The sequence below is a fragment of the Saccostrea echinata genome, unplaced genomic scaffold, assembly GCF_033153115.1.
Source record: "Saccostrea echinata isolate AGI-Se365-2 ecotype Australia unplaced genomic scaffold, CSIRO_AGI_Sech_v1 ptg000051l, whole genome shotgun sequence".
Classification (NCBI taxonomy): domain Eukaryota; kingdom Metazoa; phylum Mollusca; class Bivalvia; order Ostreida; family Ostreidae; genus Saccostrea; species Saccostrea echinata.
The window spans coordinates 2,572,232-2,644,320 of NW_026889800.1; the positions used below are offsets into that span (position 1 = coordinate 2,572,232).

At 32.7% G+C, this 72,089-nt stretch overlaps 5 protein-coding genes across 5 annotated transcripts; all 5 read left to right on the top strand.

Annotated features, from left to right (window-relative positions):
* Window positions 1–7,823: 7,823 nt before the first annotated feature.
* LOC133203740 (metalloproteinase inhibitor 3-like) lies at window positions 7,824–11,764 on the top strand. The gene is made up of 5 exons (XM_061339522.1): window positions 7,824–7,986; window positions 8,206–8,288; window positions 8,387–8,495; window positions 11,087–11,214; window positions 11,573–11,764. Exons 1-5 carry the CDS (start codon window positions 7,866–7,868, stop codon window positions 11,708–11,710), a joined length of 579 nt encoding a protein of 192 aa, XP_061195506.1. The 5' UTR covers window positions 7,824–7,865; the 3' UTR covers window positions 11,711–11,764.
* A 731-nt stretch (window positions 11,765–12,495) lies between these two features.
* Window positions 12,496–54,977, top strand: LOC133203745 (metalloproteinase inhibitor 1-like). Its single transcript, XM_061339526.1, has 5 exons — window positions 12,496–12,667; window positions 12,906–12,988; window positions 13,110–13,218; window positions 14,193–14,320; window positions 54,846–54,977. Exons 1-4 carry the CDS (start codon window positions 12,547–12,549, stop codon window positions 14,297–14,299), a joined length of 420 nt encoding a protein of 139 aa, XP_061195510.1. The 5' UTR covers window positions 12,496–12,546; the 3' UTR covers window positions 14,300–14,320; window positions 54,846–54,977.
* LOC133203746 (uncharacterized) lies at window positions 35,049–45,794 on the top strand. The gene is made up of 4 exons (XM_061339527.1): window positions 35,049–35,156; window positions 35,748–35,839; window positions 45,350–45,461; window positions 45,671–45,794. Exons 1-4 carry the CDS (start codon window positions 35,054–35,056, stop codon window positions 45,778–45,780), a joined length of 417 nt encoding a protein of 138 aa, XP_061195511.1. The 5' UTR covers window positions 35,049–35,053; the 3' UTR covers window positions 45,781–45,794.
* Window positions 54,978–55,893: 916 nt separating the features above from the next.
* LOC133203741 (metalloproteinase inhibitor 4-like) lies at window positions 55,894–58,272 on the top strand. Its single transcript, XM_061339523.1, has 5 exons — window positions 55,894–56,025; window positions 56,264–56,346; window positions 56,468–56,576; window positions 57,566–57,693; window positions 58,097–58,272. The coding sequence occupies exons 1-5, from the start codon at window positions 55,905–55,907 to the stop codon at window positions 58,232–58,234; spliced, it is 579 nt and encodes a 192-aa protein (XP_061195507.1). The 5' UTR covers window positions 55,894–55,904; the 3' UTR covers window positions 58,235–58,272.
* Window positions 58,273–60,777: 2,505 nt separating this feature from the next.
* Window positions 60,778–62,104, top strand: LOC133203471 (metalloproteinase inhibitor 3-like). Its single transcript, XM_061339249.1, has 4 exons — window positions 60,778–60,880; window positions 61,185–61,276; window positions 61,738–61,837; window positions 61,998–62,104. The coding sequence occupies exons 1-4, from the start codon at window positions 60,778–60,780 to the stop codon at window positions 62,102–62,104; spliced, it is 402 nt and encodes a 133-aa protein (XP_061195233.1).
* The last annotated feature ends 9,985 nt before the right edge of the window (window positions 62,105–72,089 follow it).

Genomic DNA, 72,089 nt, shown 5'->3' on the forward strand with positions numbered 1-72,089 from the left:
CCCTGCAGACACCATACTGGCTGCCTTAGAACGCTCTTCTAGAGTCAAACGCCGCATACGATGTAACTTTTTTTCTGAGTTTTTGATTAGTACAAACATAAAGAACACAACCACAAAGAAAAAATTAGAAATTTATTCCACCAAAAAAGTATGGATATGATTTTAATTTTTTCTATGAATTGGTTACGCTTCAGTAAACATTGTTGTTATTTATCAGTTAAAGCATTTAAATGTCTCATTTTTTATTAAAGTAACATAATTATATATCAAAAACATCATAAACAAGTTTTGAAAAGAAAAATGTTAATTTATTTAGGTGGTGCGTTAGCAATTTTGTCTAGTGTATATTAGGAAATATCTTAAAAAATCTTCTCACAAACAGCTAAGCCATTATTATTCCTAAAATATAGAAGTATCCTGAGGTTGTGTAGATTTAAGTTGAATTACCAAAATAATCTGTACTTTTTTTTTTACACATACAGACTCCTTTCTACCGCATTTCCACATTTCTACGAGTAATCACTGTATTTCTGCAACAAAAATGACACCTTCTCCTCTAGTATATTTTGTTGCTTTTCCGTGATTTATTTTACAGGTTTTCCGTGATTTATTTTACAGGTTTTCCGTGATTTATTTTACAGGTTTTCCGTGATTTATTTTACAGGTTTTCCGTGATTTATTTTACAGGTTTTCCGTGATTTATTTTACAGGTTTTCTCTGATTTATTTTACAGGTTTTCCGTGATTTATTTTACAGGTTTTCCGTGATTTATTTTACAGGTTTTCCGTGATTTATTTTACAGGTTTTCTCTGATTTATTTTACAGGTTTTCCGTGATTTATTTTACAGGTTTTCCGTGATTTATTTTACAGGTTTTCCGTGATTTATTTTACAGGTTTTCCGTGATTTATTTTACAGGTTTTCTCTGATTTATTTTACAGGTTTTCCGTGATTTATTTTACAGGTTTTCTCTGATTTATTTTACAGGTTTTCCGTGATTTATTTTACAGGTTTTCCGTGATTTATTTTACAGGTTTTCCGTGATTTATTTTACAGGTTTTCCGTGATTTATTTTACAGGTTTTCCGTGATTTATTTTACAGGTTTTCTCTGATTTATTTTACAGGTTTTCCGTGATTTATTTTACAGGTTTTCCGTGATTTATTTTACAGGTTTTCCGTGATTTATTTTACAGGTTTTCTCTGATTTATTTTACAGGTTTTCCGTGATTTATTTTACAGGTTTTCCGTGATTTATTTTACAGGTTTTCCGTGATTTATTTTACAGGTTTTCCGTGATTTATTTTACAGGTTTTCTCTGATTTATTTTACAGGTTTTCCGTGATTTATTTTACAGGTTTTCTCTGATTTATTTTACAGGTTTTCCGTGATTTATTTTACAGGTTTTCCGTGATTTATTTTACAGGTTTTCCGTGATTTATTTTACAGGTTTTCCGTGATTTATTTTACAGGTTTTCCGTGATTTATTTTACAGGTTGTCCGTGATTTATTTTACAGGTTTTCCGTGATTTATTTTACAGGTTTTCCGTGATTTATTTTACAGGTTTTCCGTGATTTATGTTACAGGTTTTCCGTGATTTATTTTACAGGTTTTCCGTGATTTATTTTACAGGTTTTCTCTGATTTATTTTACAGGTTTTCTCTGATTTATTTTACAGGTTTCACATTTATTTTAAGCAGGATAGGTCTTGTAAAGCACTGGAAAAGAGCATTGGTTTAAAATCATTTACACTGGATAGAACAAAGATTAAAAATAAGCACTGATCTTAAAATTAAAATATTCACAGAATAAACACAATTATGCATGTTTTCATATTCCTGCTCGGACTCCTAATAAAATTTGTTTCTATATAGATTATATCCATAACGTCTAAAATCTAACACCGACCAGTGTAAATTGTTCAGAGAAGTGGGACGGCCTTTTCTACGCATTATAGCATAGTGGGTATCATAAACACTCCAACTAACAGGTATTTTTGTGCATATAGTTTTATTAATACCTTTACAGTTCCCTTAAAAATAAGCATAACTGGGTATATAGTCATTTCCATTTTTTTTTCTTAACTTGAGCCTTGAAATGAAAAATAAATTCTTAATTCAAAATCAAAATATTAAAAAGACAGTTTCACCTTTTTATCCGTATCAATACTTTTATCTCGGATCCATGCACCCTTAAGCTTGAAGACGTACATGTATATGGAGACCTTTTTTTAAACGCGAGGAAAGTGTAGAACAACGCAATTTTTTTTTTATAAAACCAAAGTATTTTTTTTTTAAAGGAAAAGGGAAGGAATTCATCATTCAGAAGGGGTAAAATTTAAGTAAATAAATTCAGAATTCTTTTTATTCTGGTTGCATTATTAACATGGATAAGCGAGATGTTCAAATTGTTTCATTTTCATGCAGCCAGGGTTAGTTTGCTTTGTTTAAACTCCAATTTTATTTTTTAAATTATTATATTATTTTATTTCAATACTTCAAAATTAATCTTTTTTTATTTCGTTTATGTCATGCTAAAATAAGTGCTTATATGAATCAGCAAAGACATTTAAAATATCACTTCTGGTCATTGATTTTTTTATTTAGATAATTTTTAAAGATATAAAAATGCTTTCTTTCTTCTTCAAATGATTTTTTTTTACTTTTTAAATTATGACTAAAATTAAAGACTTTATGGGCAAGCCAACTGTTATAATTACGGATATTATAAACCAGGTATGTAGGCAATATTTGGACCAATTTTTTGAATAATTATAGAGCAATGAATTAAAACAAATATATACATTTCTCTTCTATAAATAGTCACATTCGTTTGCATATACAATTTAGAGAAATTAGAGTCATTGTTTGTTTCCCTTCGCATCTGATTTCTGTACTCAAAACAAAATAAAGATCTGTATTTTTAATGATTGTAATTTACACAGGAAAGAGAACTGGTACATAAGTTTTTGCAGTGTTCTCACTGCTCAATGGTCCTAAGTGCCGAGTATAGGTATACATCTGTACCCCTTAACCGGCAAGTAGTGGCGTCTCCATATGCGTGAAAAATTCTCGAGAGGGACATTAAATAACAAGCCAACAAGCATAATGTTTATCTTTAATTACAGTCTTTGCCTAGTGGTTGGGCGCTCTCTTTGTGGTCCCGGTTCGAATCTCGTTCGCCGCGCCGCGTCACACCTAAGACGTTAACATAGGTAGGACTAATTCTTCGTCAAGCGCCCGGCACTAGAAGTGAAAGTCATGGGTCATTCGGATGAGACCTTAAAAAACGAGGTCCCGTGTCACGGTAGGCGTTGGTACGATAGAGAACCCTCACTGCTGAATGGTCCTGAGTGCCGAATATGGGTGTAAATTAGAAGCTCTTCACCGGCATACGATGACGTCTCTATATGAGTGAATATTTCTTGAATGGGACGTTAAACAGCATACAACCAATCAATCATTTAGTCTTTGCTGCCCCTTAATATTGCCATGATAACGGCAATGACGGTGAACCCGTCTTCTCCAGTCCCACCAATACCGGTATCACGGTGTTCATCAGGGAAGAAGCTCCCCCGGGCTTTGTAGTGTACACAGTGAGCGCCACGAAAACGGAGTATTACGTACTTGATACAATCATTCCTGAGTTTGGAATGAAATATATGGAAATAACGAACAGCATTCAAGCTCAAAAGCTCAAAAGTTCATTAAACATCACATAATAGGTGCAGAGCAAACACAGACCTCCAAACATCAGAGGTGGGATCAGGTGCCATGGAGGAGTGAACATCCCCTGCCGACCAGTTACACCCGCCGTGTGCTCCTTGTCATGATCGGGAAATAACGGAAAAATCCGTCGACAATTGTGCAAATAATGGCCTAACAATTAGTATGAAAAACGTCAGTCAGCATTTGACTCAATGATAAATTGTATTTGCTGACAAGGTCATTGTATCGACCATAGAACTTACAAAAAGATGACTTTAAACGAGACTGCTGATATTTTTGTTTCATCAACTTGTTTGTCAATAATTTACCTCGTTTTAGAAATTGTACATACGTAGAGCATGCTCTTGCGTATCGAATCAACTGAGAGGTATAAACCCCGTTTGCGGGTGATGTAGGTATATTGCTGCATAAGTAAGGGAAGTTGACGATTGAAAAGTTAAAGTCATCACGTTTATCATAAAGCTTGGTTGTTAGATTACCAATAACGTCTTTTTCAAGTAAAATATCCAAATATGAACAGATGTGTCAGACTCTGTGGTATCTTTTATCTCAAGTTCACCGGGATATATCGTATCGACATAAGAATGGAAATAACAATTGTTAATTGACAATACGTCGTCGATATATCTAAATGTCGAGTTGAAGGCCACAACAAGCGTTTTCCTCTTTTCACGTATAAGATTTTAGACAAATTCCGCTTCATATGAATGCAAAAAGATCTGCTAATAACGGGACGCAATAAGTACCAATTGGAATTCCAATAGATTGTTGGTAGACCTGGTCTCCAAAAACCACATAGATATTGTCAATCAGAAACTCAAGCATCTTTTTAATGTCAACTTCAGAGTACTTGTGTGTACAATCAGAATGTTTTTTAACAAAATAATTTTGCAAATGACCAATGCCAAGGTAAGTAAATTTACGAGTTCCATTTTTATTGAAAAAGCAGCTGTCAATGATATAAAAAGCCGGGATTTTAATTGATCGTGGGGAATGGTTGTGTATAAAGTTGAAAAGTCGTAAGTATATAAGCTGTTGATTTTGGTAAAATCTTGGGATTTCAAATTTTCCAAAAGTTCCTTGGAATTTTTAAGTATCCACATCTGATTTACACCACTTCTCGAATATATTGTTGCACAGTACTCTTGAAGTTTCCCCTTCACTACTGTTAATATCTTAGTGAGGAGTAAAGGAAGAGGCTTGGTAGAACATTTACTGGAACCCGCTATGTATCTTTGTTTGTAAGGATTTTTATGAAGTTTCGGTCTAGATACGGAATCAATGTGGATCAGATCGTCGTTACTGGAAATCTGGATTATGTAGCTACAAACACGTATACCTTAGATATTAGGTATCTGTATCATGAGTGTGTCAACTGCAGGTACTCATGGTAACTACAGATACACAGGAAATAGCTTAGGGTTTGTTTCTGGGATAGCTTGATAACTTTTTGTCAGCTATACAAGGGCACCATAGAACAATATAAACATGCCTGGGATGGTTTCTAAGTAAGTTAAATACATTTTAATAAACTACACTACTCTGCTTGTAACAACTACACATAGAAACTACAGAAAAATAGCTGGGGATATCTTCTTGTTAAGTTCGATAACTTGAAACGAACTGCAAGTGATAATCACAGAAAGATATGAACCAACCGGGTGATTTTTAATACGTATGTTAATTATACCCGCACTTTCTAAAGAAAGTTCGTCGCTGAAATATGCCTGAAATATTGCCGACTCGGCGTAAAACAATAACAATCAATCTAAAGAAAATTTAGGTATATTGTTGTAACCCTTGTCCGTCGGTCCGTCTGTCACACTTTCTTCTTCCAAGACGTGACTGTGAGGACCTGCTGTCTACCACTTGTGTTCCGTGTGGAGATGAACTATGCCCTCGCTGTAAAGTCTTCCATCATAAAAGCAAAGTTCCCTCCGGACACATCATCCGTTTATCCGAGAGACTTCATCCGACCAATCAGGTCAAAATGTGTGAAGTCCACTAATCCATAACGTACGAAGCTTGTTGTAAAAATTGCAAAGTCCCTGTCTGTATTACGTGCATTCAGGAAGTACACAACGAACACACCATCGGAAAAATACAAAATCTTTACGAGGAAAAAAAAATGTGAAACCGAAGACAAATTGTCTAAAATGAAGGGACAATATAAGTCTGAGATTATTCATAGAATGAAAGATTTCAGAAAGGAGAAAAGAGAAATAAAGAACTGCCATGAGGACATACGAAAGAAAATGAAGAAACAAGCTCAGGAATTTATCAATCATATCAGCACCATTCTGAAAGAAGCCTTGCAAGAGTCTGAGAGAGATGAAAGAAGAAATATAAAGGAAATTTCTAGACATACAGGGGAAGCTAAGAGATTTGAACAAACTTGGATCAACTGATAAATTTAAATCACTCACAGAGTCAAGTCATCCAGCAGACCTTATATTGTACCGAAAGCAAAATCCTGATTCATCTAAACGATTAAAATTTCCATGCAAACATAATATTATTAGTATCAGAATTTGTCGTAACTTTCCTTTCCTATACTGTGATACAATGTATATATTTACCGTACAAAATAACTCATCATCAAAACAATATATACTAGTGATTCTTTTGTTTTCAGTAATACTAATGATAGTATTACACAAAATATTAAATTAGTCCTTATATTTACACACAAACGTATGTACATGTATTTGAACCAGGAATTTTAAAAGAAATATTGTTTATCAAGAGTTCTGGCTACGTAGTTCTTATGAAAGCTTTCTAAATGATCCCAGCTTATTTAACCATTTCTTATCTCACTTCGGAAAGGAATGTGACAATTCATTTCAACAAAATTTGAATTTCTAACTCACAGAAATTATTCGAAAGAAATGTACTGCTTTAACTCCTGCATACGTACATGTATATAGAAAATATATCACTACAATGATTACGCAAAATATAATTTAGTTTAAAACTATAGTTTCTTACATGTATTTTCAGAAAAATTCTATATATTTCATTATTTTTGCAATGTTTTTTTCACAAAAATGAGAGTTACTTCTCTTTTCTAATACATGGAGTTTAGCAAAGTGTCTTTGCACTTACAAAAGTCAGAGATTTGAGATTTTAAACCAATTATTTAAGGTAAAATCTATATAAAACAATTTTTTCAATTTATAGAATATATAAAGATCTAATTATATATTATGATACACTCAGTCATTTGCATTTTTCCAATTATATGCACGAACATAAACAAGCACTGTGAATGAATTAGCATTCTTAGCCCTAAACTTAACAAAAATCATTAAAACTAATCAAAACCTATAATTAAGTAACCATAAACGTATTTAAATCTTAACAAAACTGTACTTTACAACTACGTTATTTACACTCCCCTATTTTCCCCCCAAATCCCTTATAAATTATTCCAAATCATATTCCTAATGTAATTATCAACCTTAGCCCCAAATTGAACTGATCTTTCCCTGATGAAAAAGGTGAGGATAACACACAGTCTAACTGACCAAAACGTACTTAAACTGTATTTCTATAGGATAAATAAAAATAATCATACATTGAAACCTTCACTTCTTTGCTATATGACTGTTAAAAATTAAACAGGAACTAATTAATTCTGCGAAACGCTTACTTGAAATTAAAAAAAAGTGTTTGGAAATTTTGTTTATATCATCGACGTCAAAGATCGGTGTCCTTTATTAAGAGGTGACAAGGCAATTATCTAGAATTAAATCAAAGTAAAGAAAAAAAACCTCAGAATTAGTACGTATTACTCTACTAAACGTAAAATAAACAGAGTTAAGAAGTCGGTTGATGTTTTATCTATTAGATTTAACAGTGATAAATTACATGAGTCAAAGTCAGATATATTTTGTTGACATCTTACAACAGTAGTTATCCTTTGGGGGATTCGTGGTCAACTTGATACATTATTTAAAAAAAAAATAATAAACAACATCAATCATAAAGTTTTGCCACGTGCATAACACGCAGTGCATTTACATCGTAATACTTAAATAGGTTTCTCAATCAGTGCTACACTTACCACCTACACCTGTTGCAGGCTAGTGTGATTAAAACGTGTCCTTAAACATTGTCGCGAGTGTTGATTACATTAAATGGGAAGAATGAAAGTCGCTCTGTTTTGTGTATATTTTGTGATTTCTGTATTTGGAATTTCTGAAGCCTGTAAATGTGCTGTTCGACATCCACAGACCATTATCTGCCGATCAGACTTTGGTATAAATTATATAATTTTACGTTTCAATATAACTGAATATAACTGAATAGCGTTTCTCCGCAAGTTTTCCATACAAATGTTTTAGTATGCAATTAATGAGATTTAGAACATATACCAATAGAGAAATAAATTTAAGAGATTTGAGTTCAATTTCATTCATCTAAATACGGTTTTTATTTTTTAATGACATATATTTCTTTCGGTCTATTTTTGTGCAGCAATAAAGGCTAAGATTTTGTACGAGGATCCAGTCGATACATTATACACGAGATATAGAGTGAAAGTCCTACAAAATTTCAAGGTATACTATTGCTAGAAGAAAAACGTTAAAATTTCAACATCAATTTTGACTACAATGGAAGTAATTGGCAATACAAGTTCTTTCTCATTTATTTAAAGAGTGGTTATGCCCCATCGAGACGGAATTCCCGAGTATGGATAAAAACTGCGTCATCGTCGGCGGCCTGTGGTGTAAGATTCCAGAAGAAAAGTACTTACGTTATAGCAGGTAAATATATTTACAAATTATTTTTCAGCATAAGTAAAAATAACTTATGTAATTTTTAAGAAGATTGTGTGAGACTGCATTATTATATCTTTAGGAAATATCTACAAGGACGTATATAAATTACTCTGTTTTCACAAATGTTGAATTTAAGCCTTGAATTTTTGCGGAAACCAATGGCATTTTGTTAATAAAATCTATCCAGCCGTTTATTCTTGTGACAAATGCAGAACCTGATAAATACTAACACAAATTATGGTTGGGAAAAGGGCCAATAAAAGATTTTTGCTGGGCAATTTTGCTAGGCATTTTTACATATAAACAATATATATATATATATATATATATATATATATATATATATATATATATATATATATATATATATATATATATATATATAGAAAGCACAGAGAAATTCACTTTTATAAGGATACCCACTTCCGCCCCAGCCCTGGGTTGAACTCTCGACCTACGGAATCTGTCTCCTAGCAGTACAGGAACAGCGCGCTAGACCGCTCGGCTATCTAGGCAAGTCAAAAAACTTGCTTTCGATACCGATGGAATTCTCGCGGCGCTGTCCTACACTACACGGTCATTGAGAATGGAAGTGAGATACAGTTATTTAGACATTAGTTTTATCAGAGGATCGTTACCATAACACGTTGTAATGAAATTAATTTTTTTTTATATATAAAGCCCATTTTACAACAACTCTTAAACTAACATAACTAACATGACTTGCCAAGATAGCCGAGCGGTCTAGCGCGCTGTTCCTGTACTGCTAGGAGACAGATTCCGTAGGTCGAGAGTTCAACCCCGGGCTGAGGCGGAAGTGGGTATCCTTCTCTGTGCTTTCTATATATATATATATATATATATATATATATATATATATATATATATATATAGTTATATATAGTTATATATATATATATATATATATATATATATATATATATATATATATATATATATATATATATAATTCTTCAAACTGCTGTTCAACTTTTGCGTCTGTAATATTTTAACATGATATTAATTTTGGTATCAGAATTGAGACAAAATAAATGAATAATCTTTTTGTCACATTGTGTACTTACCACTAAGCTTTGGTCAAAAATGCTGTTTGAAATAAGACACTTTTTGATTAGCTTGTTTTGAATAGATTATAATCGGGTTGAAATGTACTAGTATATTCAAACCTATTTGGAAACGTATTTTAAAACGTTTTAAAGATCATCAAATTACTCCTTCGGTCGAATAACAGTAGCTTTAGATAATATACTAGGTTTTTCTGGTGGATTATCACCCTCCTGAAAAAATAAATTGGTAGGGGATGCAGTATCTTCTCAGTATACTTGCGAATGTGTCTTAGCTTTACTTTGTACAGGTAACTCTTGATGGCTCGAGCTTTGATCTCTCGAAGTTTTTGATTGCTTGAAGTCTTCGGTCCCCATTTCCCCCTACATAACTAGGCAAATTTACTTTGGATTTCTCAAAATTTCGAAACCCGTTATCCTTCGAAGTCAAAATGCAGTCCCACTGTACATAACCTATTGCAAGTTACCTTGAAACCTCGAAGTGGTTATGCGTACGCAAGTGTTACCTAAGTAACACCTATACCCGGACATTTGAATGGCTCCAGGGTTAGATGCTTGGCCCGAGGAGCGGATGTCTACTCAGGTGACATTCGTGCCGCAGTGATAATTGATTGAGAATTCATCATATTGTTGCCTGTTTGCTCGTAAAATATTTCACATAGATTGCCCTAAAATAATTTGGAGGCACCCCTAACAAAAAATACTGTAGTAAACTATAGCTAACTATAGTTTACTATAGTTAATTATAGTACCAAAGTAAAAACTTTGGAACTTTGATTTACTATAGTGAAAACTTTGGAACTTTAATATACTATAGTTAACTGTAGTAAACTATAGTTAACTATAGTTTACTATAGAATTTTTTTGTTAGGGACGGTGAAAAGTGGAAAATGATTAAGAGAGGAGAGGCTAATTTTGAGTCAGTGTCAAAGTTTAATGAATAATAGAAATGCAGAAACTATGCATAACAGCATCAATGTCAATATAACGACTATTGCAGTCGTTACTTACAGATTTATGTTCGATACATGATACTAACAGATACAAATATTCTATACTACTACACTATAATAGTAGTACATGACGTTTTAATGTAAGGAATGTGTAATATCGTGTTCGTCTTACATATAGAATAAATAAATATTATGACATTATAAGTTTGATTGCTTTATTTAGTAAACAGAAAAACATTCAGGTAAGTATTCTCTGGAAAATACAAAGGAGTATCATAGATAAAGCACGTATGTAAGATTCATATCGGCTGGAAATGAATAAGAATAACCTGTCATCTAACCCGGAAAATTCCGGACGCTTGATCTCGAGAATTTTTTCCGCGGTCCCGCGGACTTCGAGGTATCGGCAATTACCTGTATGTGAGTAAGTTGGTTATACATTTGTTTGTGAGAATCGTATTTAGGTGCAGACACAAAGATGTTGTTCACCCAAACATAAATCGCCATAATTGTTCATATATTCCTTTTTTATGGTCAGGATCTAGAGATAGAGATGGGACACTCAGAGCCAATAGCTGCTCCTTGAATCGCAAAGTCCAGGATATGACTACATTTCAACTATTTGCCTTGAATAAGATGGGTTATCAAAATAATTGCAACTGCGAGGTATGTTACCTAATATTTCACAAATTTACAATTTATATACTCCCCATGATCTCCTTAGTCTCATAAATTCCAAGGGCTCGCTCTAGATCTGAACGGTCGACAGTGGATGGTTACGCTTACACAGTGCTGAAGTAACCAAGTGTCCGTGTTTTGCCCTGTTTCCGATTTGTATTTTTTTATACAAATTAAGAAATGGATCACTTTTTCTTCAAACCGTTGATTAAAACATCATCATATTTACAAAACATTTGATTACATTAACATTCAGGACAATACAATCTTTATCCAACATGTATGTGTCTGAAAACTATATTTTTCTGGTTATCTGGTTATAAACAGTACATGTTTTTCGTTGTAGATACGGGAATGTCCTCATAATGTGTGCGAGGCTGGGCAGGGCTGTCTTTCTCCTTATAACAATTCAGACTGCTACCACAGAACTGCATTGTGCAGAAGATCTGGTTCAACCTGTTCATGGACTCCAAATGCTTGTTAAACAAAGTCTTTCTGCATAATTCTGAAATAAATAAACTTAAATAAATCACCTAAATTCGAATGGTAAATTCTATCTACCTATCTATCTATCTATCTATCTATCTATCTATCCTAAAGCAGGTACTATTCATACCTTCTGTATATTTGTCTGGCTTTTTTTTTTTGAGCTTCTTTGAGGATAACACACAGTCTAACTGACCAAAACTTACTTAAGCTGTATTTCTATAGGATAAATAAGAATAATCCTACATTGAAACCTTTACTTTTTTGCTATTTGACTGTTAAAGATTAAACAGGAACAATCAGGAGTGTTGTTAATTAATTCTGCGAAACGCTTACTTAAAATTTTAAAAAAAAAGTGTTTGGAAATTTTGTTTAATTCATCGACGTCATAGATCGGTGTCCTTTATTAAGAGGTGACATGGCAATTATCTAGAACCAAATCAAAGTGAAGAAAGACAACTCTGATTTAGTACGTATCACTCTACTAAACGTACGATAAACAGAGCTAATAAGTCGGTTGATGTTTTATCTATTAGATTTAACAGTGATAAATAACATGAGTCTGAGTCAGAAATATTTTGGTGACATCTGCCTGTTTACAACAGTAGTTATTCTTTGGGGGATTCGTGGTCAACTTGATACATTATTTTAAAAAAAATATATTAATAAACAACATCAGTCATAAAGTTTTGCCACGTGCATAACACGCAGTGCATTACACCGTAATAGTTAAATAGGTTTCTCAATCAGTGCTACATCCACCACCGACACCTGTTGCACGCTAGTGTGATTAAAACGTGTCCTTAAACATTGTCGCGAGATTGTTTACATTTAATGGGAAGAATGAACGTCGCTCTGTTTTGTGTATATCTTGTGATTTCTGTATTTGGAATTTCTGAAGCCTGTAAATGTGCTGTTCGACATCCACAGACCATTATCTGCCAATCAGACTATGGTAAAGATGTTATTTTCTTAACCATCAATCTTACTTTTATATGTCTTTATTTCGTAACGATTTTTTCTCTGTTAGTTTCCAACATCAATTTTTTGTAAAAATAAAGAGAAGTAGATTTTAGAACACATATTGAAAAAAAAAACAACTAAGATAAAGAAACCTGAATTGGATGCCAAACATCAAAATTCAAGAATTTCTTTTATGACATACCTATTTCTTCCGGTATATTTTTGGTCAGCAATAAAGGCGCAGATTTTGTACGAAAGTCCAGTCAGTTCATGGTACAAGAGGTATAGAGTGAAAGTCCTACAAAATTTCAAGGTATACTTTTCCAAAGAAAACATGTTATTGTATTATGAATCATCAACATTTCGAGATCACTTTTGACTACATGTCAAATGGAAGTAATTGGTAATCTAAATGCTTTCTCGTTAAATCTAAGAGTGGTTATGCTCCTCCGATACCTAATTCCGAGGTGTGGATAAAAACTGCGTCCTCGTCAGCAGCCTGCGGTGTAACGTTCCAGAAGAAAACGACCTATGTTATAGCGGGTGAGTATATATACAAATTATTATTTAACAGCGTTGGTCAAAAACATTTATGCAAGATGTAAAAGGATTATGTGAGACTGTATAACATTTATTTAGGAAATTTCTATTAGGGCATTTAGAATTGTACTTCGCTATTATAAATGTTTAATTCGAGCATTGCACCTTTGCTAAAAATAAATATAGCCGTTTATTCTCGAGACAAATGCAGTGAGTGAACAATACCAACACAAAAATTATTACTTGGAAAAGAGCTACTTTAGGCAATCTGTGTGATGGATTTTTGTCTAAAAGCAAAAAGTACAGAAATTAATCTATTCTTAAAACATTTGCTCGAACTTTGGTACCTCTGTAATATTCTAAAATGAAATACTAGCATTGGAATCAAAATTGAGACGAAAATAATAAATATATTTTTTGTCATGTTATGCACTTATCTCAAAGCTTTGGTCAAAGTTTACTAAAATAAGAGATATGTTAAACTACTTTTGTTGAAGATTAAAATCGCACGCTCACATCCTGTTTGATATATCCGCAAGTCATATTGATTGATTATTGTTGTTTTACTCCGAGTCGGCAATATTTCAGCCATATTTCGGCGGTAAAGATGACAATATAGTTAATCGAAAATCGATAAAACTAATCTTGCAATTGTTACATAAACCGCCCCTTACTACTTTTTCTTTATTAAAATACATTCAAAACAATTATCAAACGTATTTTTAAAACATTGCTCTTTCAGTCTAGTATTCGTAGATTTAGATAACACAGTACATTTAATTGGAATTATCTATCTCCTGTAAAAACAGATTGGTAGAAGACACTTTATCTCAACAATAAGCTTGCGCATGCGTTTCAAAATGACTATGTATTTGGGTGGTTATATATTTGTTTTAATGTTAGAGACAATGAAGATAATCACCTAAAACATATATCAACATAATTGTTTATATATTCCTGTTAATTCTAATGACCAGGATCTAGAGATAGCGATGGGACACTCAGAGCCAGTAGCTGTTCCTTGAATCGCAAAGTCCAGGATATGACTCCATTTCAGCTATCTGCCTTGAATAACATGGACTAGCAAAATAATTGTAACTGTGGGGTATGTTTTGTAATTATTCAGATTATTACTATTGATGTCCTCCCCTTTTGCCTGAGTAAGACAGAGAGCTTACGGTGGATTTGACTGGTAGACAGGGTATCTTTACTTCTCGGTTCAATGTTTCAAGGGGTCCGTTTTTTTCCTGTCATCGTTTTGTGTTGTCTATACGATTATGAGTTTGACCAATGTTTGTTCACAATTTTTGTTAAGCTTCCTACAACTTCCAGATTACAAAATCTCTGATAACGCTCTCTGATAACGCTAAACGCTAACGCATTCTAGTAGGTTCATTAAATTCTTTTTCTAACAAAACGAAATGAAATTTAAAAAGAAGATAAATTAGTAATCTTTCACTGAGGATTATTTTCAAAGTGAATTTGAATTAACTGTTCGTCTTTGTAGATACGGGAATGCCCTCATAATGTGTGCGAGGTAGGACAAGGATGTCTTGCTCCATACAACAACTCAGACTGCTATCACAGAAATGCGTTGTGTAGAAATTCTGGTTTAACCTGTACATGGACACCGAATTCTTGTTAAAAAAAAAAGTATATATGTATGCTTTTGTAATAAATTAAACAATAACAATTCAGCCTGATGCTAATTGTAATTTTGTTCTGCCCAGCACTGGCTCTGTAAGCCAACATATGTGCCAAAAGTTAATAAATTCTACTTCAACCTGTTGGTTTCTTAAACGTAGATTTGCCAACGAAGATGTAGATGGTGATAAACATAAGCAACAATCATAATAATAAAGAAGTTCAGCATTGTTTTCCACCATATTTCAAGTTAACGTCTACACCCTGCTATATTTCCAAACTATTGCTTCGAACCTTTTTAATTATAAAATTACCTTACACTGCCTGGAATTGAAAATCCACAACAATGGTTTTGCTCTTCCTCTTCTTCAAATATATTTCCACTAGATAAGTAATTACTGGTGATTTAAATAGAGTCCAGTATGACAAACTACAAGCAAAAATATAAAATATGACCCACCGATAGATTATATCAAAACAAAATCATAACGACATTAGAATTTACAAAATTGTGACTTCAAAGTTGTTTTCCCCGTTACAACAACTTATTTTTCAGTAGTCTGCACCGGTTTAAAAATTCATCGTTTTCAGATCATTTCCTTAGGTGCCGAATCTGTTGGAAGACGTAAAGCAAGTATGCAGGTGATAGTATAATATTACTGCATAAAATATTTCGGATGGAAAAGCTGAAATCATCTCGTTTATCATACAATTAAGTTGTTCGTTGGTTCCTATCGTCGATAGTCAGTACAACAAATATGAACAGAAGTGGCAGACTGAGTGGAGTCTTTTATTTCAAGTTCAAGCATTTCAAGCATTATTAGTGCTGATCGTAGTCTAAAAGTGTATTAGAAGACCTGGTCTCCGAAGACTTCATTAATACTACCAATGAGGAACTACAGCATCCTTTTAATATTTGATAAATATAAAGATTTGAAAGTTAAATTGCCCAATATTGAGAACCGCCGACTTTTGATTTTGGTTGAACACTAGTGATGAAGGAATAAGATGAGAATGAAAGAAAAGTAACTTGTCATGACATGTAAGTTCTGGAATAATTAAATTTCTAAAAATGTTACTGTAGTGATTACAAGAAAGAAAGCATTACATTAAGCAAGAAAAATGTAAAGTAAGGACCAGCCTTAATTCAATTCTTTTCAGTGAATGCTTGACGCGCAAATTTGTGTTTCCGTTTATAATTATTTATTATAATACAGAAGTTCTGGAATCCATGACAAAGCAAGACCTGTCTTTCAGGTCAAATTATTAAAATACAGCTGTTTCTCGTGTAAAAGAAATGGTTTTTTGTTTGGTTTTGTGTAAATATGTTTTCTTTTCTATTTACTCTAATGCTCTTTTTTGCTTACTAGTTACATTGTAATGAAAACATAGCTCTTTTTTAGTCAGATGATACGTTCCTCAGTAATATATAATTTCTTTAAAAAAATGTCATTGAAGTATTGCTACTTTAACAAGTTTCTTAAGAAAAATTGAGGTACCTTAGCATTTGTGCTAGATACCAGAGGGTGGTGTTTCCTATGTAATCCTTTTTGAAATCACTTGAATTGTCAATATCACAATTCTTGTATTTATTTTTAAAGACATTTTGAAAACAGTTTAGAAATTACAAGATAATATTAATATTATGAATATTTCTTATACATTACAAGGAGAAACAAATCAGATATTTGAGGAACGTGTCGTCAGACCTTATATTCACATCTATTTCGTGTCAACCTTATATACTACTATAATGCTGCATTATCTTATTTTTTTTCCCCTTCAAAAGTATTTTTAATCCTTTAATTTGTGGCTTACCTATAATTCTTAAATGTTTTTTTTTTTCTTAAGACAGAATACACATACAGATTTTTTTTTCTTTCTCTATACTCCCCTCTATTATACATATTTTTTCTGACAAGATGAACAGTAAATAAAACTATGAAGAAACATTATTTGCGTCATGCAAACTTATTATTTTAGAAGCCTTAAAATGAAAAAAAAATGCAATTGTACGGGATGTCCAGTTATGTACAGACCGCAATGAATAGTGTATACAGGAATACATTTCCGTCTATTTAATAAAGTTTCCCCTACATTACACATGTTTCAACATTTCATGAAAGACAAACTTTTGGATTGCGATAACACTCTGCATTAACAATTCGGTCAAAAAAATTTTTAATCAGAAAATATCATTTTTGGACGAAAAACACTGCTCCACGAATTGTAGTATTAGTTGTTTCACAAATGTTAAACTTACTTGTTCCTGTATAAATTAATGATAAGATCTTTATGAATGTCATGCTTTCTTCTGATGAAAGTGTTTCCTGAATTCAAATTTCTTGTTTATTCTTCTAAATCATTCCTCATTGATTGACCTTTAATCACAAAATTTGAACTAAATACTCAACAGCAGAAATAATATCAAATACTTAACACAGGCTAACAGAAAAATAGAATTACTTTCCCCGGCTGGGTTATCATTTTGTAAGAAATTAGAGAAAAACCCTTAAACGGAGTTGTCTGCACAGCAATGAAAACCTGGATAGTTTTGTGTATATTTGCATCCAATATTGGAGTGGTTTACACCTGCACCTGTTTGAGTGTACTAACAAACGGATGTGATTCAGAATATTGTAAGTCTTAACTTTGGCATATTATTTTTATAATATTACATTAATCCAATGAATTAAGTCTCAACAATTTTACAAAACATTAGACAATCAAGGACATCAAACGTGTTACAAGGCCAGTGCAGCAAGAGAAATATATTACTTATTACAGGCACAGATTGCATTATGAAGGGGGGGAAAATGAAAATTAGGAATTTCTGAGATTAAATCATTTACTATCTTTCTTTTTTCGTAAATGATAACGTTTCTGTCATTTCAAAGTAACGGATGCTTGACAAATGTTCTATTAATATCATTTTAGCCATTCTAGGATTTGTGTCAGGAGAACGCATGATCGGATCACCGCCAGATGATGAAATCATATACACTGTTCGAGTATTCCATGTTTATAAGGTGTCTGATTTCTTTTTTAGAAATCTTAAGAATTTTAATTTTATCATTTTAACTTGTATCTATTTACATTATTCGAATTCTGTTTTCTCGGACGTGGTAATGTTCAAAGAGGACACTATTCCCATGCCTGGAAAAAACTTATGCAAAAAATATTATTAAAGGATCACAGTTTATTTTAAAAATGTAGCAGATTTTAAACAAAAAGATGATCGTAATAAAGTTAAACAACAATTTCTCCTTTGACAATGAGAAAAAAAATAAGAATTTTAATTTTTTAAATGTGAAACAGTTTCATTTTGAGTGAATATATGAAAATATTAAATTAACTCAATAATATTGAGAAAAAAATTAATGACACTATCAACTACGGTCCTGCTTGATTTCAATTATCTATATTAAACTATGGTACTTTTATGTATTTTACAGATATTTCTGCAAATCATGAATTTTAATACTCTAGCCTTTATTACAATTTACTACAGGCGCCAGGATTTTTTCTAAGGACAGTTCAATTAAGGGCTTATGTAGAGGGATCACTTTGTGGCTTGCGCCTCAGACCAAGGCAAGCATACGTCATATCCGGTAACTACTAATGTTGTTTCTCAGCATCAATTTTCATTAATGTTGTAAAAAATATCTTATTTCTTTTGTTTTACGCGTATTTGTTTTCTTAAGGCAGTAAAATAATAAGGGGAGATATAGTGAACTGCATATTACATGGAAAGAGTAATGCTCTTTTGTAGGTTTTACAGATGAATTCAGGCTAAGAACAAACGCATGTGCATTCACACGGGCTTGGGATGAGATTCCTACATCAGAACTGGGGAACCTGTTTTGTCGGAGACCTTAACAAATTCTTTCTTTGCAACATAAGAGCTATAGCTATACCCTTTATAATTTATTTTTCCTTTTCAAAATGATATTAATATCCTCACATGAGTATAGCAACAACATTAACAATATTTCAAAGAAATATTAAAACACAAGCCGCTATCATGAAACTGCATTAGGGTAAAATGAATATAAAAAAGAAATTTCACTAGTGCTTATTAAGATGTAGATCTTATTAAACAGCGTTCTTTTTATATTGCCCTTTATAAATAAAGGATGACTGCACTTAACGCCGGGTCTTGGATCTTTTTTGGTCGCTTCTGTTGCTTTTATTTCTTAACCCTATTATGTTGAGCTAACATTTTCAGAATGGGTCTAAAATTATACCAACATGAATAACAATAATAACCTTAAAGCAGTAATAGATACTATTCTATGTATTTATCTAATATAAATTGTTTAATACTTTTAATATACCACTCAACCAAGTTCGATCTACCCTATCTGTACTGGATTCCTTGACTTTATAAAAATCCTTACAAACAAAGACACATTGCTGGGTCCAGCAAATGCTCTACCAAGTCCTTATCTTTACTCCTTACAAAAATTTCAACTGCTGTAAAGGAGAAACTTCAGACGTACTGTGCTACAGCTAATTCTAGAAGTGTTGTAAATCAGATGTGGATCCCAAAAAAAATCGAAAGAACTTTTAGAAACTTTAAAATCATCAAATTTTTCAAAGTCTATAACATCTAAACTTACGACTTTTCTACACTTTATACAACAATTCCTCACGATAAATTAAAATCTAGACTTTTTGATATCATAGACAATTGTTTCTTAGATAAAAAACGGAACTCGAAAATTTTAACATCTTGTGATTGGTCATCAGCAAAATGACTTCGCTGAAAACTACTCTTAGTGTACACACAAGTACTCTGAAGTTGATATGAAATGAAAGTTAGAATTCTAGAGAAGATTTAGCATCATACCAATTGCCCATCACTGAGTACACCTTTCCGTAGACTACGAGAGGAATACTGGATTAGAAAACTAGGCAAGGCCTTTCCATATGGTAGCAATGACAATGTCAATAGTCTTTCAAGCCGACAGTGTAGCAATGTGAATGTGATGGGACTTTTTAACAGTACAAAGAACAAAGAGACGTAAGCGTAGTCATGGACATCGGTCTTACAATAAACTTATCATACACGATGTCTCCTTTGATTCACTACTACTTTATGTAAATAAACATTAAGGCCTTAAACATATTCGCACCAAACTTTACCCTGTCCCTTTGAAAGTTTTGAAAAGTCTATTTGTAAAAGTTAAGGAAATCCCATATTTGGATTTCTCGACACCAGAATACAGGCTCGGATCTGTGGTTATGGATATTGCAAATCATAGGCTTTTTAAACCGCCATGTTTTACGGAAGAAAATACAGCTGAATCTACCCGTTTTTTCTATTAAACTTCAATATGCCAACATAGGAATTGACGTAGTTAATATAAGTAATATTCTTAATCACAAAAAATGGTCCAGTCTTGTATTCCACCTTATTTCCAATTGAAGACTTTATCCTGTAATTCCTATAAATATACATAGACTATTTCTTCTAAACTTATTAATTACGAGAAAACTTTACAGAACCTGGATACTGAGCATCTGAAACATAATCCTCCATCATGTTCATGTTCTTCTCACCTTACAACTATAGTTCTGCTGGACACGTTATTACTGGTGACGTAAATATATATAATAATGAGGTTATCTCCATATATTTTACTATTTTAAAGGGTCAAAATTAAGGGAACCCCGATCTTTCGACTGGAATCATAATTTCATAAATATTATGAATTCTGATGAAGATTACGCCAGGCGACGGGCCAGACATGAAAAAGAAGACATTGACACTATGTCAGAATGGATTAAATGTAACAGATGTATATCTATCCATATCCATATCTATATTGGATTCTGAAACTTCATAAAAGTCCTTACAAACAAAGATACACAGCGGGTTCCAGTTCTACCAACCCTCTTTCTTTACTCCTCACTAAAATATTAACATTAGTGAAGGAGAAACTTCAGCAGTACTGTGCAACAATATATTCGAGAAGTGGTGTAAATCAGATGTGGATACTTAAAAATTCCAAGGAACTTTTGGAAAATTTGAAATCAGGAAATTTCACCAAAATCAACAACATAAAAAACTTACGACTTTTCAACGTAATATACAACCATTCCCCACGATAAATTAAAATCCAGGCTTTCTGATATCATTGACAGCTGCTTTTTTCAATAAAAAATAAACTTACCTTGTCATTGGTCCTTTGCAAAATTATTTTGTTAAAAAACATTCTGATTGTACACACAGGTACTCTGAAGTTCATATTAAAAAGATGCTTGGGTTTCTGATTGACAATATCTATGTGGTTTTTGGAGACTAGGTCTTCCAAAAATCTATTGGAATTCCAAATTGCGCCCCTTTCTTAGCAGACCTATTTACGTACTCATACGATGCTGAATTATTCAAAATCTTGTACGTGAAAAGAAGAAAACACTTGCTGTGGCCTTCAACTCGACATTTAGATATATTGACACGAATTATCAATTAACAATAGTTCTTTCCATTCATATGTCGACACGATATATCCCAGTTAGCTTCAAATAATAGATACCAGAGAGTCTTACACATCTGTTTCATATTTAGATATTTTACTAGAAAAAGACGTTAATGGTAACATAACAACAAAGCTTTATGATAAACATGACGACTTCAACTTCCCTTACTTATGCAGCAATATACCCTTATCACCTGTATATGGGGTGTATATCTCTCAGTTGATTCGATATGCACCTATTCACCTACATATGGGGTGTATATCAGTTTATTCGATACGCAATAGCATGCTCTACGTATGAACAACTTCTAAAACGAGGTCAGTTTTTAACAATCAATTTGAAGAAACAAGAATATCAACAGTCTCTTTTAAAGTCATCATTTCGTACGTTCTATGGTCGATACATAACCTTATCAGCAAATAAAATGTATCATTAATTCATATGCTGACGTTTTTTAAACTAATTGTTAGGCCGTTATTTACGCACTGAATTGTCGACGGATTTTTCTGTTATTTTTCGATCATGACAAGGAGCACACGGCGGGTGTGACCGGTTGGCAGGGGATGCTGACTCCTCCATGTCACCTGATCCCACTTCTGATGTTTTTGGAGGTCCTTGTTTGCTCTGCTCCCGATTTGCATTGTTTTAATGGACTTTGAGCTTGAATACTGTTTTATTCTCCATATTTCACTTTATCTTTTACATTGAAATACAGAAATGAATGAAAAATTCAAACAGAGGGGAAAATGATTTTTTTATCCTAGTTTATTTCCTTTAAAAGAGATTCTCCAATTTTTTAACAATAGTAATATGAGTACTAGTAACACATTCAAGCATGACCCTTGTTGCAATTTGTTGGGAATTTGTATCTAAAAAGGAGTCCATTAATCCCACTGTAACTAGTATCGAGGGCCAGATTATCTTTCAATACATGTCAAGATATGCTGTAATTGCTTAACACAATTAAATTCTAAAGTATATTGAGAAGAAAATACACTTATAATACGTATTACTGTATACAGGGAAATTCTTCAACCCCCCCCCCCCCCCCCCTCGTAGGCCCCTATGTACGGCTGTTAATGAGAAGATAATCCTATGCGTCACATTCACCAAACAAATAGAAAAGAGATGATTGCACAAGTTTAGCCTGTGAATTTGTCTATTTGACATCGCTGTTACTCTCAGTTGTACTATAATCGCGTTGTTTAGCTATAAACTCAGCCCAATGTCTCCAGATTTTGTAAATACTTGTATGCAAAAAATCAAATTATACGACTAAAATGGCCTCTGTTCTATTCATATTCATGTAATGTTCCAAACATTTAACTCCTGATTTATTTCAAGGTGTTTAGTAGGTGCCTTTGACATATCAATTATGTGAACAGAATTACCTTTACATTGGTAATAATCGAAGCCACGAAGATCGACCAAAAGTCAATACAAATTCTAACAGCTCAAGTTCTCCAACAACTGACTAGTACATAAAATCGAGACAGAATCTACCCTGTTTGTGGAAAAAAAATTCTTATAATTCCAGAATTTAAGTTTCATCGGTTGAAGAATGTTAGTATTTAAGAGTCAAGAGCACCTGATGAAGAGACGATATTCTTGTAAATACGTCAGTTTTGAAAGAGGAATGAATCAATTACTTCTAAAAGAATTAGTTATTCATTTAAATTTCTTTGCAAAAATATAGACATTGTGGGTGTGCCTGGTCGACATAAGATGCCTACTCCTCCGTGACACCTGATCCCACCTCTGATGATAGAGGTTCATGTTTGCTCCGCTTCAAATGTCTATTGTTTGAATGAACCTTTGAGCTTGTTATTTGATCGATTTCTTAATATTTCATAAACACGTTTTTATAAATTTCAGATTGTTTCCTAATATTTTGAATTGTGTTTAAAATGTGGAACTTAGTCAGCCATTTTCAAAAATGGCTGCGAAACTCCTTTAGGGTAGCTAATGAAGTGGCCCAGTATCCAGATATGTTTGTAATATATTGATTTACCTTAACATTCTATTAATTTATCACAAAATGCACACCTGTTTGAAAATATTCAGGTATGCTGCATGACTATTATGTTTGAATATAACTTTTATTTAACATTTATACCGTTTCTTCTCGGTTTGAAAAGAAACGGGATCCCCTTTGATGTTTTTGAGGTCCGTGTTTGCTTTGATCACGGTTTTTATAGATTTATTGGACTTTTGAGCATAATTAGTCTTTATTAGTAATTATCATCATTTTTGATTCATCTGCATGGGAGACGATGATTTTTATGCTTGAGATGGCGCCCAAAATGATTGACATTGCTCCTAGAAATTTACATTGAAGTCTTAAATGTTTGAACCTCCTTCGTAAACATTTGGCTGAAGTCACATTTAGACCAACAACGTGATTTTGATTATTATCTTATTTTGAAAGAAATAGTTTTGACTTAATTATGTTCTATGAATCCTTTTCTCTTCTTATATCTTATAAAAGTTTTGCTTGTATTCTATTTTTAGATGAAATATGAATATAACAAACAGAAATCAATCTCAAAAGTCCATTGAAACAATACGAATTTGGAGCAGAGCAAATAGACCTCTAAAAACATCAGAGGTGTTTAAATATAGGTGTATATTTAAAACGTTTTCACTTATCCCCTTAATTTCTACGATAGTTTATTTCAAAATTGATAACATGGAGTAAATAATTTAGTGAAAAGAAAATGAAAAGGGTTTCGGAAATAAGTTAAAGTTTTAATCCATCTCCTAAATCAGGTGGTAAGGAATAAATAAGGTTGTAGGCGATTAAGGATAGTTCAGGTAAACTGAACATAAAATGATCGCCTTAAGCTCTTTATGTCTTGGTATTGGTATACAGTCCCAAAATATATTGTACTTTATAAAGAATGAACTTTAAATAGAATAAAACTTGGTATTCTTTATGTATATATTCTTGGTAATAAATTATGCAAAATTGCACGTGACACTTCCAAGTGAAGCATTTTTTTTTACTGACCTTCATTCCCTTGACTGATGAACAGTCATGGCAAACGTATTTGTAAAAAAAAAATTCAATAAACCAATAATTTAAATGGTCTACCTGAATAAGACATTATTTGCAATTCTATCCTGTGTCTTACATAATTGTTTTAGGAATACTTATTCAATAAAACAGTTTAATATTTTTGTTTTCATTTCCTCTGATTCCTTTTTACAATTGGCCACTATTAATTCAACTTATAATCGAAATTTGGGGGAAAAAAGTTGATAAATGGGAAATTCTTCACTTAAACTTAACATATTCTATACATGTCAATATGTTGTCAGTTAAATTAATATAAAGAAGATAAAAAAAAATTTTGAGTGAAAATAACGATTCATTCTTGAAAGTTTTAGACGAGGAAAAACGGCTTTTTCAAACTGTTTTTTAAAAGATGTCTTGAGGAGAAGGCTCTTCTTTTTATATAGTGCAATCATTGCAATATTTTAGAGGTTTTTACTCCTTTTACATGAAACATTTACATTATATGAATATAAACAACTTAAATGTCTTCTTCGTAGTTAATATTTGGTTAATATTTGGATTAACGATACAACCGTGGGAAAGAAACAATAAGAAAACCCGCTAACACGGTTATGTATTTTCTGTAATTGCTGTAACCGTTGACTCGGTATGAACAAAAAAAAGTCATTTTTTTAGTAATGAAATGATTGTCAACCGCAAAATAGGCCTTCGTCTATTTCTAATTTTAGAATTGAAATATATGGAGATAACGAACAGTATTCAAGCTCAGAAGTCCATTAAACATTACAAAATAGGAGCAGAGCAAACACTGACCTCCAAAACATCAGAGGTGGGATCAGGTGACATGGAGGAGTGAGCATCCCCTGCCGACCGGTCACGTCCGCCGTGTGCTCCTTGTCATGATCGGGAAATAACGGAAAAATCCGTCGACAATTCAGTTTGTAAATAATGGCCTTACAATTAGTATGAAAAACGTCAGTCAGCATTTGACTTAATGATAAATTGTATTTGCTGACAAGGTCATTGTATCGACCATAGAACTTACGAAATGATGACTTTAAACGAGACTGCCGATATTCCTGTCTCATCAACATGTCTGTCAATAACCTACCTCACTTTAGAAATTGTACAAACGTAGTGCATGCTCTTGCGTATCGAATCAACTGAGCAACATAAACCCCGTATGCAGGTGATGAAGGTATATTGTAGCATAAGTAAGGGAAGTTGACGTTTGAAAAGTTAAAGTCATCACGTTTATCATAAAGCTTGGTTGTAAGATTACCATTAACGTCTTTTTCAAGTAAAATGTCCAAATATGAAACAGATGTGTCAGACTCTGTGGTATCTTTTATCTCAAGCTCACCAGGATATATCGTATAGACATAAGAATGGAAATAACCATTGTTAATTGACAATACGTCGTCAATATATCTAAATGTCGAGTTGAAGGCCACAGGCAAGTGTTTTCTTCTTTTCACTTTTTTTCATGTTTTTTTAACAAAATAATTGTTGCAAATGACCAATGACAAGGTAAGTAAATTTACGAGTTCAATTTTTTAATGAAAAAGCAGTTGTCGATATCAAAAAGCCTGGACTTTAATTTATCGTGGGGAATGGTTGTGTATAAAATTGAAAAGTTTTTAAGCTGTTGATTTTGGTAAAATCTTGTGATTTGAAATTTTCCAAAAGTTCCTTGGATTTTTTAAGTATCCACATCTGATTTACACCACCTCTCGAATATATTGTTGCACAGTACTTTTGAAGTTTCTCCGTCACTACTGTTAATATCTTAGTGAGGAATAAAGAAAGAGGCTTGGTTGAACATTTACTGGAACCCGCTATATATCTTTGTCTGTAATGCACGCAATAGTGTTGTAGAAAAGCGGTAAAATTTGTTTAATTTTGCTATATATTAGAGTATTTAAAACGCCTCTCTCATTTTGCAAGGACATATAGATATGAATAAATATGTCCTAATATGTCCGAACAGTTCATTCACTTGCATATGTTTGTGAAGCCTAATAAGATACTATAAAACGAATTTATAGATTTTATATTTCCCCATGAATTATGATAAGTGAATTATAATGAGAAATAGTCTTAGATGAAGATTAGTCGCATGAAATATAAAGATAACGAATGGTAATCATTCTCAAAAGTCCATTGAAACAATACAAATCAGAGAAAAAAACAGACCTCTGAAAACATCAGAGGTAGAATCAGATGCCATGAAGGAGCAAGCACCCCCCGTCGACCGGTCACACCCGCCGTGTGCTCCTTGTCATGATCGGGAAATAACGGAAAAATCCGTCAATACAAATCAGGAGCAGAAGAAACACAGACCTCTGAAAACATCAAAGGTGGAATCAGGTGCCACGAAGGAGTAAGCATCCCCTGCTTCTTCTTAAGTCACTTCTTCCGTGACCTCTTTGTAACGATCGGTACATTAAATTCTAATTACCATTATTTCTTGTATTTATTTTTTATAGCTGACTCACGGTTTCGGTGGCCGTCTCAATCTTTGCGAACTTCTGTGTCAAAATTATCGATAAGAATTATTCAATATAAGTATAATTATAATTTTTATGTTCAAATACATGAGAATATTTTTAGTGGCTGTTTCCTTTTTTTATCCCCCCTCCCCCGAAAAAAAGAAATAAAAATTATGATTGAAAAATTTATGTATGTACTTGAAATATATTGTATAAAAAAAGTGATTAATTTTGAACCAACTTTTCTATGTTGTTAGAATGTCAGCAGACTATACACTCTCCCAAAAATAACCCCTCCTCCATTTACATTGTGATATTCTAAACCCTGCATAAATCTCTAACTATAACATTCAGGACATTTTATTTTATTTTTATTTTACCTCACAACAATACAGATCTTGCCAATGTTGGTAGGGACTGATCCAATCACTAAGCAGGATGTGTGTTGGTGAGGAACTTAAATTATTTTTGTTTTTAATTTTGGCTATATGCTATATCTGCTTGAATTTTTAAGTTTCTAAGCTAACTGTTTTATTTTCTATTATTACTACAATTAGTGCCTTTTTAATTTGATTTTTTGTGTTTAATGTAGTGCTTAATCTAATTTGCTATTAAAATGAATATTGTTTTTTATTTATTTATTTTTATTTTTATTTTAATGCAAATATTTTGCATTACAATTTCCGTTTCTTTTCTAAAAAAAATCACTGGGCTTCTTTGGTTTATCTACTATGTGTGTGTAATATATGTACATGTGTTTTTGCATGCTTAATTATGTTGTATATTATTATTTCTGTGATATTTGTAGCTGTGGTAGTCGGTTTAAGAGCTTTACAGAGCTCATGTTAATTGTTATGCTATGTACAAAATGCCGACTTTAAATAAAATTTACTTACTTACTTAGGAAAAAATTATACAAATATATTATACGTAAAACGATAACTCACCTTTCACTTTCGTGTTAACACACAAATTATGAATTGTATAAAATTATACATACAACTACTCCAAAGTTAAGATGTCACATAAGTTTCATGTTTGTATACTTTACTACAAAAGACATAAATGCCAAACCTAACAAAAATAATATGATAAACGTAATGACTCCAATTTTTCTATCGTCACTTTCCCTCATTTATGTGGAAATATGCCATTATCACATGCTTATGGAATTTATTTCTCCCAGTTGATTAATTATGCAAGATAAACAATTTCTTAAAAAAAAAAAAAAAAAAACAAGCTATTGACAAATAAATATATTACACAAGGTTATAAAATCTGGCTTAAAGTCAACATTTCGTTGATTTTATCGTCGATACAATAACCTTGTTATCAAATACAATCTATCGTTAAGTCGAATGTTGATTGAGGCTTTTCATACGAATTGTTAGCCCTTTATTTTTACAATGGATTGTTTACGGATTTTTTTTTTAATTTGCCATTAATATCTTTTTCTAGTAAAATATCCAAATATATAATAGATATATCAGGCTGATATCATATCTCGGGCATAAAGTGACCGACAGAAGAGAGAAAAGGCTCAAACAATCTTACCAGAAGTGTCTACCTTTTATTTTTATTTCCTTCTATTTCTAACTTATAATTGTTTTGTAATTCATTTATCACTTAGTATTTGCTCTCGAAGTATTGTTATAACGCTAACAGTTCCTTCTTAAGCACCAAAATAAAAAACTGAAATATTATCAAGGTTAAACGGAACAAATTGTAAGCAACTCATCATCATTTAAAATCAGTCGTCTGTTTGAGCGATACTAATGCACTGGAGTTAGCAACAATAAATCATTGTAATTAAACACTCCTATGTTAACTTCCTTATTTATGTCCCTTTAATTTTTTCTTGATATTCTTATATCTCATGTGAACCACATTTGAAACTAATTTAGGTAGCTTAGGGGTTCTGGCGCTTGCAAGGTAAGTCTACTACTATCTATGAAATGCAGCAGGAAACGTATCACATGCAAATACATAAGAATAACAAGTATAAATCAAAGCCCCGTTTTTTTCAAATACCGTCCCATGTTACGGTAGACTAACCATTCTAGTAACTACTGGGCACCATGCATAGAGAACAATGTTGATAATTTAGAAAGGAATAATGATATTTTTCATTATTTTTTGGTTCATGGTAAACATTACATGAATGATAGTTTAAAAATAGACATTTTGTAAGCACAATGAAAATGCATGTATGACAAAAAAATTATTTAATACATTTCTTGTGAAAGTCAGAGAGCACTCTCTCTTTTGTAGCAATTCATTTTGTGTCCAAAATTAAGTGAAATGTCAGACCGGAAATAGGCGTGAATTTCACTCATTCCTTTTTCATAGTATTAGGTTCCATTCTAAAATATTGTTTTCTTTATCACATATTGTAATCATTAAGATTTTTAGTTTTATTATTTGCAATTATCAGGAATATTTGAAAAACAAGAGGTACACGGGCAACAATGCTCACCAGGATCGCTTTGACTCCTTTTTTTTCAAAAATTCACTTTTAATTTCATAGAAATATTTTACGCTATCTGATCTGAACAAACTTGAGTATAAACCACCTGATAATGCTTGCATAATTATAGGACCATGACTAAGTGGACTTTTGCGAGAAGCGCTGTCTTTTACAGTCGACGACTGACTTTCACACTAGGAAAGTATATGGAAGCTCTTTTGCGATATAAATATAAAGCTTAAAGGTGCGGTCACACGATGCGATTTTTCATTCGATTTTCATTCGACTTGCTCAGGTAAGTCGAATGGAGTCGATTGGTGGTTTGGTCACACGATACGATTTTACATTCGATTTACAGACGATTTTTATGAGAAATGAACAGGTACTTGTTTGTTTGTTTGTTGTTGTTTTTTTATTTTGAAGTAGTTCTGTTAAATAATAAACCTAAACTATCATCATGAAGATTTTTTTCTATAAATGATTTAATATAACGTCATTTTACCCCATTATGACGTTGATGTTGACGTAATTAACACGGGATGCCATTGATCACTTCAATATAGGCTAGTTGAAGACAAAGATCGCACAAAAAAGCCAGCAAATACTTTATTATTTTCTAATTTTGCACAAAAAGCCTTTAAGAAAGAACCTGCACTAGACTTTGGCTTACCAACAAAGGTGAAATAAGTACATGTACATGTATGCCACAAAAGTTAACTTTGTCCCGTTAAAAAGCAGTTGACGAAACAATATTAATGATTATAAAAACATCGCCTTTTTTATATTCACAATTTACTAAAGGTGAAATAATTATGGGAAGTTTATCATTCTGTCTAGCATGACTGGGTACAAAGAAAATCAAGTTCATCAGACGCTCTGCTAAAGTTGATCAAAATTGGAATAAAGTGAATCTTTTGAGGTTACGTAAAGGATCTTCCTTAAAATATAAATAAAAATATTTTTTAAAAAACTTCTACTGATAGTATGCAACCCAGTTATGGAAGTGTTTTGAAAAAATTATTGTTGATTATTGTGAAAACAAAAATGATTTTGCAAAGGAGGTAACAGCTACAACAACCCCAATAATACGATCAAATTGTGTACTGTACATATAATGTATTGAATTTGCATGTATTCTTATCACAAACGTTCGCCAAGAGATTCGTGACTTATTTAAATTCAAGTAAACGTGATTAATTATTTAAAGTTGGAATTGGAATTTTTATTGTCTAGAATTTAAAAGTTTAGGTGATTTTATGAAGTAGTCGACTATATTAGGTTTTCTGCATCTTGGTATATTGATATGTTGCGTAGAACTTAATTTACAGCCAAATGAGTGCATGAAAAACCTCATTTTAATCAGATTTTAAATATTAACATGCTTGCTGATTTTAATGTACCCCCTTTTTGATAAATATGATAATTTGAAAGAAGATTATTCTAATTTAATTCAGTTCTTAAAAAGCGAAAAAATGTTTTTAAATCATAAATGACATACTATAAACACATGAATCTCCGTGCTCACAAACTATGGTTGACGTTGGTATGATGTATTTTATATAATCATCAATTTGTTGACAATTATTTCTGTTTTTTGGTATTTTTTTTATTTGGGAAAATAATTATCTTTATAACTTATTTAAGTATAATGACTGTTTTATTTTAAAGATACCTATTTTGCATTTTTTTTTTCATTTTGTGTCGCTGGGAATGTCATTGTGACGTCACAATTCTCAACAGAAAGTCAATTGAAAATCGGACGCCATCCGATTTCCAATCAACTTTCAGATTTTGCTTTCGACTTGGGTGGTCACACGGTACGATTTTAGTCGAAAGCAAATCGATTGGAAAAATCGGATGGAAAATCGAATGAAAAATCGTATCGTGTGACCGCACCTTAACAGTTAATTAAACGATAATAATGGGCCATTTCAAAGCACATACAAGTGTGTTACGTTGTCTAGGAAGGGAACGGCAACCACCCTACCCTCAACCCCCCCCCCCTTCCCACATTGACCAACCCTTGCCTAGTTTTCCTTCCGAAACGTTTTTTCTTCCTTATTTGATTCCTTCAGAAAATGAGATTGAAAGGAGATACTAACCCTCACGAATAAATAATTTAAGCTATGTAATTCTGCCTCCCATCATCTCTTGCTTTGATTGCATACCAGTTAATCAAATAAGTGCCCCAAATAAAATACCTATAACCACTATTAAGGTTTTGTTATTTATTATCAATCCTGTCTTCGTACATAAGGTAGGTTTAAATGTCAAAGTAAGTCATCGACCGTAAAAGTCAGTGCTTCTCGCAAAAGTCCAGTAGCACTGACTTTTACACTCGAGGCTTACTTTGACATTTAAACCAGTGTTATGTACGGAGGTACATGTACGGAATTGATAAAAGATAAGAAACTCTTACTAGTGGTCATAGGTATGGTGTTAGGGTCACTTATATGATTTACCCGTAATGCAATCAACACGAGAGATAAAGGGAGGCAGAATAACATAACTTAAAATACCTGAGGCCTGTTCAAAAGAGCGAACGTTCACACGCGCTCTCCAAAATTCCTTATCCCTCCAACAGAAATGTTCGCGAGCGCTCGCTCTGTTGAACAGGCCTTTTATTCGTGAGGGGAAGTAATTCCTTTCCATCTTATTTTCTGAAGGAATCAAATAAGGAAGAAAAAAGAATCTGGTAGGAAAACTTGGCAGGAGTTGGTCAAAGTGGGAAGGGAGGGGTTTAGGATAGGGTGTTTCTCGTTCCCCTCCCTAGACAACGTTATGTATGCTTTGACATGCCCCCTTGTTATCGTTTAATTAACTGTTATGCTAATTATTTATACCGCAAAAGAGCTTCCGTATATTGTCCCAATGTAGAAGTAAACCGTCAATTGTAAAAGTCAGCGCTTCTCGCAAGAGTCCATTAGCAAGACTTTGCTGTTCAGAAGAGGAAGAATTGAATTTTACTTACATATTACTATATAAAACTTTTATCTTCTATTTTCCACCCACCCTACATAAAGGCAATGATTTGAATACACATTTTATTATTCATATAGATATTACTAATCATGGGTAGTTACATTCGCAGGTACGTTAAGGCTTCCCAGAGAATATCGCAGTGTACTCTGTGCCTTCATTTCTCTGAACTACAAATGTATGACGTTATAATTGAAAATAACGTCAAGTCACTGCAAACTTGAGCTGTTATAATGGGGAGAGTGTCATAAACTTTACACCTTATTTCAATTTGCATATAAAGTGTCAGAAAGGTAGTGTAAAATAAACGTGTTTTAATCTTTTTTAAAAATCTTATATATCCAATTATTTTAGATAACTTTGCTTTATTACTCAGCGTTTCCAAATATATACGAAAATATACGTTTGACATTTGCCCCTTTTTATACCCTTGGATAGAAGTAGAGTTAATAATATGTGTATAGAAGAGCCTGGCGCAGGTGATTAATGAGGATTTATTTGAGATCTTTTGTGGAAATCTGTAAGAGGAGTTTACCCTCTAACTGAATCTTGCTTGGGGAAAATGTGTGATGGTTTTGTTTTAATACACATGACGTTATTGAGTGGAAAATACCCTCAAATTTGTCGGTAAGTTGAATTTATTGTGAAATATTTTGAACCAGAGTAATAGTATAACTTTTCCCAAGCACATTTCGGGTTCACAAGGATGCGACGAGTTTATTTATGTGACAAAAAGTTAAATATAATTGTGTTAATCAGCTGCGCCGAAGCGATTTATGTGAAACACTTCAAAAAAGTAGAAATGACCGTCACGTGATGAACGAGGTCATGTGATATCGTAACAAATACGTTTATATATAGCCTAGAGAACTCTCCATATAAATTGGCTGTACTTCAGTACAGAACTTACAAATACAAATAAAAATCGACCTTGCAATGCAATGGTATGTTTTGAACGCATTTAAAGCTTCGGGAAGCCTAAACATTGCTGCGTTTTCCATTGATAAATTGCTGTTGGCTTAATTGAGCATTCAAATGCCTATATGTACATATAATTTATCCAAATAGAGAGGTGATATGAAAGGAGGAGCAAAAAGAGGTTCTGAGAGACAAAAGAAACGGAATTTTAAAGTCTTTATGAAACTAAGGAGCTATTTAGTCCTATCAACTCTAAGTTTTCTTTTTGTTTTGTTTTGTATTTTTTCTTCGTGTTTCTCTATAACGAACTTACATATTCATAAAAATTATCAATATCTCCTCAGTCACAAACTAAGTATCTGAATTGCTTTCATTATTACCCTGTATCCTCTACTCTAGTGCTTTCTTCTTTCAACCTTTTAGATAATTCATATAATGGGTTGACATTTTCAGAAGAGGATGTGTATTTGTGATCTATCTTTCACCGCCACTTACACCATTACTATGTTTCACTGTCTTTATTTCCGATGCTTTTCCTAACATGTAAGAATCTCTGCCTGAATCTATAGAATAATTCATCAATTCACCGTCAAAAAATGCTTAATCCGTTGTTTTGAATGTCTGGCCTGGGAGATATATCAATTATCATCTTACCCAGGGGCATGGTCCACTTCTTTCATCATATAACGAACAACTAGCTTTTGGCAGAGGCTGTCGTGTCCTTAATTGACCATAGTCAGACGTCCATTATCACTGTGAGCATACATGAATTATGCCCTGTTTTTACATGTCCTTATCATGAACAAAAACAGCCAAATATTTAAACAAATTAAAGAAAAAGATGTTTACACGTAAAATATGGTGAACTTATGTCAGTTTATGTTTATATAGTTTTCAAATATCCAATTGTGGTTCAATGCGTTTTACTCTGACTGTAAAATACTTTGGAGAAAGGTCAATTAAATGAGTGTTACAACTCGTTATCAAAAATAACATATAGGTTTTTAAGCTATTATGTTTAATCATAAAATTTTACAATGTGTTAATGATAAATGACTTTACATTTCTTTATATTTTTAAAGCTTTTAAACGCATAACCAAAATGATACATAAAACTTTCAAACCAGATTCTTTACTTATATTTCAATTTATAAATAATTTATATTTCATGCTGATACTTCAGAAATGCTTTGCTGAAGGTGTTATCATGGGGTCAGCTTTAAACCACAATGTTTTCTTATACCACAGTGACGTAGATGTACATGTACATTTAAGTTCAAATTACAATTTTTGAAGGATACAAGAAAAATAATGATTACATAAATGAATTTCTTCAATATCTCTCTTGTACTATCAGAATAAAAATATCTTTTCAAAATAAGAATGCTTCAAAAGAATAACATTTTTTTAAAAGATGGTATAATTGTCAAACTTGGATTGTTTTCTTTGAATTGCTTTAAACAAAATGAAATAATAAACGCGTACCGATACATACATTAAATTGCCCTTTTATGTAAACCACAAAAATTGCTTACTACATAATGTGTGTTTCTATTCCCATATGTTCATTGCAGTCAAACATTTTATAATGCTATGTACGTAATGTTCCTTCAAAATGATAAATCAATTATGCTTGTACTTTTTATTCTGTTGTAACGTGAAACTTTTACTAATTGTTTAAAATAAACATCATTGAAAATTCTTCTCATATATCAAATGCTCATGCAAAAGCAATTCATCAAAACGGAATCGAATTAAAAATCCCCCAATTTAATATAATTTAAAAGAACCAACAAATCATTTAAACTTTAGAAAGCAATTGGATGCGTAACAATGAAGTACTTGTTGGTTTTCTGTGTTTTAGTGCTCTGTGTAGGATCAATTAATGCTTGCACATGTGCCGGTATACCAACAAACGGATGCAATTCACAATACTGTAAGTTATCATTCAGAATATAGTTCTATTTTTATTGTTTATACATATATATGTATATGGTATTTAGTGATTCGTCCTCGATAAACACAGACCATAGGAAAACGTCCTTCTTATTGGTATATATATATACACTAAAAATGACCAACGACACGAACAATAGAAATTGTCAAATTTTCGGGATGCCCTGTTTTCCATCCATGACATTGTATCTATTTAGTAGATCCGACACTTAGGTTATACAGTGTTGTTGGTTTTTATAGTGTCTTCTATATATATATATATATATATATATATATATATATATATATATATATATATATATATATATATATATATATATAGATAGATAGATAGATAGATAGATATATAGATATATATATATATATATATATATATATATATATATATATATATATATATATATATATATATATATATATATATATATATATATATATATATATATATATATATATATATATATATATATATCCAAAACTTAAGAAATTTCAATGTGTTCGGAAATAAATATAAAACTGAGCAAGAGGTAAATGCTGAGGAAAACTTTGTTTTCTTTTTACATCACTTTAGCCATCTTGGGACAGGTAATTGGACAGCAAGTACTTGAACCTGGAATAAATGGTGAAAATCTTTACTGGGTTAGAGTGTTCCAAATATATAAGGTATGCATTTAGAATTTAAGAAACCTTTCTTAACTTTCACGTCCTTCATACGTATATTTTCATTAAAATTTACGATGTATTCATTCAGCAGACGTTATCAAAAACTTTCTTAAGCATTTGGTATCGTTGCCTACAAATACGATTGCAAAAGAGTGTATTGGATAACTGTTTTAAATTGTTACATAGATATAAAGCATTGGTAGGCATCACTTACCAGAAAGACTTATTTATGTACACTATTATATTGCTATTTTAGTATGAATTTATTTGCACTTCTCGGAAACCATTTTTAGGAACTGTGTAAAATATATTCTTTTAATTTCCTTATTTAAAGGATCATAAACTTTAAACAGTTACATGTAAGAAATTATTTTAGATAATTGAAAACGATTTTTTAATATTCATATGTCTATTAAAAAGGACACATATCCAAATTTTACATAAAGAAAGTGCATGCACACATGTAATGAAATTTGATTTTAAAATGCGAAGATAACAAAACTGACCAAGCTCCAAAATCAAACTAAACAAAACAAAATTTAGAGTAGAACTCTCAGAATCACCGGAAATTCGCTATAGATCAGGTGCCCTGGACTCACGGTTGATGGGACAGATCAACAGGGAATACTACTCCCGTATGGAATCTGACTCCAAATCTGGAGTTACGAAGGGTCTGTTGGTATCTGCTCTCCCTTTTTGTGTCGCCTGCAGAGCAGAGCGGCACTAAGGGATCACTTTACCCGAAGTCTCTCTGTCTGTCTATCTCACCCTGTATCTCGAGAACTGTAAGAGGTATGGATTTGATATTTTGCACATATATTGCTTAGCACTGTGGCTTTCGTAAATTACCATTATAACCGACCTCGTGACCCTTGACCTTTGACCTACTTCTCAAAATTATTCATAGTGCCGATATACAGCATATTTTTGACATTTAAGAGGTAAGTCTATGGTATTTAGCATGTGCATTGTTTGTCATAAGACAATATGTAAAATACCAGATTTACAATCCACTTGACCTTGACCTTTGAGCTACTTTGCAAAAGATACCGAGGGCAGTTTGATTTAACTTATGACTTTTGAATTTTGAGATGCAGGATTTTGATAATTAGCATCTATATGTGTTTATGAGCTCATGATACTGTAATCTGAAACTGTATGATATTCAGTTACCACACAAACTTATATTTAAATACTATGAGAATACATCGTGATCGGTATTCCACAATACGAGGGGTGATCAAAAAGTTCGCGAACTGTCTCTATATTTACAAAACCACAATTCAGATCAGAATGAAATTTGGCACACATATAGTCATACACATGTTCTATAAATAACAGATGTAAAATAATGTTTTGCTCCGTGTTTGTGACGTCACAATATGAAAATGACGTCAATATGTAGGTCACTTGTGACAAAAAAATGGTTGACTCAGTCGTACTCGAGCAACGAACGGCTGTAAAGTTTAACGTATATGTTGGAAATTCCTTTGCCGTAGAATATGATAATTTGTACAATGTTTATGAAGACAAAAGACTTACCAGAAGTTCAATCATTAATTTGATTGATTGTTTAAGTAAAGACAGGGAGATGATTAAAAATAATGCTTGTTCTGTTGCCCAGCGAAAGCAAGCCGGGGAAAAGATGTATCTTTAGTTGAGCAATTTGTTATGAAACATCGTCAAGTTATAATTAGAAAAATGGTTGAATATGTTAACAATAATATAATTATTAAGAGCCATTCTCTGTAATGACTTGAACTTTTATATAGGAGCTGTGGCACGCATAGTCTCAGAATTTCTCCAAACTCTCTATGATAAAAGTCTTTGATACCGTAAACTCAAATCAGGCAAAAATTGGTTGCTACGTGTCATGGTTACCATAACAACATGTCCTAAAGTTTGAAAAATGGCATTTTTCAACATCTTCAGAGTCCCACAGTTAACGTTTGCAGCAAAGCAAACAAGTGGCAATGACTGTTTCTGAAAGCTGAAGGCCTGGTGTCCTAAATGCATGATAAACATGTTTGGTAAATCATCTATAACATACGTTACTATGGAAACCACGTATTCAAAAGTAATAATTTTGTTCATTTAATTTTATAAAGTCATACACTTAAGAATAAAAACAATTATAGGTTGAAATGCAAGCAAATAATAGAGAAGAGATCTTTGTAACATATACCAAGGACAAATTATGATATTTCTTATAGGTTGGCAATGGTTGCCATGGTTTTAATACCACGAAGGGATTTTAAATTTACTCTCTTAGTGTTTTAATCTTATCCTATCTTTTTAAAAAGCATATTTCTATATAACTGATGATCAATTTTTAAAGGCCTCGGTGTGACCCTAATTTTTGCATTTCAAAAAATTCAATTTCAATTCTTTAAATAGTGCGTTGCTATGGAAATAAGGCGAAAAAACATGCATAAAAATCTGAAAAACACTCTGTTTCCTTGGATACGTACAGTTGTATGTAGATTCCCAAAACTTTAATGATTGATATATGTGAACAACTAACCTGACTTTCAATTTTGACTATCACCCAATCTCTAACTGGATGCAAAAAGCTGGCACATAGGGTCTAATATTGACAAAAACTTAACAAAATCAAACATTTTCTCTTCTTGGTAACCATAGCAACAGTGTTGTATTTTTCAACAACCTTTATCAATATATGATATTCAACTTTAGTTCTACGAGATAAGTACTATTCAAGGTGATTCAAATAATATTTTTCTTGATTAAAAGGTTAGTAAATTCCTAAAGCAGCAAAAACAATATCACTTTAAACAACTAGTACGTTGTTTCCATGGTTACACTACAAAGTAACAATTAATCTAAATTTTTCTTATGTTGTCGGTGTTGTAAGGTCCTAAGGATGCATATGTGCCAGTCATGAATTTTATTGTTTTTCCTCACGATAGTAGCATTAACCCAATCATAGTAACAGATTTTGCGTGGTGACACTGTGTTACCATGGCAACCATGAAAGTTATTTTTAGAATAATATTGCCAATACCTAATTACATGAGGTCAAATATTTTTCATTGTTTTTCTTACGTTGTTGATTGAGTTTGATCATGTAACATCTATCATTTGTGACTATAGAGCGTTTTTCAGCATTTTTCAGCATCTAAAATGTATTCCAAATGTACCCATGGTTACCACTTACTTAGAGATAAATTCTAAATAGTTTCTTTATAGCATAAGTGGCAACAAGGTGTCATGTTTTTGGGAGAATGGTTTGTTTGTTTTTCTTAGTCTTTATTAAGGCTTAATAAAAATTTAAAGTAGCTGAAAAGCTCAATTTTTTCAACTTTTCTGGCTGTTACCATGGCAACCAAGACACATAGCAACGAAATTTTATTTGATATACGTTTCTGATGTCAAGTTGTAATAATGGGCAAAGTTTCATCAAAATCGATGACCATGCGTGGCGAAGAAGTTTAAGTGGTTACAGAGAATCGCTATTAAATCCCTAAAATATCGTTTACTTTAAACTTTAAACATATGAGATATGATAAGAAGAAGGCGCCCATACTTTATCCACATTGGATAAAGGACGCTCCCGAGACAGAGGACTCGGGTTGTGATGGGTCACCATACTAATTGTGGGAAGGGATATGTTTTCCACCCATCCTATTGCCGAGATTTGGCCATTTCTGACAGATGGACTATTCTTGTTATAAAAAATAACTTGCATGGTAAGAAATATAAGACTGGAAAAGTCTTTTAGCTTCTCTGAACAGACTGCTACGGAGCATGTCACGTGACTGCCTGGATCACGTGATTCGCGCATGGGCAGAACAATGGCAGATGTGCATTAAAATCGGAGAGGACTACTTTAAAAAACAGTAAACACTGAAACCTCATTTTATTTCTTTTAAGGAAGTAATTCAATTAGTTTGCGAACTTTCTGATCACCCCTCGTAGATCGTGTAGACTGACAATTGCAGTAAAGACAGACTGAAATCTCTTTTAGAGGATTATTGGAAACATGTATTTATAAAATGATAAATAGTTATTTCTAATAATTTCAATTTAATTATTCATTTGAGGGTTAGGGAACCATATTTTCTCTGATTGTCAGATTCTATCGCAGTCTTATACTATCCATGGATACCATTTCTTCTTTGAAGGCTTGCATGAACCATCACACTAATAGTAAAAAAAAGCTGACCACTCTTAGATTTATTTACACCTTTAATGAAGCTACAAAGCAGGCAACACATGCGTTCCTTGGAACACTCTAATTTTAAATTGTAATATATTAGATTATTCTTCCGTAGATAACTGTATTGTTAAAAATGACTCTACCTTTGTAATATTGAATCCTGCAAATAAAAACTTTAAATTGTTTTAAAATATTTTCATTTCCAACTGCTTTCTCTGTGATAACTCTTTGAAAGTTAAATGTGTTGGTTTCTCGATATTTACAACTGAATGTAAATTTCACAAAGTGAAAGATCATATGCCTAATTTGAATGTCAATTTCTGCATGTCTTAAGTTGGGGGGGGGGTGTATGGAAATAAACAAGGAATACCTATCAATTAGACAGCATTTTATGTACATTAATTTACATATAAATGTAAATATAAGGAATTCGCCCGTTATGCAAATTATCCCACATTTCCAACTATCGTTGATACCCTGCCATATCCAACAAACTAGATAGTGATTCCTTAGTGGCGTGCATTTTTAACTATTTGCATACCTTCTTTCAAATCAAGAAAACATTTTCTAGCTGGATAAAGATAACACCGTCTGAACTTGAAGATTTTCAAAGAGATTAGAAGAGAATTGATTTGCTTAACATATACTTTAAAACAGTAATTAGAAACAGTATGCAATACAAATATCGGTTTAAACTAGAAACTTGTTGCCATGGCAACAAGAAGGTCTTCCGTCCCTTCTCCGTTACGAGAGAAGTTGATTTCTCACTCATAATACTTTCTGTATTACGTTGTGCATTCCTTTTAACGCCTTCATAAATTAAATACTATAAAACGTAAATTGTATGTAAAAAATATATTGCGTAATTCGAACAGAAAATTATACCAGATATCTTTTCAAAGATACAGTATTATATTTCAGCTGAAAAAAAGGTACAAAAAATCCCGACATTCTGGGGATTGAGTCCAGGTCGCCTGCGTGAAAATTGAACACGCTAACCACTACGCTTGTGGGACCATTTCTTATGAGAATCTCTATAATCTCTTATAAAATCATTTAAAAATATTGAGAGACAAAAAAGTTGAAATATACGACTTTTTTAATTCGCTTCCCGTAGCGACCGGAACTATTTACGACGCACAAAAAGACAAATACACAAATCTAGAAGTCATGTTCTATGCTCTCCAATAAGTCTCCAGTTCATATCTTTAGCCGTTCTTTGGATCTGCAGCGGAAAAAATTCCATTTACAAATCAGGAAATTGTCCGAAACATGGAACCGGAAGTGATTTTTTCCAAAATTCTTTCAAATGTAACAATGGCTTTTTAAAACTCATTATCCCTGAAAGTTTGAAAAACCACTGAATAGTTCTCGAGAAATCGCGTGCATAATATTTGTCTAAAAAAAAATTAAAAATAATTATAATATTTATTATCAATTTTCAAACAAATTACATATTATGTATTCTAATAAGAGTCTCTATTAACCTTACTAATATCATCAAAATATATTGAGAGACAAAAAAGTTGAAAAATTCGACTTTTTTAATTCGCTTCCGGTAGCGACCGGAAGTACTGACGACGCACGAAAAGGCAATTCTGGTAATCTAAAAGACATGTTCTATAATCTCTAATAAGTCTCCAGTTCAGACGTTTAGTCGTTCTTTAGATGAAATATATGGAGATAACGAACAGTATTCAAGCTCAAAAGTCCATTAAACAATACAAAATAGGAGCAGAGCAAACACGGACCTCTAAACATCAGAGGTAGGATCAGGTGCCATGGAGGAGTGAGCATCCCCTGCCGACCGGTCACACCCGCCGTGTGCTCCTTGTCATGATCGGGAAATAACGGAAAAATCCGTCGACAATCCAGTGTGTAAATAATGGCCTAACAATTAGTATGAAAAACGTCAGTCAGCATTTGACTCAATTATAAATTGTATTTGCTGACAAGGTCATTGTATCGACCATAGAATTTACGAAATGATGACTTTAAACGAGACAGCTGATATTCTTGTTTCATCAATTTGTTTGTCAATAATTTACCTCGTTTTAGAAATTGTTCATACGTAGAGCATGCTCTTGCGTATCGAATCAACTGAGAGATATATGCCCCGTATGCCGGTAATGAAGGTATATTGCTGCACAAGTAAGGGAAGTTGACGATTGAAAAGTTAAAGTCATCACGTTTATCATAAAGCTTGGTTGTTAGATTCCCATTAACGTCTTTTTCAAGTAAAATATCCAAATATGAAACAGATGTGTCAGACTCTGTGGTATCTTTTATCTCAAGCTCACCAGGATATATCGTATCGACATAAGAATGAAAATAGCCATTGTTAATTGACAATACATCGTCGATATATCTAAATGTCGAGTTGATGGCCAGAGCAAGTGTTTTCTTCTTTTCACGTACAAGATTTTGGACAAATTCTGCTTCATATGAATAAAAAAAAGGTCTGCTAATAACGGGGCGCAATTGATACCCATGGGAATTCCAATAGATTGTTGGAAGACCTGGTCTCCGAAAACCACATAGATATTGTCAATCAGAAACTCAAGCATCTTTTTAATGTCAACTTCAGAGTACTTGTGTGTACAATCAGAATGTTTTTTAACAAAATAATTTTGCAAATGGCCAATGACAAGGTAAGTATATTTACGATTTCCATTTTTATTGAAAAAGCAGCTGTCAATTATATCAAAAAGCCTGGACTTTAATTTATCGTGGGGAATGGTTGTTTATAAAGTAGAAAAGTCATAAGTTTTTAAGCTGTTGATTTTGGCAAAATCTTGCGATTTCAAATTTTCCAAAAGTTCCTTGGAATTTTTAAGTATCCACATCTGATTTACACAACTTCTTGAAGATATTGTTGCACAGTACTCTTGAAGTTTCTCCTTCACCACTGTTAATATCTGAGTGAGAAGTAAAGAAAGAGGCTTGGTTGAACATTTACTGGAACCCACTATGTATCTTTGTTTGTAAGGAGTTTTATGAAGTTTCGGAATCCAATATAAATATGGTAATTCAAATTCATTTTGGTTGTTTGGATTATTCAAAATATTCAAAACTGACATATGATTTTGAAGAATTTCTTCCTTAGAAAGGGAACTACGAGTATAAGTTGGATTACCACTTGTAGAATTAAAACCAAGTTCCTCTGAAATACATTTAATATAATGAGCCTTACAAACAAGACAATGTTGTTACCTGCTTTGTCAGCAGGGACCAGTACGTACTGATCATGTAATCTATCTAATTCTTTTTTCACTTCTGGATTATTGAATACAGAAGGATAGATGGTTCTCATATTGCCCCTCAATCTTTTAATGCGTGATTTTAACATACATCTGATACATTTAATCCATTCTGACAAAGTGTCAAGGTCTTCTTTTTCATGCCTGGCCCATCGCCTGGCGTAGTCCTCTACAGAATAGATCTGCAGCGGAAAAAATTCCATTTACAAATCAGGAAATTGCCCGTAACATGGAACCGGAAGTGAATTTTTCCAAAATTTTTCAAATATAACAATGGGTTTTTTAAACGCATTATCACTGAACGTTTGTCGAGAAACAACTGAATAGTTCTCGAGATATCGTGGGCATAATATTTGTCTAAAAAGTATTAAAAATAATTATAATACTTATCATCAATTTTCAAACAAATTATATATTATGCATTCTGAAAAGAGTGTCTATTAACTGTACTTATACCATCAAAATACATTGAAATACAAAAAAGTTGAAAAATTCCACTTTTTTCATTCGCTTCCGGTAGCGACCGGAAGTACTGACGACGCACGAAAAGGCAATTCTGGTAATCTAAAAGTCATGTTCTATAATCTCTAATAAGTCTCCAGTTCATACCTTTAGTCGTTATTTAGATACGCTGCGGACAAAATTCCATTTAAAAATCAGGAATTTGCTCATAATTTGGAACCAGAAGTGATTTTTACAAATTTTTCTTGTGATGAATAAAGTCCATATAATAACTCATTTTTTATGAAAGTTTCATTGAAAACGACTGAACAGTTTTCGAGAAATCGCGTGCACAAAATTTGATATAAAAAAAAAAGAATAATAACTAGAGCAAAGCTCGTTGCTGGAACAACAGGCAGGTCTTCCGTCCAGTTCTGCAGTGAAAGTGAAGAACAGAAATGCAAATGCAGAAATGTAAAAAAGAACACAATTCCGAAGAGCATTCGACTTAAAATGATGTTAGACGTTTTCAGGGACTTTTATCGTTCAATTACAAGGAGGTATTAGTAAAAAGAACCTTTTAGTAACTACTTCCGGTTAGACCTGAAGTGACGTCGATCGACAAAAAATAAAGTCGGACGTCTCTAATGACTTTTACCATTCAATTTCCTGCCATTACCACGGAAGCTTTTCTGACTATTTCCGTCGATCGGCGAAAAATGAGGTATGCTTCCGATGACTCAAAACATGCAACAACGTGTACAAAACTTTAAAAATATGCATTTTCTGACTACTTCTTGTTTTACCGGAAGTGACGTCATAAGACGACTTCTGATGATCTCCCCAACTGCCACTTGTTATTTTGAACAAATTTGCTTCGATAAGGTATCACAAATTTTCGCTTGTTTTTGAAATATTCAGAAAACACTTTCGGCCCCTCTAGGTCCCTTATTTTAAGGGCCAGCCCCTTTTTGTTGATATTGGATGAAAGATCTTGTAGTTTTAAACAAATTTGTTCTACATGTTTTAACAAATTATTTACAGGTAAAGAGATATTGTAAAAAAAAAAAGCGTTGAAAATTTTGAAATTCTTGATATGCCTTTTTTCGGATCATAGCGAGCGCCGACGTGCGGCATTTCAGGTAAAAACGCATATCTGCAGACAATGGTCTATGATACCTGAAAGTTTCATGATTCTATCTAGAGTCATTCGTGAGAAAATGTCCGGACAACCCGACTCTTCAAAAATAATAAAATCGACAATATCTCCGGACCGGAAGTGACGTCATCAAAACGGAAAAAACGCATAAGGTTCAGGTGATGATACATAAGTCCTAAAAGTTTCACGGAAATAATCGAGCCGTTTTCGAGAAATCGCGTGCACAAAATCGGTAAGAAAAAAAAACAATAATAAAAGTAAAAAAGAAACCTAAGAATAACAAGAAGGTCTTCCGTAGAAGACGGAAGACCTTAATAATAAGAATTAGTAGAATCACTATAAGGTCTTCCGTGAAGACGGAAGACCTTAAAAACTGTTTATCTATTTGAGAGGATTAATGATATCCAAAGTTATTTGCTGACATTTAGAAATCAGTTACATTATTCTGGATAATATTTACTTTTGAATAGGCTGAAAGACCTCTTCCGTACGTTGTATCTGGTATTGTACCGATACGGGCGTTTACCGCAGGTTCACTTTGTGGTGTAGTCTTCACAACAGGGCAACTCTACGTCATATCTGGTAAAATAACATATCTTATTACATATTCCTTTCTGTTAAACAAAATATCCATGAACTTTACATTTCCTATGCTATGCATAATGAATCATTATACAGAAAGAAAAGATGTTATTTCTTTAGCTATAATGATAATAGTTGCAATGTTTTGCAAACAAAATGTTCATCTATGAAAATAAATAACATACATGTATTGTCTTTCCACGTTGTAGGAACCTATCGTGATTTTACTTTGGGAGCCAACTCATGTGCATACGTCAGACAATGGAATGAAATTCCTCTCTCCGAAAAGAGGAATCTATTTTGTGAAGATTTTGATTAAAACATTTAGTTATCTACTCGTATTTAATTATGAATTGAAAAGGACTGGGGCTGTTTAATGGTATGATCTTCTGTGATTGATTCAGTTCAACCCACTTTTTTATTTTAATATTTTACTCTCATTATTTGTACAGGAAAGAAACATTATTTATTTTTTATCACACATACTCAAAAATACTCTTTCCAAACTCTGTCTCAGGGCGTCTTTAATTTGTTTTTTCTGGTTAATAAAGTAGAAATATCTAATTTGTGGCTTCAAACTTTTGAGATTTTTCCATCCTTATTGATTATTTATTATATTATTAATTATTACAGACAAAGAATATTTGAGGAAAGTTAATTTATATTGAATCAAGCTAATACAAATCGACAATTAATTTTGCTTCTCTCCACTCTCTGAATCTTTTTTTTGGAATTCTAAAAACAGGTACGCTTGATGCAATAATAAATTTTTGATTCTTCATTTTAAAAGTCCATTATTCAGTCCGGAATAGAATTTTAAGCACAGACTGATTAAAAACATGACATGTTTTGTGACATGGCCATTTTAACATTTTAACAATTAATTACTCCATTCCCTTATCAATACAGAGGAGACTCATGGCGGGTGTGGCCAGTCGACAGGGGTTGCTTACTCCTCCTAGGCACCTGATTCTACCTCTGATGTCTCCAGAGATCTTATTAGTTATCCAGGTTCAATCAAGGTTGCACGGGGGTATATTACAAATAACAGCATAAAGAGACCCCATAAAGGTTAATAAGTATCATAAACATTAAAGAAATAAAATCACTAGTATACATTGATTGTGACGTATGATGGCTCGTCCAGGATGTCACAGTCAATATTTGCTACTAAAACTGGAGAGATTAAAGAATATGGTTAAATCCTAAACTTGACAGGTGCTGTCGTACAGCAGTTTATAAAACAACAACAGGCACATCAGAGTGAGTTACGAGCAGCTGAAGGGGAGAAGGGGAAGCAGGAAAGGGAGTATTCTCGTAGTAAAGAAGCACTTGAGATTGACAAACTCAAGCTTTGGGAAGAGATTGGAAGTAAACTCAAGTAACTATACAAATATTTATATAAACAAACATTGATGTGCTGCAGAAAAAAAAAAAAAAAAAACAAGTAGAAAAACAATACTAACTGAAAGACGATAAAACTCACTTACTTAGCTTAAGAAATGATAATTATAATTTAGCACTTTTAACTTTAATTTTCTTCAGTTGTGCATTTTGTAAATACCCTTTTAATCTGTTGCATTACCCTTAGCGTGGAAGTATTTCTGTATAATTAATCTATTTAACGATATAATTCTAAATCAGTGGCTTTTTTTTCTTTTAAATTGGTGTAAAAGACAACTTTTGTGATAAAAGAAATACAGACAAGAACAGAGGGTTTATTATGTAATACAAACCTGACAATACGACGTCATTACGTCATATCCGGTAAAATCGATTCACTTCTTTGACATGTCAATGTATTTTAACCTTTATTGATTCAAAGGGGGGTTCTGATAGGGTATAAACATTTATTCTTGCAAATTCTAGTATCGGTTGCAGAAACGAAATGTTTCATAAGTAAATCTGAAAGATGAAAAGTACATTTGATATAAATTTATACCTCTCATAACTTTGTAAAAGGTTAACAAAATATTAAGAATTTATTTCAATTTTAAATTAATATGAATAAGAAGAATGCAGGTACATACACTGTTATTTATAGATAGATTCCGTTCTAGCAGATGTGAAATTTCTCCTGCAGAGAGGGTGTTGTTGCTGACTTTGATTAGCATTTATGGTTATCTCATCCGGTTCAACGAAAAAAAAAATTAATTTAATAATTTTTGAAAACGTAAACTGAGACTGAATTCAAATTTCCCATTTACCTCTAATTTTGTATCACTGAGAATTGAATCTTGTTGCATATCAGTGATCTTATTCTAGTTTTTGAAAAAAAAAATATTTTCCGAAAATGCAATTCATTCTCTATTTTACAAATTTAGGTCCACAAAAATTTCAAAACTATACAACGATTTCTATTTGCAGTCCTAAGATTTACATTTCAACCATTTGAAGTTTCCTGACGTAAGGTGACAAACTGATTCAAAACCCGACAACATTTTCAAAAGTTTTTGAATATCTTTCACTTGTACAGACTTTAAATGACTTTTTCCCTTTTAAAAATGTATTATTAAAGTACGACATGCTCCCTTTTATTAAAACGTCACTTACAGCTGCTTTTTCAATAAAAATGGAACTCATAAATATACTTACCTTGTCGAAGGTCATTTGCAAAATTATTTTGTTGAAAAGCATTCTGATTGTACACAGATGTACTCTGAAGTTGATATTAAAAAGATGCTTGAGCTTTTGATTGACAATATCTATGCAGTTTTTGGAGACCAGGTCTTTCAAAAATCTGTTGGAATTCCCATGAGTATCAATTGCGCCCCCTTGTTGGCAGACCCATACTTGTATTCATATGAAGCAAAATTTATTCAAAAACGTCTACATGAGACATGAGAAGAGGAAAACGATTGCGGTAACCTTCAAATCGACATTCAGATATATCGACGACGTATTATCAATTAACAATAGTTACTTCAGTTCATACAGTACCAACCAGACCCAACCTGGCACCAAAGCAGTCCCAGAAAGCAGTCCCCGGGACTGCTTTGGGACCGCTCTGGGACTGCTGTGGGACTGCTCTGGGACCGCTGTATGACTGCTCTGGGACCGCTATGGGACTGCTCTGGGACTGCTCTGGGACTGCTCTAGAAAGCAAACCCAGCAGTCCCAGCAGTCCCTGGGACTGCTTTCTGGGACTGCTTTGTTCACTCATGCATGAAAAAGGTTCTGAGTGACATGATAGCTCCGCCCCTTGTGTATTCTGAATTTGCAGCTCCTTGTTGTTGTTTTGTTTACTTTCTGCAGAGAGGTGTTTAAGATAGAAACAAATATAAAAAAAAAAAACAAGTATTAATTTCTTACAAAATTAAATAAATATAGTTATACATGTAATTACTAAATGTCTTTAGACGGCTGTAAATTTACACAATTGTAGTCTAGAATTAATTTTAAGAAAATAAAAGTAGTTAAAAAGGGATGTCAGGGGATGATTTTTATCCCTTAAATTAAACTTCAATACAAGTGTTTGAAAACAAAATTATCGAGGCCTATTTAATAAATTAATGCTTTCAAATTACATATGTACTCAAAGTTTGCATTAGCACTATTTAAAAACAAACAAACTTGTCATTTCAGTAAATACATGTATTCAGAGGAACGTACTGTACTGGATTTTTTTTTTCTTAATTGAAAAAGCTAATACCATGCTTAAAAAAGAGCACTCCATGCTATTTTTTACCATCCTCAAATAAAACCTAATAATTTATTTAATGACCATGAAATAAAATTATTCTACCATTCTTCTGTCACATAAACAATGTGTACAATTATTCGGGGATTTATTTATGAATTAGTTTTTAATTTATAAACAAGTTATTAAAAGAGTACATTTATTTAAAAAATAAACATTTGAAAATATCGGGAATTGTGACTTGTTTCTTATTTCTTTGTTTGTGTTTACCTGGCCGGTTAATACAGCTGGATTGTATAAAATGGTGTCAATACCTGAGCTTTTAATCGCCTTTGGGCATAATTAGCAGAAAGTCAATGCATGTTATTTGGGTATCAGTGTTACACATCATTGAACACACTGGTCAACATTGACCCTTATTTCAATCTATGTCCTGCAAAAAATCTTAGTTTCAATAATTGTGTATAAATTTATTTCGGGATTAATTAATTTTGAACATAATCTAAGGGTTCCATTTGCGTGATTTACAGATGTACACTCGAACATTTATATAATAAAACACTTAAAACTGAGAATCTAAAGATAATTTAATTAAGAAGTCATTGAAAATAATCATGACTGAAATATAACACTCGGCAATGTTTAACAAAGAATTTTTCAAAAGCTCCAATACTTAAGAAAAATGCATTCAGAGTATAATATATGGGAATCGGCCTTGCTCTATAATTATTATTATCTATTTAAAGCTAATTCTGGTATAAAATAAACGATTCAAGTTTAATTTTGTATATAAAAAAATAAATATGAAAACCAATATCAATCACAAAAAATAAAGAAATTGGTTTATTTTGGTTAAAAATTAATATACCAAATAATTGTGTTTAAATATTCATGTTTACAGTTATTAATATGTGTGAACGTCTTCTTCATTCAATAATTATAAATTGTTTCTATACGCGTACTGTGATTTTCTTAACAGTTCAGAAATGACTGTCGCGTAAGAATTGTAAATATTTGTTGATACTACTCAGAAAGAATTGCTCATCAATTTCAACTGCCTTTTATATAGTTGCATTGTTTATTGGTAATCTCATTCTGAGTAAGCTCCGCCCATTAAATTAATTAACTCCGCCCACTGGGACTGCTGGGACTGCTTTCTGGGACCGCTGGGACTGCTGGGACCGCTGTGGGACTGCTCTGGGACCGCTCTGGGACTGCTTTAGCAGTCCCAAAAAGCAGTCCCCGGGCATGCTCTGGGACTGCTTTGTGTCAGGTTGGGACTGGTTGGTACTGTATGTCGACTCGATATATCCTAGTGAGCTTGAAATAAAAGATACCACAGTCTGGTACATCTGTTTCATATTTGGATATTTTGCTGGAAAAAGACTTTAATGGTAACTTAACAACAAAGCTTTATGATAAGCGTGATGACTTGAATTTTTCAATCGTGAACTTCCCTTACTTATGTAGCAACATACCCTTATCACCTGAACATGGGGTTTTTATCTCTCAGTTGATTCGATGCGCAAGAGCATGCACTACGTATGAACAATTTCTAAAAAGCCAAGCTTTCGACAAACAAGTTGATGAAACAAAGATATCAACAATCTCGTTTGAAGTCATCATTTTGCAAGTTTTATGGTCGATAAAATGACCTTGTCATACAATCTTTCATTAAGTCGAATGCTGGGTGACGTTTTTCATACACGGAATTGTCTTCGGATTTTTCCGTTTGCCCGATCATGATAATGAGCACATGGCGGGTGTGAATATTTTCTTCAAAATCATATGTCAGTTTTGAATATTTCACTTGAAAAAGACGTTAATGGGAATCTAACAACCAAGCTTTATGATAAACGTGATGACTTTAACTTTTCAATCGTCAACTTCCCTTACGTATGCAGCAATATACCTTCATCACCTGCATACGGGGTATATTTCTCTCAGTTGATTCGATACGCAAGAGCATGCTCTACGTATGTACAATTTTTAAAACGAGGTAAATTATTGACAAACAAGTTGATGAAAAAAGAATATCAGCAGTTTCGTTTAAAGTCATCATTTCGTAAATTCTATGGTCGATACAATGACCTTGTCAGCAAATACAATTTATAATTGAGTCAAATGCTGACTGACGTTTTTCATACTAAATGCTAGGCCATTATTTACACACTGAATTGTCGACGAATTTTCCCGTTATTTCCCGATCATGACAAGGAGCACACGGCGGGTGTGACCGGTCGGCAGGGGATGCTCACTCCTCCATGGCACCTGATTCCACCTCTGATGTTTGGAGGTCCGTGTTTGCTCTGCTCCTATTTTGTATTGTTTGATGGACTTTTGAGCTTGAATACTGTTCGTTATCTTCATATATTTCATTGATGTTTTATCTATTAGATTTAGCAGTGATAAATAACATGAGTCAGAGTCAGATATATTTTGGTGACAGCTGACTGTTTACAACAGTAGTTATTCTTTAGGGGATTCGTGGTCAACTTGATACAGTATTTAAAAAAAATTTATAAACAAAATCAATCATAAAGCTTTGCCACGTGCATAACACGCAGTGCATTACATGGTACGTAATACTTAAACAGGTTTCTCAATCAGTGCTACACTTACCACCTACACCTGTTGCAGGCTAGTGTGATTAAAACGTGTCCTTAAACATTGTCGCGAGTGTTGATTACATTAAATGGGAAGATTGAACGTCGCTCTGTTTTGTGTATATCTTGTGATTTCTATTTTTGGAATTTCTGAAGCCTGTAAATGTTTTGTGCGACATCCACAGACCATTATCTGCCGATCAGACTTTGGTAAAAATTATATAATTTTACGTTTCAATATAACTCTTACATGAATAGTGTTTCTCCGCAAATTTTCCATACAAATATTTTAGTATGCAAGTTATGAGATTTAGAACATATACCAATAACCAATAAATGAATAAATTTAAAAGATTTGAGTTCAATTTCATTCATCTAATTACGGTATTTTTTAATGACATATATTTCTTTCGGTCTATTTTTGTGCAGCAATAAAGGCTACGATTTTGTACGAGGATCCAGTCGATACATTGTACACGAGATATAGAGTGAAAGTCCTTCAAAATTTCAAGGTATACTATTGCTAAGAGAAAAAACGTTATAATATTAAAATTTCAACATCAATTTTGACTACAATTGGGGTAATTGGCAATACAAGTTCTTTCTCATTTATTTAAAGAGTGGTTATGCCCCACCGAGACGGAATTCCCGAGCATGGATAAAAACTGCGTCATCGTCGGCGGCCTGTGGTGTAAGATTCCAGAAGTAAAGTACTTACATTATAGCAGGTAAATATATTTACAAATTATTATTTTTCAGCATAAGTAAAAAATAACTTATGTAATTTATAAGAAGACTGTGTGAGACTGCATTATTGTATCTTTAGGAAATATCTACAAGGACTTATATATGAATTACTCTGTTTTCAAAAATGTTGAATTTAAGCATTGAATTTTTGCGGAAACCAATGACATTTTGTTAATAAAATCTATCCAGCCGTTCATTCTTGTGACAAATGCAGAACCTGATAAATACTAACACAAATTATGATTGGGAAAAGAGTCAAAAAAAATTTTTTTGCTTGGCAATTTTGCTAGGCATTTTTACATATAAACAATATATATATATATATATATATATATATATATATATATATATATATATATATATATATATATATATATATATATATATATATATATATATATCAAACTGCTGTTCAACTTTTGCGTCTGTAATATTTTAACATGATCTTAATTTTGGTATCAGAATTGAGACAAATCAAATGAATAATCTTTTTATCACATTGTGTACTTTCCACTAAGCTTTGGTCAAAAATGCTGATTGAAATAAGAAATTTTTTGACTATGTTGATTTGAATAGATTTAATCGGGTTGAAATATACTAGTATATTCAAACTTATTTGGAAACGTATTTAAAAACGTTTTGAAGATTATCAAATTACTTCGGTCTAATAACAGTAGCTTTAGATAATATACTGGGTTTTTCTGGTGGATTATCACCCTCCTGTAAAATAAATTGGTAGGGGATGCAGTATCTCGTCAGTATACTTGCGAATGCGTCTTAGCATGACTTTGTACGGGTAACTCTTGATGGCTCTAACTTTGATCTCTCGAAGTTTTTGACTGCTCGAAGTCTTCGGTCCCCATTTCCCCCTACATAACTAGGCAAATTTACTTTGGATTTCTCAAAATTTCGAAATCCGTGATCCCTCGAAGTCAAAATGCAGTCCCACTGTGCATAACCTATTGCAAGTTACCTTGAAACCTCGAAGTGGCTATGCGTACGCAAGTGTTACCTAAGTAACACCTATGCCCGGACATTTGAATGGCTCCAGGGTTAGATGCTTGACCCGAGGAACAGATGTCTTCTCAGGTGACATTCGTGCCGCAGTGATAATTGATTGAGAATTCATCATATTGTTGCCTGTTTGCTCGTAAAATATTTAACATGGACTGTCCTAAAATAATTTGGAGGCACCCCTAACAAATAATACTATAGTAAACTATAGGTAACTTTGGAACTTTGATTTACTATAGTGAAAACTTTGGAACTTTGATTTACTATAGTTAACTGTATTAAACTATAGTTAACTATAGATTACTATAGAATTTTTTTGTTAGGGCCGGTGAAAAGTGGAAAATAATTATGAGACAAGAGACTAATTTTGAGTCAGTGTCAAAGTTCAATGAATAATAGAAATGCAGAAACTATGCATAACAGCATCAATGTCAATATAACGACTATTGCAGTCGTTACTTACAGATTTATGTTCGATACATGATACTAACAGATACAAATATTCTATACTACTACACTATAATAGTAGTACATGACGTTTTCATGTAGCGAATGTGTAATATCGTGTTCGTTTTACATATAGAATAAATAAATATAATGGCATTATAAGTTTGTTTTAGTAAAAAGAAAAATATTCAGGTCTGTATATTCTCTGGAAAATACAAAGGAGTATCATAGATAAAGCACGTATGTAAGATTCATATCGGCTGGAAATGAATGAGAATAACCTGTTATCTAACCCGGAAAATTCCGGACGCTTGATCTCGAGAATTTTTTCCCGCGGACTTCGAGGTATCGGCACGTATTTAGGCACAGACACAAAGATGTTATTCACCCAAACATAAATCGCCATAATTGTTCATATATTCCTTTTGTATGGTCAGGATCCAGAGATAGCGATGGGACACTCAGAGCCAATAGCTGCTCTTTGAATCGCAAAGTCCAGGATATGACTCCATTTCAACTATCTGCCCTGAATAAGATGGGTTATCAAAATAATTACAACTGCGAGGTATGCTACCTAATATTTCACATATTTACAATTTAGATATACTCCCCATGATCTCCTTTGTCTGATTAGTTCCAGGGCTCGCTCTAGATCTGAACGGTCGACAGGGGATGATTACGCTTACACAGTGTTGAAGTAACCAAGTGTCCGTGTTTTGCTATGTTTCCGATTTGTATTTTTTATAAAAATTAAGAAATGGATCACATTTTCTCCAAAATGTTGATTAAAACATCATCACATTTACAAAATACAAAACATTTGATTTCATTAACATTCAGGAAAATACAATCTTTATCCAACATGTATGTGTCTTAAAACTATATTTTTCTGGTTATCTGGTTATAAACAGTACATGTTTTTCGTTGTAGATACGGGAATGTCCTCATAATGTGTGCAAGGTAGGACAGGGCTGTCTTGTTCCTTATAACAAATCAGACTGCTACCACAGAACTGCATTGTGCAGAAGATCTGGTTCAACCTGTTCATGGACTCCAAATGCTTGTTAAACAGTCTTTCTACATAATTCTGATATATAATAAACTTAAATAAATCACCAAAATTCGAATGGTAAATTATTTATATCTATCTATCTATCTATCTATCCATCCATCCATCCATCCATCCATCCATCCATCCATCTATCTATCTATCTATCTATCTATCTATCTATCTATCTATCTATCTATCTATCTATCTATCTATCATAAAGCAGGTACTATTCATACCTTCTGTTTATTTGTTTGGCTTTCTTTCTTTTAAGGTTCTTTGAGGATAACACACAGTCTTACTGACCAAAACTTACTTAAGCTGTATTTCTATAGGATAAATAAGAATAATCCTACATTGAAACTTTCACTTTTGTGCTATTTGATTGTTAAAAATTAAACAGGAACAATCATACGTGTTGTTAATTAATTCTGCGAAACGCTTACTTAAAATTAAAAAAAAAGTGTTTGGAAATTTTGTTTATATCATCGACGTCAAAGATCGGTGTCCTTCATTAAGAGGTGACAAGGCAATTATCTAGAATTAAATCAAAGAAAAGAAAGACAACTCTGATTTAGTACGTATCACTCTCCAAAACGTACGATAAACAGAGCTAATAAGTCGGTTGATGTTTTATTTATTAGTTTTAACAGTGATAAATAACATGAGTCTAAGTCAGATATATTTTGTTGACATCTGCCTGTTTACAACAGTAGTTATCCTTTGGGGGATTCGTGGTCAACTTGATACATTATTTAAAAAAAAATATTAATAAACAACATCAATCATAAAGTTTTGCCACGTGCATAACACGCAGTGCATTTACATCGTAATACTTAAATAGGTTTCTCAATCAGTGCTACATCCACCAAGTACACCTGTTGCACGCTAGTGTGATTAAAACGTGTTCTTAAACATTGTCGCGAGATTGTTTACATTTAATGGGAAGAATGAACGTCGCTCTGTTTTGTGTATATCTTGTGATTTCTGTATTTGGAATTTCTGAAGCCTGTAAATGTGCTGTTCGACATCCACAGACCATTATCTGCCAATCAGACTATGGTAAAGATGTTATTTTCTTAACCATCAATATAACTTTTATATGTCTTTATTTCGTAACGATTTTTTCTCTGTTAGTTTCCAACATCAATTTTTTGTAAAAATAAAGAGAAGTAGATTTTAGAACACATATTGAAAAAAAAAACAACTAAGATAAAGAAACCTGAATTGGATGCCAAACATCAAAATTCAAGAATTTCTTTTATGACATACCTATTTCTTCCGGTATATTTTTGGTCAGCAATAAAGGCGCAGATTTTGTACGAAAGTCCAGTCAGTTCATGGTACAAGAGGTATAGAGTGAAAGTCCTACACAATTTCAAGGTATACTTTTCCAAAGAAAACATGTTATTGTATTATGAATCATCAACATTTCGAGATCACTTTTGACTACATGTCAAATGGAAGTAATTGGTAATCTAAATGCTTTCTCGTTAAATCTAAGAGTGGTTATGCTCCTCCGATACCTAATTCCGAGGTGTGGATAAAAACTGCGTCCTCGTCAGCAGCCTGCAGTGTAACGTTCCAGAAGAAAACGACCTATGTTATAGCGGGTGAGTATATTTACAAATTATTATTTAACATCGTTAGTCAAAAAAATTATGCAAGATGTAAAAGGATTATGTGAGATTGTATAACATTTATTTAGGAAATTTCTATTATTGCATTTATAATTGTACTTCGCTATTATAAATGTTAAATTCGAGCATTGCACCTTTGCTAAAAATGAATATAGCCGTTTATTCTCGAGACAAATGCAGTGAGTGAACAATACCAACACAAAAATTATTACTTGGAAAAGAGCTACTTTAGGCAATCTGTGTGATGGATTTTTGTCTAAAAGCAAAAAGTACAGAAATTAATCTATTCTTAAAACATTTGCTCGAATTTTGGTACCTCTGTAATATTCTAAAATGAAATACTAGCATTGGAATCAAAATTGAGACGAAAATAATAAATATATTTTTTGTCATGTTATGCACTTATCTCAAAGCTTTGGTCAAAGTTTACTAAAATAAGAGATATGTTAAACTGTACTTTTGTTGAAGATTAAAATCGCACACTCACATCCTGTTTGATATATCCGCAAGTCATATCGTCGTCGATTGATTGATTGATTATTGTTGTTTTACTCCGAGTCGGCAATATTTCAGCCATATTTCGGCGGTAAAGATGACAATATAATTAATCGAAAATCGATAAAACTAATCTTGCAATTGTTACATACACCGCCCCTTACTACTTTTTCTTTATTAAAATACATTCAAAACAATTATCAAACGTATTTTTAAAACATTGCTCTTTCATTCTAGTATTCGTAGATTTAGATAACACACTACATTTAATTGGAATTATCTATCTCCAGTAAAAACAGATTGGTAGAAGACACTTTATCTCAACAATAAGCTTGCGCATGCGTTTCAAAATGACTATGTATTTGGGTGGTTATATATTTGTTTTAATGTCAGAGACAATGAAGATAATCACCTAAAATATATATCAACATAATTGTTTATATATTCCTGTTAATTCTAATGACCAGGGTCTAGAGATAGCGATGGGACACTCAGAGCCAGTAGCTGTTCCTTGAATCGCAAAGTCCAGGATATGACTCCATTTCAGCTATCTGCCTTGAATAACATGGACTATCAAAATAATTGCAACTGTGAGGTATGTTTTGTAATTATTCTGATATTAACTATTGATGTCCTCCCCTTTTGCCTGAGTAATACAGAGAGCTTACGGTGGATTTGACCGGTAGACAGGGTATCTTTACTTCTCGGTTCAATGTTTCAAGGGGTCCGTTTTTTTCCTGTCATCGTTTTGTGTTGTCTATACGATTTATGAGTTTGACCAATGTTTGTTCACAATTTTTGTTAAGCTTCCTACAACTTCCAGATTACAAAATCTCTGATAACGCTCTCTGATAACGCTAAACGCTAACGCATTCTAGTAGGTTCATTAAATTCTTTTTGTAACAAAACGAAATGAAATTTAAAAAGAAGTTAAATTAGTAATCTTTCACTGAGGATTATTTTCAAAGTGAATTTGAATTAACTGTTCGTCTTTGTAGATACGGGAATGCCCTCATAATGTGTGCGAGGTAGGACAAGGATGTCTTGCTCCATACAACAACTCAGACTGCTATCACAGAAATGCGTTGTGTAGAAATTCTGGTTTAACCTGTACATGGACACCGAATTCTTGTTAAAAAAAAGTACATATGTATATATGTATGCTTTTGTAATAAATTAAACAATAACAATTCAGCCTGATGCTAATTGTAATTTTGTTCTGCCCAGCACTGGCTCTGTAAGCCAACATATGTGCCAAAAGTTAATAAATTCTACTACAACCCGTTGGTTTCTAAACGTAGATTTGCCAACGAAGATGTAGATGGTGATAAACATTAGCAACAATCATAATAATAAAAAAAGTTCAGCATTGTTTTCCACCATATTTCAAGTTAACGTCTACACCCTGCTATATTTCCAAACTATTGCTTCGAACCTTTTTAATTATAAAATTACCTTACACTGCCTGGAATTGAAAATCCACAACAATGGTTTTGCTCTTCCTCTTCTTCAAATATATTTCCACTAGATAAGTAATTACTGGTGATGTAAATAGAGTCGAGTATGACAAACTAAAAGCAAAAATTTAAAATATGACCCAACGATAGATTATATCAAAACAAAATCATAACGACATTAGAATTTACAAAATTATGACTTCAAACGTCGTTGTCCCCGTTACAACTTATTTTTCAGTAGTCTGCACCGATTTAAAAATTCATTGTATTCAGATCATTCCCTTAGGTGTCGAATCTGTTGGAAGACGTAAAGCAAGTATGCAGGTGATAGTGGAATATTACTGCATAAAATGTTTCGGATGGAAAAGCTGAAATCATCTCGTTTATCATACAATTAAGTTGTTCGTTGGTTCCTATCATCGATAGTCAGTACAACAAATATGAACAGAAGTGGCAGACTGAGTGGAGTCTTTTATTTCAAGTTCAAGCATTTCAAGCATTATTAGTGCTGATCGTAGTCTAAAAGTTTGTTAGAAGACCTGGTCTCCGAAGACTTCATTAATACTACCAATGAGGAACTACAGCATCCTTTTAATATTTGATAAATATAAAGATTTGAAAGTTAAATTGCCCAATATTGAGAACCGCCGACTTTTGATTTTGGTTGAACACTAGTGATGAAAGAATAAGATGAGAATGAAAGAAAAGTAACTTGTCATGACATGTAAGTTCTGGAATTTTTTGAATTTCTAAAAATGTTACTGTAGTGATTACAAGAAAGAAAGCATTACATTAAGCAAGAAAAATGTGAAGTAAGGACCAGCCTTAATTCAATACTTTTCAGTGAATGCTTGACACGCAAATTTGTGTTTCCGTTTATAATTATTTATTAATATATAGAAGTTCTGGAATCCATGACAAAGCAAGACTTGTCTTTCAGGTCAAATTATTAAAATACAGCTGTTTCTCGTGTAAAAGAAATGGTTTTTGTTTGGTTTTGTGTAAATATGTTTTCTTTTCTATTTACTCTAATGCTCTTTTTTTGCTTACTAGTTACATTTTAATGAAAACATAGCTCTTTTCTGGTCAGATGATACGTTCCTCAGTAATATATAATTTCTCAAAAAAAAGTCATTGAAGTACTGCTACTTTAACAAGTTTCTTAACAGAAATTGAGGTACCTTAGCATTTGTGCTAGATACCAGAGGGTGGTGTTTCCTATGTAATCCTATTTGAAATCACTTGAATTGTCAATATCACAATTCTTGTTGTATTTATTTTTAAAGACATTTTGAAAACAGTTTACAAATTACAAGATAATATTAATATTATGAATATTTCTTATACATTACAAGGAGAAACAAATCAGATATTTGAGGAACGTGTCGTCAGACTTTATATTCACATCTATTTCGTGTCAACCTTATATACTACTATAATGCTGCATTATCTTATTTTTTTCCCTTCAAAAGTATTTTTAATCCTTTAATTTGTGGCTTACCTATAATTCTTAAATGTTTTTTTTTTCTTAAGACAGAATACACATACACATTTTTTTTCTTTCTCTATACTCCCCTCTATTATACATATTTTTTCTGACAAGATGAACAGTAAATAAAACTATGAAGAAACATTATTTGCGTCATGCAAACTTATTATTTTAGAAGCCTTAAAATGAAAAAAAAATGCAATTGTACGGGATGTCCGGTTATGTACAGACCGCAATGCATAGTGTATACAGGAATACATTTCCGTCTATTTAATAAAGTTTCCCGTACATTACACATGTTTCAACATTTCATGAAAGACAAACTTTTGGATTGCGATAACACTCTGCATAAACAATTCGGTCAAAAAAAAAATTTATCAGAAAATGTCATTTTTGGACGAAAAACACTGCTCCACGAATTGTAGTATTAGTTGTTTCACAAATGTTAAACTTACTTGTTCCTGTATAAATTAATGATAAGATCTTTATGAATGTCATGCTTTCTTCTGATGAAAGTGTTTCCTGAATTCAAATTTCTTGTTTATTCTTTTAAATCATTCCTCATTGATTGACCTTTAATCACAAAATTTGAACTTAATGCTCAACAGGAGAAATAATATCAAATACTTAACACAGGCTTACAGAAAAATAGAATTACTTTCCCCGGCTAGGTTATCACTTTGTAAGAAATTAGAGAAAAACCCTTAAACGGACCGGAGTTGTCTGCACAGCAATGAAAACCTGGATAGTTTTGTGTATATTTGCATCCAATATTGGAGTGGTTTACACCTGCACCTGTTTGGGTGTACCAACAAACGGATGTGATTCAGAATATTGTAAGTCTTAACTTTGGCATATTATTTTTATAATATTACATTAATCCAATGAATTAAGTCTCAACAATTTTACAATTTTACAAAACATTAGACAATCAAGGACATCAAACGTGTTACAAGGCCAGTGCAGCAAGAGAAATATATTAATTATTACAGGAACAGATTGCATTATGAAGGAAAAAAATGAAAATTAGGAATTTCTGAGATTAAATCATTTACTATCTTTCTTTTTTCGTAAATGATAACGTTTCTGTCATTTCAAAGTAACGGATGCTTGACAAATGTTCTATTAATATCATTTTAGCCATTCTAGGATTTGTGTTAGGAGAACACATGATCGGATCACCTCCAGATGATGAAATCATATACACTGTTCGAGTACTCCATGTTTATAAGGTGTCTGATTTCTTTTTAAGAAATCTTAAAAATTTAATTTTATCATTTTAACTTGTATTTATTTACAATATTCGAATTCTGTTTTCTCGGGCGTGGTAATATTCAAAGAGGACAATATTCCCATGCCTGGAAAATACTGATGCAAAAATATTATTTAAGGATCACAATCTCTTTTAAAAATCCAGAAGAATTAAAAAAAAAAAAGATGATCGTAATATAGCTGAACAACAATTTCTCCTTTGACAATGAGGGAAAAAATAAGAATTCTAAATTTTAGACGTGAAACAGTTTCATTTTGAGTGAATATATGAAAATATTGATAAAAAAATAATGACACTATCTACTACAGTCCTGCTTGGTTTCAATTATCTATATTAAATTAGGGTACTTATATGTATTTTAAAGATATTTCTGTAAATCATGACTTTTAATATTCAAGCCTTTATTACAATTTACGACAGGCGCCAGGATTTTTTCCAAGGACAGTTCAAATAAGGGCTTATGTAGAGGGATCACTTTGTGGCTTGCGCCTCAGACCAAGACAAGCATACGTCATATCCGGTATCTACTAATGTTGTTTCTCAGCATCAATTTTCATTAATGTTGTAAGAAATATTTTATTTGTTTTGTTTTACGCGTATTTTTTTTCTGAAGGCAGTAAAATAATGAGGGGAGTTATAGTGAACTGCATATTACATAGAAAGAATAATGCTTTTTGTAGGTTTTACAGATGAATTCAGGCTAAGAACAAACGCATGTGCATTCACACGGGCTTGGGATGAGATTCCTACATCAGAGCTGGGGAACCTGTTTTGTCGAAGACCTTAACAAATCCTTTCTCTGCAAACATAAGAGCTTTATCTATACCCTTTATAATTTATTTTTCCTTTTAAAAATGATATCAATATCCTCACATGAGTATAGCAACAACATTAACAATATTTCAAAGAAATATTAAAACACAAGCCACTATCATGAAACTGCATTAGGGTAAAATGAATATAAAAGATAAATTTCACTAGTGTTTATTTAGATGTAGATCTTATTAAACAGCGTTCTTTTAAAATTGCCCTTTATAAATAAAGGATGACTGCACTTAACGCCGTTTTTTTTTTTCTTTCTTTTTTTTTTTTTTTTTTTTTTTTTTTTTTTTTTGTTGCTTCTGTTGCTTTTATTTCTTAACATTATTATGTTGAGCTAACATTTTCAAAATGGGTCTAAAATTATACCAACATGAATAACAATACCATGTATTAAAAAGAATACGTGTTCACTCTTTCAGCATCTCCCTCTCTTTTCCTTATTTCACAAGTACACTATTTACAAAGGTTTCAGCAATATGACTGAATCAATGTCTGACAACTTAACGTGTTCGAACACATTGTCCTAGTTACAACATAACATACTACCTTACACATCACTTAATGACATTTAGTATTTACAGTACCAACCAGACCCAACCTGACACCAAAGCAGTCCCAGAAAGCAGTCCCCGGGACTGCTTTGGGACCGCTCTGGGACTGCTGTGGGACTGCTCTGGGACCGCTGTGGGACTGCTCTGGGACCGCTATGGGACTGCTCTGGGACTGCTGTGGGACTGCTCTAGAAAGCAGACCCAGCAGTCCCAGCAGTCCCTGGGACTGCTTTCTGGGACTGCTTTGTTCACTCATGCGTGAAAAAGGTTATGAGTGACATGATAGCTCCGCCCCTTGCGTATTCTGAATTTGCAGCTCCTTGTTGTTGTTTTGTTTACTTTCTGCAGAGAGGTGTTTAAGATAGAAACAAATATAAAAAAAACAAGTATTAATTTCTTACAAAAATTAAATAAATAGAGATAGTTATACATGTAATTACTAAATGTCTTAAGAGGGCTGTAAATTTACACAATTGTAGTCTAGAATTAATTTTAAGAAAATAAAAGTGGTTAAAAAGGGAAGTCAGGGGATGATTTTTATCCCTTAAATTAAACTTCAATACAGGTGTGTGGAAAAAAAAATTATCGAGGCCTATTTAATAAATTAATGTTTTCAAATTATATATGTACTCAAAGTTTGCATTAGCACTATATAAAAACAAACAAACTTGTCATTTCAGTAAGATACATGTATTTAGAGGAACGTACTGTACTGGATTTTTTTTTTCTTAATTGAAAAAGCTAATACCATGCTTAAAAAAGAGCACTCCATGCTATTTTTTACCACCCTCAAATAAAACCTAGTAATTTATTAAATGACCATAAAATAAAATTTTTCTACCATTCTTCTGTCACATAAACAATGTGAACAATTATTCGGGGATTTATTTATGAGTTAGTTTTTAATTTATAAACAAGTTATTAAAAGAGTACATTTATTTAAAAAAATAAACATTTGAAAATATCGGGAATTGTGACTTATTTCTTATTTCGTTGTTTGTGTTTACCTGGCCGGTTAATAAAGCTGGATTGTATAAAATGGTGTCAACACCTGAGGTTTCAATCGCCTTTGGGCATTAGCAGAAAGTCAATGCATGTTATTTGGGTATCAGTGTTACACATCATTGAACACGCTGGTCAACATTGACACTAACATTCAATCTATGTCCTGCAAAATATCTTAGTTTCAATAATTGTGTAGAAATTTATTTCGGGATTAATTAATTTTGAACAAAATCTGAGGGTTCCATTTGCGTGATTTACAGATGTACACTCGAACATTTATATAATAAAACACTTAAAACTGAGAATCTAAAGATAATTTAATTAAGAAGTCATTGAAAATAATTATGACTGAAATATAATACTCGGCAATGTTTAACAAAGAATTTTTCAAAAGCTCCAATACTTAAGCAAAATGCATTCAGAGTATAGTATGGGAATCGGCCTTGCTCTATAATTATTATTGTCATCTCTCTCGAGAGATGACACATTAAGTTCGTAACCCCGGATATGAAGCCCCAGTGTAAGCTGCCATTGATAAGCTGGTGGTCTGGCAAATGACACGATTTCTAAATATAGAGATGTAAACAATCTGTCAAACAGGCCATCTTAAAAAAGAAAAACTACACATAAATCATAGAGAATCACAGAGACAATATCGCTTGGGTTGTGGTGGGTCTTCAAAATGCATGCAGTTATCTAATCATGGTCAGCGCGTGTGTATCAGAATACACTAAACATGGCATCGATTAGAACGGCCAAGGCGTGGATCAAAGTATTTACAGAAAAACAAAGTGGCGGGTCTTCAAATAGCATGCAGTTATCTAGGCTGTTACGTAAATGATGGCCAGTGCGTTTGTATCAAAGTACACTTTACATGGCATCGATTAGATCAGCCAAGGCGTGGATCTTAGAATTTACAGAAAAACAAAATCAAAGTAAATACTCGCATTAAAAGTTTAAATACGACTGATGTGAATTGATGTAGAAAATTTTACCTTTATGTGTATCTTAGTCATTCAATAACCTGATGCCATTTTAAAAATATATATTTTTTTAAAACAAATAGTTAATGTTAAAACTACAGGCACTGGAAGAAAGATTATATAATCATTGTAAATTTTTACGCATGTCTGCACTATTCTTTATTTTTTGTTCTATAAAAAATAAATGTCAGAAATACAATATTGTTACCTTTGTATAAAAGACGCAATTTCTTTACCCGACTCGTATTTTGAGAATTTATAATTAAAGCATCTGCAATCATTTTCTTTGTGTAATTTTAAATTGCATTGTTGGTTAGTGGCAAAATTCCTATCAAATCACTTCTCTTATTCTTGAAATATTATTATATAAAATGATTGTTTCCTTGAACAGCCTAAATATCAGGGTTGGTAAATTGGTACTCTTGCAGATAATTTGTAAATGCCTAATTTTAGCTTATACCAGTGTAAATTTTATTACTGACCTATATTTAAATGCATGTGAGGGTTATTTCTTTGGATAAACCATATATTTAAAAGTGGAAAATCTTTCGAAATCAATTGAGGGTCAGTGTCGTATAGTGAGACTTCCCCATAGTGAGATTTCCCCGGAAGACTGGCTATATAGTGAGATATACCCCGGGAAGAACTGGTTATATAGTGAGACTTCCCCCCGGAAGATCGACTGGCAATAGAGTGAGGAAGTCTCACTATATAGCCAGTCTCTCCCCCTTTCATAGCGAGACTTCCCCTCAAATGTAGTTTCCGGAATATTTTATTTCATTGTAAAACAATATTTTTCAGGATATGAATAAAAGTTCTCCGTTAATTAATAATTAAAACATCTTAATAGCCTTTTAACAGTTTGTTAGCCAAAAATAATTATGGGATGACATGTACATGTATATTGATGTGAGATAACTGAATGAAACGTTATTGTTACAAGTATACATCTTTCCTTACTGTATTGTATTTATTGCATTCCCCATCAAGGTTAACATAAGCAAATTCCAAGAGTCCACGCTCGAGTAATGATCTATTAAATGTTAAATGTATTTCTTTTGATAAGAATCATTTTGGAAAAATTCAATTATTTACTGTGCACGATAAATTTTTAATGCGCACTTCTATATTTATTCATACATGTATCTATTTTATAAGATCATTATCAAAATGCAAATATATATACATCGTCGATGTAAGTAAAATACTACTGAACATGGAAGGGGGAAGCCTCACTATGGTCGTTTAAGGGGGAAGACTCACTATATAGTAATTCTCCCCCCCCTCCCCCCACCGGGGAGTCTTACCGCTATATATAGCCATATTTCCGGGGGGAAGTCTCACTATGGGGGTGGGAGTCTCACTATATGACACCGGACTAATTCAAGTTAGCGCTTTAAACTTCTTGGCTGTTGTCCGAGTAAGCTGCTGTGATGTAAAGTCAATAGGAACGCTAAGGTTTTACCCATCCTCTTGTATAACAATTGTTTACAAATTTTACGAATACTGCTCAGTGGTTACATTTTTTAAACACATATACAAAAAATATTTGAAATTACTGTTGCAAATGTTTACTGAAAGGCAGCTTGCCTCTACCTTCCCCACATTTTTTTGTTGCAGCATATTCATACATGCATAGAGGGCCCTGAGGAAGACTAGTGCTTTGCACTAATCGGGTTACCCTCTTTAAATAAAGTATTATTATTATTATTATTATTATTATTATTATTATTATACCCCCCCCCCCCCAATGTGTTTTCGAGAGAGTCGAAAAGTTTAAATCTTCCCTCCCATCCACGAAATAAGAATTTCGAGTTTGAACACCCCCTTTTTTTCGTAGTGAAAGATTATTCAGGTAAGTTGTAATTTTTTTTTCTGACTACCCCCCCCCTTTTTTTTGAAAAAAAGTTCTTCTGCTTGTAATCGCTGAGGAAAAAAATGTTACATTCCACTGTTTAATCTGTGCCCCCCCCCCTTTTGAAAAAAGTTCTTCTGCTTGTAATCGCTGAGGAAAAAATGTTACATTCCACTGTTTATTCTGTGCCCCCCCCCCCCCCCCTTTGAAAATAGTTCTTCTGTCTGTAATAGCAGAAGAGAAAATGTTAAATTCCACTGTTTAATCTGTGACATTAATGAAGCCAAAGAGATGACATTTCAGGCTTTCTGGAAAGCCAAACTTGTTATCTATTTAAAGCTAATTCTGGTATAAAATAAACAATTCAAGTTTAATTTTCTATATAAATAAAATAAATATGAAAACCAATATCAATCACAAAAAATAAAGAAATTGGTTTATTTTGGTTAAAAATTAATATACCAAATAATTGTGTTAAAATATTCATGTTATTAATATGTGTGAACGTCTTCTTCATTCAATAATTATAATTTGTTTCTATACGCGTACTGCGATTTTCTTAACAGTTCAGAAATGACTGTCGCGTAAGAATTGTAAATATTTGTTGATACTACTCAGAAAGAATTGCTCATCAATTACAACTGCCTTTTATATAGTTACATTGTTTATTGGTAATCTCATTCTGAGTAAGCTCCGCCCATTAAATTAATTAACCCCGCCCACTGGAACTGCTGGGACTGTTTTCTTGGACTGCTGGGACTGCTTTCTGGGACCGCTGGGACTGCTGGGACCGCTGTGGGACTGCTCTGGGACTGCTGTGGGACTGCTCTGGGACTGCTCTGGGACCGCATTGGGACTGCTTTAGCAGTCCCAGAAAGCAGTCCCCGGGACTGCTCTGGGACTGCTTTGTGTCAGGTTGGGTCTGGTTGGTACTGTACATAGTTACCTGAGATGAGAAATCAATATTTAATTATATTATTCACATGTCACAACCCTTGATTACAGAGAAAGCGAATGTTAGAGGAAACAGATTTTTCTCTTTTAAACCGTGAGCGCATGCATATGTTTGTCTATTAATTTCCCTTTGAAACAACTTACTAGATAATGCAAATATACAACTAATTTTAAACGGAGAACGATAGAAAACATGCACTGACTATGTATAAAGTGGAGATTCAATTTTCAGAAATCGTGATGACCCCCGCCCATGAAAACAGATTCGTAATACGAAAATACATAAATTTTTATGCCCCCGTAATCGAAGATTCGGGGGCACATAGGTTTTGCTCTGTCCGTCTGTGTGTCTAGCTGTCTGTTTGTCCACAAAAAAATTAACTTTGGCCATAACTTTTGATTGCTTGGAGCTATGGCTTTCATATGTCAAATGTGTATTCCTTGTGCCAAAACCATTCTTTGGGTACCAACATATTTGACCTCTTGACCTTGACAATTGAGTTTGACCCACTTTTGCAAATTTTTAACACACTTTAACCTTGGACATTACTTTTTAATGGTCGGTGCTAGGGCTTTCATACTTTACATGTGTATTTACTCTGACATGACCTATCTAAGGTACCAACATATTTGAACTCTTGACATTGGAGTTTTACTTACGTTTCAAAAACATTAACCTTGGTCATAACGTGTGATCGGTAGGTACTATGGCTTTCATATAACACATGTTTATTCTTTGTGAAAAGAACTACGCTTTGACCTGACTTTTGAGTTTTACTTAATAAATTATTTGTATATCTTGATTGATTGATTGATTGTTTGTTTGTTGTTTAACGTCCCTCTCGAGAATTTTTCACTCATATGGAGACGCCACCACTTGCCGGTGGAGAGCTGCAAATTTTGTCCTTTACTCGGCACTTACGGCCTTTGAGCAGTGAGGGATCTTTTTCGTGCCAGCACCTACTGCGACACGGGACCTCGGTTTATACGGTCTCATCCGAAGGACCGGTCTGCACGTCCCACAGTGGGATTCGAACCCGCGACGTAAGGATCAACTCCTTACTTCGCGACTCTAGAGCAGACGCTCTAACCACTGCGCCACGCGGGCGACTTGTATACCTTGAACTTGGGAGTTTGACTTGCATTTAAGAAATTTTAATCTTCGCCATGAGCTGCCATACAGGGGCATCAGTGTTTCCGAAACACATCTTGTATTTCATGTAATTAAGTGCAGATCGTATGTTGACCATTCCTGCAATTAAAAGAAAAATGCTAGTTTTGAATGTTTACTTTCTCGCAAATTTTGAATGTCCTTAAGTGCAGTCATCCTTTACTAAATAACAATTAGATATTGTTAGGCCATTTTTTCACACTGAATTGCATAAAGATTTTTTCTACATGCAATAAAATCACATTATTTTCCACTCTGTAAGATTGGTGAAAATATGTTACATGTACATGTAGTAAATTTGGAAATTTCACATCAAGGCAAGTTTTACTTACCAGATAAATGCAAACAAACTCAGCGCATTGTTTCTAATTCTTTTAAAGTGATAAGGAAAATTTATTGATGAATAAGATGTTAATTTCTCAGATAAACCTAAATCTTTCACCCTTAATACAAAATACTACTACTGCTATATCAAAAGTTTTGTTAAATGCAGAAATCGACAAACACATTATTAATTTTTTCAGAAAAAAAAAATCAATTAAGGTTTTCATTTCATGCAGGCTTCAGATGTACAACTCGTTGTTTTTATCGATTGGCATAAACATACAAAATGGCAGAATAAACTTGATGTACAGCAAATGAAGGCAAAAAAGTGCAAATTGCGCTAATATATATATATATATATATATATATATATATATATATATATATATATATATATATATATATATATATATATATATATATATATATATATATATATATATATATATATATATATACAGCAAATGAAGGCAAAAAAGTGCAAATTGCGATTAATACTCGAGTCTTGGCGTTAAAAATCATATCCAATCACAACTCATGGGCGATTCTTTTTTTTCACGTTTTATACATTCTTAGCAATGTTTCAAACTGTTTTTATCTATAAATATTTACATTTTCCAATTTCTTTCTCTGTGATAAAACTACAAATAAGGTAATGGCTTTATAACTCAATAAAGCGCTTTGCTCAACACGTGTCAGAACTGCAAGCTTCTTCTCTGCGTGTTGCTATGTAATACACCTGGCGGGGATGCTGAGTTTCTTAGTACCGATTTTTTTTTTATTGAATCAAAGATCAGGTAAAAATGTTAATATAAGAAATAACTGTCTGGGTCTTTTTTATGTTTTTGGATGATGATCAATCAATTTGCTCGCGTAATAATTTTACGCATAAACGCCTTTGGCGTTTATGCAAATTATCACGCCAGCAAATTGATTGATCACATCATAAAACTAAAAAAAACTAGACAGTTATTCCTTAAATCCACGTTATTTTACTTCATCTATTTCACCAATGTGACTTCACGACAGTGAGATATTTAAAAAAAAAAATTCAATGAGTGATACGGGGAAAAGGGGTAAAAAATACCTAATGGTAATTCCAAATAAGCTTAATCAATTACACGTAAGCATTCTGCTAAATTTTTCACGTTTAAGTTATAAAATTCTGGTTAAAAATCTGGTTTCACCAGGTAGACAGATACGAAATTAGGCACTTAAATTATCAGAAGGCAGCAAGACACATATAAAATAAATGGTTACTGTCTTGAAATATAAGCGATATTTGGGCGAGGGTAGGAAAACGTGATAGAAGGCTCGGCTTGCCCACCCCCATATCATGTTTTCGACCCGAGCCCAAATATTGCTTATATTTCAAGACAGTGTCCATGTATTTTGTTTATCCTGTAACATATTTTTACATCAGACCTACAAAACGAGCTATTTTCAACCGATTTAGGCACATTTCTGCAGTTGAATCTAAGACACCATGGCGTAAACATTGCAATATACTTGACCTCACAATGCTTTTAGAACGTCGGAATACATACACTAGGCTTTATTATGGCATTGACCGAATAAAGCTTTGGTTTATTAGGTTACCTTTATTACGTAAATACAAGGGGTAATTGCAGGATAAAAATATTCACCAAGTTTTCTTGAAATTATACATAAAAAAGCTATCTTTCTTTATTAGTGTTCATTTGGTTTATTTTTGTTTAAATTTACCAGACTCGAAAAAAAATGTTACGGGTGCATCAGCATGCATCGATCAATAGATCACAAACTAACAAATTTCTTTACTATGGTTAAGTACGTTACGGAGGCGTTGGGTGTACACACATTTTGCTAAGAGTTACAAAATGCTAGTTAGTCAGTTATGGACCATACAAAATACGAGACCATGATTGGATAATGGGGGCAATATAACAATGCACATCTAAAGCATGGCATGGATCTATACGCACTTATGTAACGTGGAATCGGGAGCAGTTAAGTAACAAAAAGTTGGTATGTCTACTTATTTAATGTACATAAAAAACAATTTACAGCTAATAAGGTTATTATTACAAGTGCCATTTGATGCTCCACATAGCTACATCTCATTTTAAAGTCAAAATTTAGTAATTTCTATTATCGTCAATTTGACTTTATTTACAAATACAGCTTCCCTTCGATCGAACATTCATACAAATTGTTTGGTAACTATTTTCATGCTGCAATAATTTGATTTTTCTCCATTTTATTATTTGAAACTCGTTATTTCTTTCTATTTGTCGATAAATGTAATCCTTTTTTCATGATTCACTAGTCATAGAAATAAGTAGTCACGATGACGTCAGTGATGGAGAACATTCAGCGGAATGACATTCTTATATATGCAACAATCTTCCATCAGAATAATTTTGTTCATTTCAGGATTTAAATCAAGCTCCCATAAATCGTAATACCCTCTAATGTTATTTGAAATATTTTAGTCAATGTTGTTTTCAATTATATTACACAATTAAAAAAGTCACATCTGTTAACGATGAGACTAATTAACCAGATAAGCTAGTTATATAACTTGCTGTTCTTTTACATTTTCCGGGGGCTCGGCAAGGAGTGTACTTTTGTTTATAAAAACAAGTTCTGCAGTGTGCTTTTGATCTACTGGAGCTCTGCTGTAAGTACTTTTATTGTTTTATTCTACTTGATTATTCATTTTATTTCATTAACTCTTTTAATGATGAGGTTATGAATGATACATGCTTACCTTCCTGTATTTTATACTGTGTTGATGTATTAATTTTGCATGAAAATCCGTTTCCCAGAATGCAACCGTAAATAACACTTCAAGGAGGAAGTCAATTAAATAAAAAGGCTTGCAGAGTTCGTCAACATAGTTTTGTGGTGCATATCAACACACAAACACAATGACGTTGTTAACACAAAACATTTTACACTTCCATCAATTCATAATGCTTATATTCAAAAAAAGATAAAATAATTAATAATTCCACCGACTGTTATAAACGTTAAAGCAGTGATAGATACTATTCTATGTATTTATTTAATATAACTTGTTTAATACTTTTAATATATTACTCAACCAAGGTCAGTTTGATCTA

Coding starts and splice junctions, on each gene's coding strand:
- LOC133203740 (XM_061339522.1), top strand. CDS start 7,866: ATGGGAAGAATGAAAGTCGCTCTGTTTTGTGTATATTTTGTGATTTCT. Junction 7,987..8,205: donor TATCTGCCGATCAGACTTTG/GTATAAATTATA, acceptor ATTTTTGTGCAG/CAATAAAGGCTAAGATTTTG. Junction 11,215..11,572: donor AAAATAATTGCAACTGCGAG/GTATGTTACCTA, acceptor TTTTCGTTGTAG/ATACGGGAATGTCCTCATAA.
- LOC133203745 (XM_061339526.1), top strand. CDS start 12,547: ATGGGAAGAATGAACGTCGCTCTGTTTTGTGTATATCTTGTGATTTCT. Junction 12,668..12,905: donor TATCTGCCAATCAGACTATG/GTAAAGATGTTA, acceptor ATTTTTGGTCAG/CAATAAAGGCGCAGATTTTG. Junction 12,989..13,109: donor AAGTCCTACAAAATTTCAAG/GTATACTTTTCC, acceptor GTTAAATCTAAG/AGTGGTTATGCTCCTCCGAT.
- LOC133203746 (XM_061339527.1), top strand. CDS start 35,054: ATGAAGTACTTGTTGGTTTTCTGTGTTTTAGTGCTCTGTGTAGGATCA. Junction 35,157..35,747: donor CGGATGCAATTCACAATACT/GTAAGTTATCAT, acceptor ACATCACTTTAG/CCATCTTGGGACAGGTAATT. Junction 45,462..45,670: donor GCAACTCTACGTCATATCTG/GTAAAATAACAT, acceptor TCCACGTTGTAG/GAACCTATCGTGATTTTACT.
- LOC133203741 (XM_061339523.1), top strand. CDS start 55,905: ATGGGAAGAATGAACGTCGCTCTGTTTTGTGTATATCTTGTGATTTCT. Junction 56,026..56,263: donor TATCTGCCAATCAGACTATG/GTAAAGATGTTA, acceptor ATTTTTGGTCAG/CAATAAAGGCGCAGATTTTG. Junction 56,347..56,467: donor AAGTCCTACACAATTTCAAG/GTATACTTTTCC, acceptor GTTAAATCTAAG/AGTGGTTATGCTCCTCCGAT.
- LOC133203471 (XM_061339249.1), top strand. CDS start 60,778: ATGAAAACCTGGATAGTTTTGTGTATATTTGCATCCAATATTGGAGTG. Junction 60,881..61,184: donor CGGATGTGATTCAGAATATT/GTAAGTCTTAAC, acceptor ATATCATTTTAG/CCATTCTAGGATTTGTGTTA. Junction 61,277..61,737: donor GAGTACTCCATGTTTATAAG/GTGTCTGATTTC, acceptor AATTTACGACAG/GCGCCAGGATTTTTTCCAAG.